The 72,089-nt window shown below is 34.3% G+C and overlaps 2 protein-coding genes and 1 pseudogene across 2 annotated transcripts; 2 read left to right on the top strand and 1 right to left on the bottom strand.

Moving 5' to 3' along the window:
• Positions 1 to 5,500: 5,500 nt before the first annotated feature.
• LOC120281701 ((-)-germacrene D synthase-like) lies at positions 5,501 to 8,584 on the top strand. Its single transcript, XM_039288401.1, has 7 exons — positions 5,501 to 5,739; positions 5,907 to 6,180; positions 6,263 to 6,638; positions 6,796 to 7,014; positions 7,120 to 7,258; positions 7,752 to 8,000; positions 8,114 to 8,584. Exons 1-7 carry the CDS (start codon positions 5,566 to 5,568, stop codon positions 8,402 to 8,404), a joined length of 1,722 nt encoding a protein of 573 aa, XP_039144335.1. The 5' UTR covers positions 5,501 to 5,565; the 3' UTR covers positions 8,405 to 8,584.
• Positions 8,585 to 60,448: 51,864 nt separating this feature from the next.
• Positions 60,449 to 61,313, bottom strand: LOC120282403 (eukaryotic translation initiation factor 4E-1-like). Its single transcript, XM_039289207.1, has one exon. It carries the CDS (start codon positions 61,284 to 61,286, stop codon positions 60,600 to 60,602), a length of 687 nt encoding a protein of 228 aa, XP_039145141.1. The 5' UTR covers positions 61,287 to 61,313; the 3' UTR covers positions 60,449 to 60,599.
• Positions 61,314 to 63,769: 2,456 nt separating this feature from the next.
• On the top strand, positions 63,770 to 69,622 carry LOC120282723 (annotated as a pseudogene).
• The last annotated feature ends 2,467 nt before the right edge of the window (positions 69,623 to 72,089 follow it).

Below are 72,089 nucleotides of genomic sequence, written 5' to 3'. Positions count from 1 at the left end.
TTAAAAATAATTCTAGCTTGCATTTGTTCTATAGCCTTATTAATGATCTTAAAATTTTTGCATTATGTATCTATATTAAGCTTTTTTTGAATGACCAATCCCACAACTTAAACTTTGTTTTTCTTCCCTTCCTCTTTGATATGTTTATATACTCTTTCACGCAAAGCAAAAACACTTGATTATTTTTAAGGAATTTTTATAATAGCAACATATTCATTTTTAGCTTCTACTGGGCATCTAACATATTTTGACAAAGCAAAACATACTTGTATTACACCCTTGTTATATGCACCATTTTGTTGACCATTATAATGAAAACAAATAATCACTATTCTAATACTCATGTAAGTTTGTTGATTTAGTACTCGTATTCAGTTATTAAGGTTATTATTGATTTCAATTGATTATAATTAGATAGAATAGGTACAAATGTATATCATGACTATATTTGTTTTTCATTCATTCAAAAATAAAAAGGTGTGAAATCAACCAAAGGGCTAGACAAGCGATGAAAAGTTTACTCATAATCAAAGGATCGAGGGCATTTGTTGCAAGCCGCTATGCTTTGGGTAAATTATTATTGTTTACGTACATTATTTAATTGTCAGCTTTTTGTTTGAATGATTAATTCTACGTAATAATTAATGTTTATTAATTTTTTGGAACTATATAGCGTAAGGATGATCAAGAACCAAAATAGTGGATTTTTCAAAGTCGACTCACTATTCGGAGAGTAAAGGATAGTCAACATCCGAGGCTCAAATAGCTATGTAAGATCTTTCACAAAAAGAATTTATAAAAGATTGCTTGTTAGTTAATATTCTTTTTAATTTTTAGGAAATGATGGAGAATAAATTAGCAATACTTTCGGGTGAAGAAGGATCACAACCAGAAAACATTAATGCAATAGTTGATGAAATATTTGGTACTACCTCAAGATACAATAAAGGACTTGGATATGGACCTAAGCCTATTGAAAAGTTTTTCAAATGTAAGCTTTGCTAAGTTTAAAAAGAAACTCTTACAAAGACACAAAATGAACTCCAACAATATAAGTCAAATTATGAAGTGATTCAAAATCAAATGCACATTATGACTCAAGCTTTATTAGTCACTGGAATCCAAGTGCCCATTCCTCAATTTTCAGGTATATACATAATTAAACTTCCTTGTCTACTTTAAAGTTCAACCTTTTTAATTTACCCTTGTTATGAATTAGTATATCATTTGTTAAAAATAATTGATTTCGGTCATAATAAGACAAGCTCCGATTCGGCTAAAGTACCATCAACACGTGGATTTAAATTAAGAGTTCAAATGAAGACTCATCGAAATTATCTAGTTTGATTTGCATCCTTAAAAGCTCTAAGTTTTTAATGCCACTAGGACATTTGATGATATTTTAGTTTGTTAGTCTATGTTACTTATTGATTTTATTATTTTGAATAAAAATATTTATTTTATTTACTTATGGTACATTTGACTAAATTACTTATAATAATATAAATGCCTCTAATATGTATTTGTATCATAGTATTATTTAATATTGACATTTTTATAAATAATAATAATTTTTTTAATAAATGACATTATAAAATATTAATTTGTGACATATCCAAAACTACATGTGTCACAAAAACATAATAGTTTGTGAGATTAAAAAATTATCAAGAATAAGATGATATTCAATTAATTGTGACATCGCAAAAATTAATATGTGACATAATAAAAGTATCATGAATGATATTATAGTCAATTTTTTATGACATTATATAACATTAATTTGTGACAGTTTTTAATAACTATACATGTCATAAAATATTTATTTTCTTATGACATTTATATTTTTGTCACGCTTGATCAAATAAAAATTGTATTTAATGACAACAATATTTTTTATTAGCGACAAACTGTAAGCATCACTAAAATAACCTCCAATTACTAACTATCATACTTTTTATGACGCTTTTGTTGTACAATATGTGACAAACATTTGTATCATTTATTATGTGATCATTAGAAAAATGTCACAAAATTTCAAAATTTTACTTCATATTTAGTGACAATGTATAACATTTTATGACGCTTTTGTAGTACAATATGCGACAAACAATTTCGTCACGTATTATGTGATCAATGGAATAATGTCACAAAATTTAAAAATTTAACTTCATATTTAGTGACAATTTATAGCATTTTATGACGCTTTTGTTGTACAAAACGTGACAAACATTTTCGTTACTTATTATGTGAAAATTGGAATAACGTCACAAAATTTAAAAATATAAATTCATATTTAGTGACAATTTATAGCATTTTATGACGCTTTTGTAGTACAATACAGGACAAAAATTTCCGTCACGTATCATGTGATGATAAGAAGAATGTCACAAAATTCCAAATTTTTACTTCATATTTAGTGACAATTTATAACATTTTATGACAAATTATCATAATATTTTGTGACAATAATAAATGTCACAAATAATTGTCGAATTTGTGACATGTCACAATTTTGTCGTATAAAAAGTTTATGATTAGCGTGACAAACATAGCAAATCGGGTCACATTAACCCTTTAGCGACGGAGATTAGGGCGACGACATGGTGACGGCAAAAACGCTCACAAAAATAGTTTTAGTGACAAAAATATGTTATTTATTGACATTATTATGAATGTCTTTAATTGACAAATTTGTTGTAGTGATATGCAACAACTATTTTTTTGTGACAATCGTAGTGCCATTCAAATTGCATATAATGACTTCCATGAACGAACCGATTATATTGAAATTGATATTGTCACTTTATACATCAACATCTCCTTTGCGAGACTTTATATCTAGAGTTAACTCCTTCCACTGCACAAATTGCAGATCTCTTCAGTAAGTCACATCCATCAAATCAATTGGTCTACAAACTCAACTTGGTATTTTCTCTCCCATCTTGAGTTAGAGGGGGGGGTAAATTTAATATTTTACATTCATCTCTAGAATTGCGAGCATATTCTGATGTTGATTGGGCTGGTGATCCCACTGATCGAAGATGTACTACCGGTTATTGTTTCTTTTTCGGCAATTCACTTATCTCATGGAGAAGTAAAAAAGCAAATTGCTGTTGCTTGATCCAGTACTGAAGCAGAATATCAAGTTCTTACTAACACTACCTCAGAGCTTGTGTGGCTGCGATGGTTGTTTCAAGACCTTGGTGTTCCTTTTTCATATGCAACAACTATTTTTTTGTGACAATCGTAGTGCCATTCAAATTGCATATAATGACTTCCATGAACGAACCGATTATATTGAAATTGATATTGTCACTTTATACATCAACATCTCCTTTGCGAGACTTTTATATCTAGAGTTAACTCCTTCCACTCGCACAAATTGCAGATCTCTTCATGAAAGTCACATCCATCAAATCAATTTGGTCTACAAACTCAACTTGGTATTTTTCTCCCATCTTGAGTTAGAGGGAGGGGGTAAATTTAATATTTTACATTCATCTCTAGAATTGCGAGCATATTCTGATGTTGATTAATTTGATGATCCAGTGATCGAAGATGTACTACCGGTTATTGTTTCTTTTTCGGCAATTCACTTATCTCATGGAGAAGTAAAAAAGCAAATTGCTGTTGCTTGATCCAGTACTGAAGCAGAATATCAAGTTCTTACTAACACTACCTCAAAGCTTGTGTGGCTGCGATGGTTGTTTCAAGACCTTGGTGTTCCTTTTTCATATGCAACAACTATTTTTTTATGACAATCAGTAGTGCCATTCAAATTGCATATAATGACTTCCATGAACGAACCGATTATATTGAAATTGATATTGTCACTTTATACATCAACATCTCCTTTGCGAGACTTTATATCTAGAGTTAACTCCTTCCACTGCACAAATTGCAGATCTCTTGATGAAGTCACATCCATCAAATCAGTTGGTCTACAAACTCAACTTGGTATTTTCTCCCATCTTGAGTTAGAGTTGTTAAATTTAATATTTTACATTCATTGGATTCTTTGGAATGGGTCGCAAAAGTTTTTGTGGTTTATAGTTGTAAATATTCTTCAAGGATCTTCTATTGATCATTGTACATAAGCCTTAAGGCTTAAGCTCTCCTCTCATGTTTTCCCTGACTTTTATAACTAAAGGTTGATTTATTCAAGAAGGCTAGGCCTTTAGTTTCATTGAAATCTCTTTCCTTTTGACTTCCTGCAGTAACAATTTTTTTATTACCTTTGATTATGACAAAATCAGCTCTACCAATTTAAATGCTCTTTCTTCAAATTGTTATTTGTTGACGGATGGTTCCTGGCTTTACTTGCTTTTATTATGTTTTATGTGTATTTCGTATAGGCTATAACATGTGATTTTTTATTTTTTTTAATTAATAATTATGTGGTTGCCAATTATATGAATGATCTATGTAACACAAATGAACCAGATCTTGAATAGCAAGATTGTGGTGGAGGATAGGTAGGTATCAAATCACTTCCTATTGATGTTGAGATGAATTATACAATTGCTTAGAAAAGGGTAAATTTTTTAGTAAGTCAGTAAACTTTGGTTCATTTTCACTTTGATCACTGAACTTCAATTTGTATCAATTTGGTCACTCAACTTTAATTTGATTTTAACCGATAATAAATCAAGGATTTCAACCCCCAATTGATTACATGGTTGTCTAAAAATCTAAGTCAGTTCTCCTATTGTCACATTATTAAGTCTATTAGAGATGTCCACGACATCGAAAAAGAGCCACATCATTCATTTGCAGGTTGAAATATCTTGATTTACTACCAAGTGAAATGAAATTAAACTTGAGTGACCAAATTGATACAAATTGAAGTTCGGTGATCAAAGTGAAAATGAGCCAAAGTTTACTGACTTACTAAAAAATTTACCCTTTTCTAAGCAATTGTATAATTCATCTCAACATCAATAGGAAGTGATTTGATACCTACCTATCCTCCACCACAATCTTGCTATTCAAAATCTGGTTCATTTGTGTTACATAGATCATTCATATAATTGGCAACCACATAATTATTAATTAAAAAAAAAAAATCAAAAATCACATGTCATAGCCTATTATCCAAAAGGTTCGATCAATTATCCAAAAGAAATCTCACTTTCGTTCCTTAGGAATTGCAGTTGTTTATTAGAGCATGGATAAACATTAGCAAATAATAATAGTGTTCAACTATTTGATGATGCACTGTGCACCGACTATCCACTTTCTTTCGAAACAAAAAAAATATGCACCAACTTGTTGTCCTTAATTTCTTCAATAATGGACCAACTTTATTTCCTTCTTCAAATATTTAATCATAAACATAAAGATAGGGACCATTTTCCAACAAGTTGACGGTACTCCATAAACCATCCTCCACCTCAAAAAGGTTAAATAGATATTTTCAATGTAGGTCATGTAATTATTTACAAACAAATTAATTATTTTTCCTGGCACTTATAAATAAGTGTGGAAGCTTGTGTCAAAACTCGAACATGAGCCTGATTTCTCATTATCTTTCTCTCTTTGATATATAGGTCACAGATACGAATGGAGCTTGTGAACAGTGGTCCTCCTCCTAATGTAATTCATAATGCTACAATGGAGGGGTGTTTGAAGGTTGCAAAGAATGAAGATGTGGTTGTTCGTCCCATTGCAAACTTCCATCCATCACTATGGGGAGACTATTTCATCACAAATGCCACATTATCATCTACACATCAGGCATGCCATACTTTTTTATATTTTATTTTTTAGAAATGGATAAACTACATGTATTGAACGTAAGATAAAATGAAGGTTGAAGGACAACAGATGAACTAAGGCATGCCATTCTTTCACTTGTTATTTTAACAAAAATAAATAATTAATATATATACATATACATCCAGGAGGAACAGATGAAACGAAGAGTGCAAGTAGTCGTTAAGGATGTAAAGATTTTGCTAAAGGATGCAAATGGTTCAATGAGAGAGGAGATGCAACTCATTGATGCACTCCAACGCCTTGGTGTGGCTTATCACTTTGAACAAGAGATTAATGAAGCGTTATGCTTCATTAATACTACTAGTTCTTCTGGTCACCATTCTTATAGTGACAATGATCTTCATTTTGTTGCTCTTCGGTTTAGATTACTAAGACAACATCACTATTATGTACCACCAGGTATTTATATATTTATGTACATCATTTTGCCATGATCATTTTCTTGTGAGTTTGTTTATATCTATATGCATATATATTGCAGATGTCTTTAACCAGTTTATGGATGACAAAGGAAAGTTCAGAGAAGAAATGAGTAATGATTTGAATGGTTTGTTAAGCTTGTATGAAGCAGCTTACCTTGGAATCCCTGGAGAGGATTTGTTGGATGAAGCCATCGATTTCACAAGAAGCCATTTGCAGTCTCTTGTGAAGCATATAGGACCATGCTTAGCACGAAAAGTAAAGCATGCATTGGAGACACCTTTGAGAAGAAGAATAAGCAGATTGAATGCCAGATTATGCATATCCATTTATGAAGAAGACACTGAAGCAAAGAACGAGGTTGTGCTTGAGCTTGCAAAGCTTGATTTTCACATATTGCAATTGCTCCATAGGGAGGAGGTAAAAAAGATCAGCATGTAAGTGCTCATATAAACTATAATTTTAGATGATTAATTCTTACCATACTTGGGTGGCTTTGAGATTAGCGAATTACAAAATAGTATAACATATATATGTATAATTAAACTCAAAATTTGGATTGGCTTATATTGAAGAATTCTATTGAATATACAGGTGGTGGAAAGATGTAGGTGTGCCAACAAAGCTTACGTTTGCTAGAGACAGGATAGTAGAACTCTACTTCTGGATGCTAGGCGCATATTTTGAGCCCCAGTATTCAAGGGCCAGGATGATGTTGGTAAAGGCGATATTTATGCTTTCCCTTATGGATGATGTTTATGATTCCTACGGTACATTGGCTGAGCTGCAACATTTTACTGGTGCAATTCAAAGGTGAGAAACTTTATCATATATCAAATTATTTTGTTCACTTTGCTTCCATATCAAATTATTAACTGGACCAGCCTTGCAAGCTTCATTACAAGTATTTAAATGCAGGTGGGACTTAAAGGCTGCTGATGAGATGGAAGAATGTCTACGAGTTGCTTTCCTTGCCATATATCAGACAATGGGAGAACTTGAAGCTGAAGTACTCAAGGATGGCAAGCTTTACCGCATTGATTACCTCAGAAGAGAAGTACAATAATTAAGTTCACTAGTCTAAATAGTTTAGAAATTAAGCATTTCGATATATTTTTCATGTTTACATATAATTAAAAAAAAATAGTTGCAAAAATATATATTCAAAGATGATCAAATTAATTACATCATGAAAATAAATATCTATGACTATTTCCAATATCAATCACAATTTCATAACATATTGAATCGCAACAATCTAAATCCTTTATGCATGTAATTTGTCGTCATTGCATGAAGAATTGCTCTTTTTAACTAAAAAGGTCGGTTGCTTGATTCTAGTTAAGATTGTTAGCTCCAATTCAAATGTATTATGAGCTTAAATTTTATAAGATATGAAACCCAAAGTTATATATTCAGATATATGATATGTGTTACCTTAATCAATGCTTCCGTGCTTCAGCAAAGAAAGCCACAAATAACAAGATATATATCTCTATTTAATATAACCATCCATAACATAAGGTTTAACTTTATTTTCGTTTTTGCAGTTTGAAAAGTCGGCTATTGCATACCTAGAAGAAGCCAAATGGAGAGATGAATGTTATGTACCATCATTAGCTGAACATCTGGAGCTGTCAATCAAGACCGCTGTTTTAAATGTTGTTACCTGTGCCTCATTCATTGGTATGGGAGAAATAGCAGGGAAGCACCCATTTGACTGGCTCGCAAGTTTTCCTCAAATTATCAAAGATGCAAGCAAGATGGGTAGGATTATGGATGATATTGGGAGTTTTGAGGTATGCATGATTTCAATCACAGAAAAATAACCAGTTTAAAATTAAAAGCTCTTTTAATTATTTAACTTAAAAATATACTAATTTTTATAACTTCTTTGATGTGTCTTCCATAGATTGATGCAAAGATGGGGAGAAAACATGTTGTTTCGACAATCCATTGTTGCATGAATGAGTTTGGAGACTCACTAGAAGAGGCAAAAGCAAGATTATTGCATCTGGCGGAGGATGCATGGAAGGGCATCAATAAAGAGTGTTTACATCTAACTATACCACCTGCTCTACTTGCCAGAGTAGTTAATATTGCTTGTATGATGGAAGCCATCTATTATGGAAATATAGATGGATATACGGAGGCAAGTGTTTTGAAAAATTCCATCTCATTATTATTGGTTCAACCAATTTAATGTTGAAGTTGGAATGTGGACCCTAGCTTTTTTGTCTCCATTCGTTTGTAAGCCACTTTTCAAGCCGGATTCCTGGCCTTCTTTGCATGCAAAAGTTTGTACTAAGCCTTGTTTATGTAGCATTAGGGCAATGTTGTGAGACTTTTACATTATAATTTTATATTGTGTTTTGGGAGTAAATTTTTTGGGAGGCTACCAAACTTTGCTTTTTATTCAATTAGGTATCCGAACTTTAATTTAAATCAAAAAGGTTACCTAACTTTAATTCTCTTTCACCGGCAGGTCACCCTAACAAAACCCTAACAAATCTGATCATTCAATGCTGATGTGGCGGCTCAACTTACATAGTCAGCTATTTTAATCCTCATCAGCGTTCCACATCATCATTAACATTCCACATAATCTACAGAGCCGCAGTGATCGGATAATCGAGAATTTCACCATACTCCGTCTACTCTATTGCATAGTCGGCCAGTGGAATTGATGGTTGTCTCTCTTCCGGCATAGGTCAGCGCCAAGCGCTCATCAAAGAATGATCTTGAAAATCAATTACAAGCATAACAATGAGAACTAGATGTTCAGATTGGTAAAAAATCATCAAAGAATGATCTTGAAAATCAAGAACATGAATGTTGAAATTACTTTGAAAACAGAAAAAAAAAAATCCCAAAGTTCAGAGAATAAATTCAATTAGATAAAAAGAAAATAATGCCAAACATCACAATTTATAGGTTTAGAATTTCAACTTTTCATTCATTCATTCAACAATCCATCCCTACAAACTATTGAAGAAAACCTAGCAAACTCTATAAATTACATATTAGAAAATCAAGAAAGAAACCCTAGATCTAAGAACTGGTAAACTTGGTGACAGCCTTGGTGCCATCAGACATGGTATTCTTGGCAAACTCTCCGGGAAGAACAAGACGAACGGAGGTCTTTGTAACGAGCCAAGCGAGATGCCTCCTGTGCGAGCTTCTCAAAGATATCATTGATGGAGTTCATGATGCCCATACCTTTGCTAGTGAAGATCAGAGAGGAGTCGTCGGGGCAGGATGTGAAGAGAAGCGTGGCGAGGAAGCTGCTTGGGCCGGAGCCGACGGTGAGGTCAAAGAAGTCGAAGAGGAGACAGAGTGGCTTTGGTTGGATCTGTCAACGATGAAGCTCGACCGTCCAATCACTGAGATTTAGGGTTTCAAATAGGAGGATCTTAGCCGTTGATCCGGAACTCTTTTATGTGTAATGTTGATGATGATGTGGAACGCTGATGAGGATTAAAATAGCTGACTGTGTAAGTTGAGCAGCCACATCAGCATCGAACGATCAGATTTGTTAGGGTTTTGTTAGGGTGGCCTACCGGTGAAAGAGAATTAAAGCTAGGTAACCTTTTGGATTCAAATTAAAGTTCGGATACCGAATTGAATAAAAAGCAAAGTTTGGTAGCCTCTGAAAAATTTAACTCTGTGTTTTGGAAAAACTCGCTTTTTTGGGAGTCATTATTCGACCCCGTCTATGGATAGGAAAGCACTAGTTCCGGGCAAGTAGCTTAGAAAGTCTGTCTTTCTTCTCTTGGACCTAGACCTTGGCTTATATCTTTGGCTTATAAAGGCTTTACGAGCCCCCTATAAACCGAGTTTCACTAGCACTTGAGCTAGTAGCCACAACTTTATACACTACACCAAATTATAGTTATAGAGGCAGGCAAGGGAGCCAGTTTTCTAAAACTGGCGCTCATTATTGGGATTAAAAAATTAACCTCACTGTTAGAACCGGTTTAAAGCAACCAGCTGTACAAGTGCTAATATTATCAATAAATTAGCCAACGAGCCAACGAGCCAACGAAGTTCACGAGCGGGGTTAGTTTTGTAGAGGAAATCCGAATCCAAATCCCGTTAGTGTTTGCTTGTTCCTTTCTCCTTGCAGCCGCGGGAGCACATATCAAAGCCTAGATCACGAACGGAGAGCTTGTGAGTGCTAGAAATTGTCACCGGCGATGGGAGTCCCAGCATTCTACCATTGGTTGGCAGAGAAGTACCCCCATGGTGGTAGTTGACGTTGTGGAAGAGAAGCCCTTGGAAATCGAGGGCGTTTGAATCCTTGTTGATACTTCAAAGACAAATCCTAATGGCCTTGAGTTCGATAATCTCTACTTAGATATGAATGGAATCATCCATCCTTGTTTCCATCTAGAGGATCGAGTATTCCCTCATTCTAATTTCTTTCTTTCTTTTTTTTTTTAATTGTATTTTTAGTGATTTTGGTGTTAGTTTCGGGTTTTGGAGTTCTTGTGGAGCTTAAAATAGATGTAGGTATTTTGTTTGATGCTGATGTCTGTTCTTTCTTCTCAAGATTTGCCTTGATCTTTAGGTAGCCCATTACTTGAAGTCTTTTTGATTCAAGGTTTATAATTTTGCGAGTGTCGAGACTTAGCTATTATATGTTTTTTACTTAGCACCTTGTCAGAAATAGCACTGTGGCTATTAATCAAGGCATTGTATCACATGAATTTGGATTTTGCAATGGGAATAGGTTTAGATCACAGTAATCTAAACCTATTTGATAAGTGAAAAATTTTACTAGAATATTAATCTTCCACTTGACTGTTTGGAATGATATAGTTCTTTCTTGAAGCAAAAGGAAATCACTTCAGCAATTTGTGTGCTAAATGTCAGTACAGTGAAACAGTGAAACTTTTATCCAAACGGGGTATGCTTATTGTATTAGATTTGAGTATTTCCTTTTTAGTATATTCTCTATTGTTGGTATGTTTGTAAAATGCATTCTTATGCTATTAACAATCTTTGTGCCCACCATATCATTATTCATATTCAGGAGTGTAATGTTTAGAGAAGGAAATGACTCAATCATGGTTAGATAATGCAAAGTTTTCCAATGCATCAACTTCAGGATGGTTCTTGTCTTGTATTTTGCAATTGTCATCGAATTCTCGCTCACGGCACAGATCAATATGCTGTCTTTTCCTGTACACAAATAATTCTTCATTACACTTTTTGATCATAGTTGGTGTATGTTTTAGTGTAAAGTTTGAATCTTCCATATATTGTTCTATTTGGTTTTACATGATTAACATGTCATTTTAATGCCAAATGGATGTAGAAGGGCACCCTATTTTTCTTGGGTTCTTGTTTTTTTGCATTTTGAAGTGAACAAATATTGGAATGTGTTTCATTTGCACTATTTCTGCATGACACTGGGATTGTTTGTAATGATGAAGTGATGCATTAGCACAAATTATTGTGGAAGTAATGCTTGTGAGTCATATTGCTCATTGGTGCCTAGTTAGGGTTAGGGGAAAAGAGTTAAATGTTTTTAATAATCATATGAATATGGTTTGGTTGTGAGATGCTTATTTGGAAGTTTTGGTTATAGAAACTTCTTATTTATGCTTAGAAAGTGTATTTTCTTAAAAGTCTCTTGAAATGTTTGACCAAGAGGGTAAGAACATTTAAAATATTTTTTATCTGTGATTGTTTTCATTTATTGTTTGCTATTTGTTGCTGCTTTTTTTACTTTATATAACTTACTTTTCTAGGTTATAGCATGCCTTGATATGAGGACCAATGATAAAGGAGATCTTGTAGTGACTAAAGGTGACCAATATGATGTGAGATAACTAACACAGGAAACTGAGGTAATGGATATCTTGATATTACTTTCTCTTTATTGTTATGTGATCTATGCCATAATAATGATGCTTTGTCTGTAACAAGCTGATTTGCCATTGAAGCTTTTGGAAGAAGGATGTTTTCGCATTATTATCTGTTGGCATAGTGGATTTTTTTTGGTGTTGTGGTGGATGAGACATTCCCCTACAGTGTTGTTTAGCTCATGCGTACTGGTCTTTTCTTCAATATATAGTTTTTAGACTTTTTCCTATGTTCATGTGAACAAGTCAGAAACCTTGGTAAACCTGTGGATCTTGCAAGGCCATATTATAAGGATGGTGCTGATGAGGTATATTTCCTAATGCATTTAATTTATTTGTTTATATAAACCATGCCCCTTGGTATGCTATTTCAAGAAATCAAAACTATGCTGGTTAGTTTCTTGAATATAACTGGCTTCCGTGACTTCCCCTTGGGAAATTTACCAATGTTGCAGGTGTGACATTCATTCTTGTATGAAATTTGAGCAAAATCCATTACCGTGGGGCAATTTAAGTTATCAATTCTATTCTTTGATACTTTAGAAAATGCACATGTACTCTGCCTCACTTCAGAAAATGTTTTTGTATCATTGACAGTTGGTGGTGGTATATGGGATTTCACTGATACGAATGGGAGGACAGTTACGCGTAAGCCTCTACTTCATCTTATATAAAGAAATAAGAATGCTTGATAATTCATATTTTCTATATATTCTGTAGGTTGTGAGTTGTCAACCACATTATGAAATTTATCTTCATTTGATCAATATTGTGTAGTAGCCTTCCTTATTATGATATTAAAATGCGTTGATGCTTGCATCCTTGCCTAGTCAATAAATGGCCCTGCACATATTTCATTCCTCAACTATCAATCAAAAGACTTTAGTCTATGAAAGAGCCACCGAAAATTACTTACTGCTGACAATAGTTGGTCATCTGTGTTCCTTTTCCTTTAAATACACGCTATTCAGTCAAACATGCATATTAACATTACATGTTACATCACAAGTCTTCTTTCAATGGCTAACCTTGTACAAGTCATACTATCTCAGGTACTATTCAAGCCTTGAAGTTGCCGCAGAATATTTTAGATCTGGTGCAGATAAGGTCTCAATAGGAAGTGATGCAGTTTTTGCCACTGAAGCATATTTATCAACTGGGGTATGGCTGTGTTTTTAACTGATTTTGAAGATTATTTTTGTTCTTGGTGCTGAATTATGTTGGTTTTCTTATATGTTGGACATTGGTATTTATTATCTGTAACCACATATTTTCAGGCTGTGGTTGTGAGTGTTCATCCTCGTAGAGTACCTTAAGATTCTTGATGATATAAAATTCAAGACTGTAAAAGTCTCTACCCCAGCCCCAGGTAGTGGTTTCCTTTTAATAAGGAGCATGTAAGATGTTATCTGTATGGCTTAATCTTGTGTGTATATTCTTCTGTAAGTTCTCTCATTGTAGTATTTCCTGGCTTTATGTCCTAATGGAGGAGAATATGCATGGTACCAATGCAAGGTGAGCTTTTAACCATTGTCTTCTTTCTGCATAATATCTTCCTAGTTTGTAATGGGGGTCTCAGACCCGTTTATGCAAATTATCTCTATTAGCGAGCAGGTTGGATGTTATCATATCCATGCACAAGTAAAAAAATGAGAAATATAAGAAAATGATATAATTCAAGGAGTTTGACTCAAAGAAAATCTTCAAACCATAGACCTTCAAACGAACACTCTTTGGATATTGAAATAATAGTTTACTTTTTTGTATGATTTGCAGTTGCAAAACATTGATGATGGAAGAAGAATTAATATAAACCTTTCATTGTTTTTTAAGCTTTGGTTTAATTCACTAGCTTGATAAAAACACTCCAACCTCTTGAATCTCCACTAACCTTAAGCTAACGATCAGCTATCTTTCTATGAACATAAAGAAACCTCAGTAATTAGTATTCTTTGGACAACCAATACTAACTGAAGGAGTAGCTCCGAACATATTGTGTGCCAAATATGTAATTTTGTTATCATGAAATGATTTTCTTCTTTACTTATTTCTTAAATTTACACTGTGAGTTGAACTTGAAACTCGATGATCTCCTTGTGCTTGTGACAGCTTAATTCATTTACAGCATCGGTTTTGGAGTTTGATAGGTTAGCAAGTCAGTTATTTAATAGTTGATTTCCTTCTTTGTTCTATATATATATACTGTTGGTCAGAGGAAGCTATGTTTTTCTCTATGAAACTAATGTAACAAAACCTCTTTATTCATGTATGCACAAGTCAGTAAACTATTTGATTGGTATGCCCTTAATTAATGTGATATAGCTAGTATTGTTTAAAGAAACACAAATTGAATGATTTGTTAATTATTTTTGGTGCTGAATTACTTAGCTGGTATTGTTTATACAGCTTTTGTTCAATTATTATGAGATCATAAATTTATAATCAATTTTATCCTTGACCTTATTATCTATGGCCAGGTTCTTCAACACAAGGCTTTAACTGGGATTTGTCAAGCTGGAGTTGCTACTAACTACATCCATGTGGATGGCATTTTGAGGTGTTTTGCTTCCTATGTGAAAATTTTATCTGTATTGCATTATATAGGCAACAAAAGAGCTGTGTTTATTATCTGAAACTCTCTGTTGATTTGATGAAATACAAAGTTCAAGCAAATTATTTTTATTTAAAAATTTATTATTTAATGTTGTTATTCCAAAGGTGTTTGAATTGATCAAGAGAAACTTGGCTGCCAATGCAGGCATTTTTTTAAGAAAAATGGAATTCAATTAAAATGTGAATTTTTAATTGATTAAAAGCAGGTTTTTAACTGATTAAATAATATATATTTAATTAAAAACTAATTATTAGGCATGTCTTTGAGGGGGTTATAACTGCACTAAAACTATAACTAGAGTTTTAAAATTTTAATTGTAGAGGCGGTTATGACCGCCTCTAAAAATATGAGTGTTGTTAAAACCTTATTAATTGTAGAGGTGGTTATAACCACCTCTAAAACTATAACTAGAGTTTTATAGCTAAAATAATTTTCGAGGCGGTTATAACCGCCTCTAAAAATATGAGTGTTGTTAAAACCTTATTAATTGTAGAGGTGGTTATATATAACCGCCTCTAAAAATATAACTAGAGTTTTATAGCTAAAATATCTTTCGAGGCGGTTATAACCGCCTCTATAAATATGAGTGTTGTTAAAACACTATTAATTGTAGAGGCGGTTATAACAACCTCTAAAACTATAAGTTTTATAACTAAAATATCTTTCGAGGTGGTTATAACCGCCTCTAACAACCACTTCTTTAGTTATTAATTTACCCCAACGGTTGTATCAAACCGGCTCTAAACTCTAGAGCCGGCTTAATACTAGCCGGTTTAGAGGCGGGTGAAAAATTCACCGTTAAAGGTATAAAGGCGGTTTTAACAGCCTCTATATGTCACACCCACCCCTTCTACCGAGGTAAATGTGGCACCCATCAGTTAAAATTTCATTTTTAATTGGAAACCTGACACATCTCAAAAATCAAATCAGATTTACAATCACAACTTACAACTTTACACAAATTACAGGTTTAAATACATAAATATAATAAACATAATAACCCAAATTTGCGGGTACAACCACTACAAGATTACGACAACAACAAATAGTAAGAAAGATATGGGACCCACTACAATCTTGACCTTAACCTGACTAGCTCTATAGTCGAACAGTGATCTACTAGGGTCCTGCTCCTGCAGCTACAGCACGTTCAGTTGGTCGATAGTGGCTCAATAATTTCAAATAATTTAAAAGTGATATACATAAAGCATATAAAGATCAATTTCTCAAATAATTTTCCCAACTTTCACAAATACCAGAATTTTAGAAAAATACAACTTTAAAGAGCTTTTGAAACTGAAATTCAACAGAAATCAACATCAATTCGATTTTCTCAGAAAACACAAATTTTGGGAGAGACTGCCCTCATCACAATTCAAAAATAACATAAATCTCAAATTCAAAATATAGCAATACCCAACACTCACCCAGCATAACATGGTCTAGAAAACTCTCTAAACCTTCGTTGTGGCTGCGGCTACGTTCAGAGTCGTCAAGGAACTCATGTCTTTAACGTTGACCCATCAGTTCACCGGTCGATGACCCCGGTTACCCGATGAATATCCAGTCAGGGCTCTACGCTCCCACCTGAACTGGCCCTCGTAGAAATCAACACCCAGGTCCACCATGCCACCTCTAAAGGCTGGCCCGTGGGGACCCACTACTGCAGAAGTCGGGCCTTAGCCCGCCGTCACCATCAAAACCAGCAAGTAGATACAGTAATAATATAATCGGTATAAATCATATCAGTAAAGTCCAAATCCATGATACCATTCCTATACCGATAAAACATTTTAATATGCTCACATGGTTTCACAAATCATTCCAAATCAAAGCATATGTCCCATCAAAAATAAATACATGAATCAAATAATTTAATCATTTATACATGTATTTTCACTATTTGAAAATATGTATAATTATACAAAATCATGTATATCAATACGATCGTCATGGAATATCAATGGCAAATAAATAATAATAAATATAAGTATATTTCAACAGTATACGCAATTAAAGTATTAAACATAATAAAATGAAATAATTAAACCATCATTTCCAAAATACTAGCCATCAAATAATTATTTCAAAATAATAATAATTAAATAATTATTTCCAAAATAATAATAATTATCCAATAATTTAAATAATAGCCACTATCAACTCACCTGGTCTCCCTTGGGTTCCTTGCTAGACCTGGAACTCCATCCCAAGACTGAACAACACCTAACAATATAACATAATAAAAATAAATATAAATATCACAATTAAACCCAAAAGAAAAAATAATAAACCAATATCTGACTCTGTAATTGGCCCACTCACTCCAATCGGTTTAAACCGGACCTTGCATAATCAAACTTGTCTCCAATTGCACTTAAGCCAACTCAATTTGGCTTAGACCATTCTGAACCAACCTGAACCAACCTCAATTCCACTTAACCAAGCTCAAATTCACTGAACCAAACTCAATTTCACTGAACCAGGTCTAATTAAACCAACCAGCCTTGAACCAACTCAATTCTTATACAAAATCTATTGAACCAGCTTGGTTCAACCGAACCCAAATTTTCCTTGAATTGGTTCAACCCAAATCCTTAGCCCAACATCCAAACCAAGCCCAAATTAGTCTTAACCCACTCAATTTAACCAAACAATGCAAGTCCAACCACACTCAACTTGATTTGATCCAACCCAACTCAACCAAATCAAGCCCAACTCAATCAATTCAACTCAACCAAATCAATTCTAACTTGGTTTGATCCAACCAAATCAATTTGGCTGAACCCAACCAATTCCAATTCAACCATCATGATTAACACCTTAATCATCATAATCATCAACTTAATTAGCGAAACCAAACCATAATCTCGGTGCTACACTAATACTACAGTAAAACCAAAAATCTCAACCTCCATTCAAGCTAGATTCATCACAAATACAATGGTTTTTCTAAAACAACTTGAAGCAACAATCATCTATAACCATTGAACTTGTTTTTCCTACTCAAATCAATCATCATCTTCATCAAATCCATCAAATACACATATATACATACATACATACACTCATTCATCAAAAAAACACAAAAAAAAAACTCTTACCAAGTAAAACCATTCCTCCGCGCGAGCTCCCTCCGGCGATCTCCAATCCTCCACCTCAAATCTTCCATTTTTCTCCTCATTTCTTCATATTTTTTTTTGTTTTCTCTCACGGGGTACTGTAGCAGATGAAGGGAGAAGAAGATGAACAAACAAACCATCAAAATCTAGTTTTTTTCTAACTTATTTTTTCAGCCGAAATTCACTTTTAGTCCCTCAAAATATATTTCTTACAAAACAATCCCTGAAAAAACTCACTAATGGTCCCTGAATTATGAAATAATATTGCTTAAAGATCCTCACAAATTGTCTAATGGTCCCTAATGCATAACACAGCATTTTAAAAAGATCCCTACCGCCTTACCTTTCAGTCCTTGGTTTCCAGAAACATTTCATGTCAATCCTTTTCATTTATTCTTTAACCCAAAATCTTTTACAACTTTTACATTTAGGTCCTTAATTTTTCCACTTGTGGTTTCTCAACAAGATTACTTTGTAGAAAAATCTTACTACCACTGTAGTAATACCCTGAATATATTTTCCAAGAGTTATCCACAGGTTCAGGGTATTACACTATAAGTCATAAAAACTGCCTCTAAATCACTTTTCTAGTGTAGTGATATATATATATATATATATCTGTTTACTAACTATATAATTTATGTTTTTCTTAATTTTAATGGTGTTATACATGATGGAGGAGACAGCTGTAGACTTAAACGCCAAACCTGAGATAAATCAGTATCAATATTATTACTTGTCTTTTTTTTGTTGTTTGTAAATGACTAATATTGCTGTTTGTAATTACAAAATTGGTCGTAAATCCGAAATGTACTCAGCATATGATGCACATCAAATGAAATGTGTAACAGGAAAAATACGGACAATACACATAAAACATAAATAATACACACTAATAGAAGGTAATACACAAGAAACAGACTCAATACACAGTAAAAAAAAAATAACACACCAAACAGAAATAATAGATAGAAAACAAAACTACTACACACTCAATAGAAGTAATACACAAGAAATGAAATTACTAGAAAGAAAATGGAAACAATACATAAGAAAGGGAATTAATACATAGGTACCCAGTTAACTACACAACAACATTAAAACATACACAGTTCATGGCAAAAATAAAAACAAATAACATCTGCTCACATTATGGATAGCCCATTTAGTCCACTATGACTACATTACATTTACAGTTATGACCTGGTTGATGGCACCGACTACAATATAAATCGCGGATATTGAAGGCTTGTGAATCGATTCTCTTCTTTCTTGGATGCCCAGGGCGTTTCCTTGAAATTGGCAGCTGAATTCAGAGCTCACGCTTGTTGTCAGTGAAGTTTTTACATAACAATGCACATTCGTGTCTGTTTGCATGATCGTAGCACATGCATGATTGCTTGGTAGGCTATGTACTTTTCATCTTTGGCAAGAGCAACCTCGAAACTAGAGGTTGACTGCACTGTTGTGGTTGTCAATGACTTTGTACTTGTCTTTAACGGATCAGCCCCTCAGAAAATGACTATCCTCAACAATTTGTTCAACATTCTTAATATCTCAAGGCATAGGTGTGTATCCTGCCTATTTGATTGTTCGCGTTTGTTGGCAAGCATATTCATAAGTTTAAACTTGCGGATGAACACAATACACACCAAATTTATTACACAGTAATGCATATCGTACACAAGAACAAAATATATTACATAGGAACTTAAAAAAAGTACACGCAAACACATATAAATACACAGTAATGAATAACACTACACGGAAAATATTTGTAGGTGTATATGGAGAATAACCTTATGAAGCATGCAGTCACCATTCACATTTCGAAGCTGAGGACTTTGTATGTGGCAATAAATAGAAATCACACAAATTATACAAGAACGTTAATTAATACACACTAACAACTAATAATACACAGGAAACATTTTTAATATACAGGGAATGATTGTAATACATGAGAAAGATGTCTAACATACAGGAACACATAAATGAAAAGTAACCAGTAATTGTAGTCATTGTTGTTTTACAATGAGAACAAGAAGCCTGAGTATCCATCCGCAGAGTAACTCACTTTCTCGATGGTGATGTCCACGACAAATTTGTTGAAAGTATGGTATATATGGCACATGCATTGAAAGCCCGCGTCAAACTCAATTGAGCAAAGTGTTTTGCATGAGTTAGGCGTCATGAACTTCACTCTCACATGAGAAACATCCAGGGCCCACCACACGCATATCTCACTTTTGACTGTCTCCTATGAGCTTAAGACCGTGAATTGAAGCACATGTCCTTCTCTTTTGTATCGCGCAACAACATAGAAAATTTTTATTATTGATAACACCTACATGAAATTTTCAATAGTGTGTAAGATTCCACAACTACGAAAGAATGAAGAAGAAGAAGACACCTACATGAAATTTTAATAGTTTGTAAGATTCCATAACTACGAAAGAATGAAGAAGAAGAAACAAAGAACAAACTTACATGTTGAAAAATAAGATGAAAAGAAGAAGTTGAAGTGTTGATAAGATGAAAAAGAAGAAGTTGAAGTGTTCATATTCTCCACCGGCAACCCAAACAAAATGAAAAAGAAGAAGTTCAAGTGTTGATATTCTCCATCGACAACCCAATTGAGAAGAAAAAAAAGTTGTTTAAGTGTTGATATTCTCCATCGACAACCCAATTGAGAAGAAAAAGAAGTTGTTTAAGTGTTGATATTCTCCATCGGCAACCCAAAAAAGATAAAAAAGAAGTTAAAGTGTTAATATTCTCCATCGGCAACCCAAACAAGATGAAAAAGAAGTTGAAGTGTTGATATTCTCCATTGGCAACCCAACCAAGATGAAAAAGAAGAAGTTCAAGAAGAATAAGAAAAAGATAAGTGAAAATGCAAAAGTTCTGACAAAGAAGCTATAAAAAAGACATGACCACACATCACATTTAATGTGACAAGACTTGGAGGGAAACTTCATCCACTTTTTTCTTTTTCATCTCACATGGGCATTTGTGGCATTTTCCACTCACTTAACTGACGAAATTAACACCAGGGACTAAAAAAAATTTGACTGAGAAAAGGAGGGACCTAATGGAATATGGAAAAGTCAAATAGACTAAACCAGAAGTTTGAAACATCATAGGGACTTATAAGTAATTTTCCCTTTTAAATTTTGTTTATTTAATTTTTATAGTTAATTTTTGTTTATCTTTCCATTGTCCCTAAAGTGGGACCTTGAATTTTTTTCAATATTTCTAAGTACATGTGAGCTTGAAAAATCTTGGAATTTATCAGTATTTCTGAGTATATGTGAACTTGTGAAATTTAGAAATTTCTGAACTTGTACTCCGCAAATATTTTGTATCTGATTGTTTTGGTCTCCAAATGAGCAATGTGCAACCCTGTCAGAGGGGGGTTAAACCCTGACCTTGTCTACAAGAAAGTCTAAAAAAATGAGACTGCAGTTTAGCACCTTGTCCGTTCGGTGAAATAATTAACGACCACCTGATATTCAGTCTCGGGTTACCAAGGGTAAATAAATAACCTTTGTTATTTTGGCACGGGTCACCGAGGATAAATAAATGACCTCTGGCATCTATAGTGAATTTGGAGACATACTGGAATTGTTACTTTCTGCTTTGCCCTTTTGATTTTCATTTTCTGTAAAGACACTTTTGTCCTGCCTTGAAGTTTTTATATTTTTGATATGGCGTTTCTGAGTTCTAAAGTTTGGTAATGACGTATTTAGAAATATTCTTTTATTAGAATATTATATTCGGTATTTTGTTTAGACTATAATTTCGGAGACTAGTGTTATTCTGAAAATCTGGTATACTCGAATCACGCTTTTGTAAATTTTGGTTTAGTCTAACTATCCTTTAGAGAACTGTGCTCATTTATTTTGAATTTGCATTTTCAAAATTTGATATATTTTTAGTACAATATTCTTAAACATCGGTATTACTTGTGAACTATACCTCTGTTGACTTATTTATTTTGTATTTGTTTAAACTATGTCCAAACTTTGAATTATTCTCAATATCTGAAATCGAGAATTATTAACCCTGTTATTTCAAAGAATTTCTAGGTTATTTACTGGCTAGTGAGCTCATGAATTTATTTTTAAATTCTTTTCAGATCAGGAGTAGTTGACTGGCGGGGTCTCTAGCTAGCAGGTTTCCTTTAGCTATGTCTTCTTGTCTGTGGTAGAATTTGAGTCCTTGCATTTGTCTTATCTAAATTTTTTTATTTTGGTATTTTTTTAGTCTCTTGTACCCGCCTGCATTGTATACTATGTGAAGTCTGTAATCTTGTAACTCAGTTGGTCTGTTGTAGTTTTGTTTGTCTGGAACCAGGTTCGCAGGCCTTGCAGGCCTATGTGGTTCACACCCTATGGGTCTACAATCGTTTGTCTACGCACCGTGTCCGGCGAGCTTGGATAGGGAGTGACATGGAATATGTTTTAAAACAACATCCATACCTCAGTCCAGCATTGTACAACTTGTTGAAGTTGATTAGAAGCAACTTGGGTCTCACCTAATATGGAGTGCAAGTATGCATAGAAATGCTTCAATATCTTTATATGTATAGTGGTCAAATGATAGTTGCTTTATTATTTACATGTTTGTTTGGTTATTTATGAATGTGTCATCGTGGTGCACAATGTTCATGCTTAGTTATAGATCTATATATTCAATATAGTAACCCTAACCTAGAGTATAGGGTTTGACACTTTGTTAAAGGTTAGATACTCGATCATACATACCTTTATACATACTCTCATACATACCTTTATACTTACATACTCTCATACTCTCATATTTTATCTATGTACATACATACCTATCACCCACACACAAAAAACCCTACTTTTTATCATTTGATTGTACCCGAGTAGCTATGGGTTCAATAGTTACTTGGCTAATTATATGATTATAACATTCTTTTGCAAATAATTTGCATAAAGATAAATCACACTTATTACATGTGGTTCTATATTTAGTAATGTGAAATCTATAACAAATATCACATTTTTGTTTGGAATTTAGTTTATGATCTATCAATTCATGTGTACAATTATTATCTAATTTCTACTTATATGTTTCTAAAAGAAATTTAGGATTTTTATCTAAGCTGTAAGCCATCTGTTATCCATTGGTTCTATATCACCAAAAACTTGATTAAATTCTAAAAGATTACTTTCTTCAGTAAAATTATTTTCTTCTCCTCCAAATATGCTACATATATCACTATCTTTTGCAATATCATTACTTGCTACACTTACTATGTCTACTTCTTTTGATAATTCTAACTATTGATACATATTTAGCCTTTCCATTTCAACTCTGTCTTTAGTACAATGTCTTGCATAATGTCCTATTTCTCCACATATAAAACACTTACATTTTATCGAGGTGCTTTATAAATTTTAAATTTCTTTACATGATTTTCCCTGGGTCTTCTTTTCTAATAATATGTGCTTCGTTTTAGTCTTTTCCTAGGTTTTGTTTCTCTATGTACTACTGGAACATATATTTTATTATAATAACTGTAACTTGCTATTTGTTTATTTGCCTCATTTTCTAAATATTTTTCTTTTAGATAATTAAAGGTAATTAAGATAGCTGGTCCTATTCCTATGACATTCTCATTACCTTGGTCTCTCCATGCTTTATAGATTAAATCTGCTAATGGTTTTAATAACTTGTTAAACCATTTTTTAGTTAATTCTGGTCCTGAAAATGCTCTCTTCCTATGTTTGCAGCTAAAGTTATATAACTTTGGCTAAATTTTATAATATCATTAAAACAATCTAGATGTAATCTTTCTAAGTCTCTTGCAGCTATGTCTTGTAATAGTGTTTCTCCCCTAGAGAGATCTATTCCTAATAGAATTTGTCTAACTTGAGTTGTAATATTATATGGATTATCTGCCATGTCTATTAGATGTTGATAATCATTTGGGAAGTTTATTTTCCAACTATTCATCATATTTCTAGTAGTTGTTCCTTATAAATTTTCTATAAAATTTACTATTCTTACATTGTCTAATGCATGCGGTAATCTTTCTAAGGCATTAATAGCATCAGATTCCCATCTATCCAATAATTCAGGCCAATTTTGAGGATGTACTGTACTTATTACTAACATACTACCATGATAATTTTGTTGTGGCATAGTTCTTATTACTTCTAATGGGCCTGGTCTTCCTCTTTTGCTAAAAGTTCTATAGGATTGTTCGGGATAATTACCTAACTCATAAGAACTCTATTGCCTAAGAGGTTTGTGTTGTTCTTGAGCCACTTTCAGTAGTTGTTAGCTTTGCTGGGCTAGATGAACTAGTACTTGCTTGATTATTACTCCCTACACTTTGCACATTCATGTGTATTTCATCATAATTATCTACTATCCCTGAATTTTTTTATTAATTCATCAATATCTATGTCTTCTAATTGTCTAGCAATTTCTTCTTCTTCTTCAGTTAACAAATATTCTTCTATTTTTACTTTTTTAGGATACTTATTATATTCATATCTACATTCTATTAAAAAATGTACATCATCTATATCAGTTGGCATTTTTAAGAAATCTTCTTCCGAGTTGTAATTAGGATAAAAATGTTCTATTAACTTTTCTATTAGTCAAGATTTAATTGATCATCTTCTTCATCAATAACTTCTTCAATTTTAACATTTTTATTATAAGTTTGTGTTTTAAAACTAGCAGATCCATCTTCATATTCTTAATATTTTATATCTGATGGTTCTGCTATTGCATGTGTTGAGATATTAGTTAATTTTAATTTCCATTCTATCCCTGCTAAATTTTCTGAACTATACATTTTAACTAGATATGCTTTAATTCCTTGTGATCCAAAAATTTTCATTATTTTATCAATTACTAACTGTATATCTGATTTCCCTATTATTTGATATTTGCCCAATAAAAATCTTTGTAAGTAATATGTTAGATTTTGTATTAGTCATATTATATCCTTTATATTTTACTACTAATTTGATATTTTTCATATAAAATATCTATTGTTACTAAAAATCCTGGAATCATATAAGTTATTTCAAAATTATTTGTCATATCTACTTCTGCTGTTGCTATTTGGGCTTTAGCCATATTATCTATTTGTCTAGTATCTACTAATGATAATGCTAATTTAGTTCATAATCCTAATCAATGTAATCCTGTAATAGTAAATACCATTAATCCTAAATGTACTAAGGAATAATTAGCTTTTACTAATTTCTTATAAGATTAGGCTGTTAAGAAATCAATAACTATTTCTACATTATCAATGTTACAACATATTTCAATTTCATCATATCCTTCATATAGTTTATTTTGAAAATAAAAAATACTATGTTTATGTAAATGTTCGCCTTGTACTAATTTTAGATTTTTCTCCTTAATTCTTTTAATTTGATCATTCGGCGTACCAATTGTTTATAGTGTCCTAGTATGTTTAACTCTATTAAATGAATTAAACCTTCAAATATTATCTACTAATCTTACAATTTTTAAGGGCATTTTTATTCATAAAAAGTCCTAATTCTTCTAATTCTTGTAAATATTTTTCTCTAGTTTCAAACCCATAATTATTCATTATTTTTCCTAATAATTTGATATGATTATATTTTCCTTGTTATTTAACACTATAATCCTTAAAATCTAGTCTTATTAATTTATTTCCTAAAATTAGGTCAGAGGCTTCTTTGAAGTTCTTAGAATAAATAACTTTTTTTAATTTAGTCTTCCATTTTTAATTTTTATACCTTGTTATATCGGGAAATCCTACTTTCATTCCTGGGTTCTTTTTTAATTCTTCTTTTGACCATGTTACAAAAGGAGATCTAACTTTCTTAGTTACTCTTAGATTTGTAAATTTTTTCGTAATTTCTTCTATATCATTATTATTTCTTTGCTTTTTCAGATGCTTGTTTTAATAATACGACTATCTCTGCTAGAATCAATATTATAACATTATTTTGTCTAATAATTATTTTTTCACCAATTACTTGTGGTCCATTATATGAATTATTTCTTTTACTAAATATTGCTATAGGGTTTTCTAAAAATATTTCTGTTTTTCCAAAAAGTCTTCCACAATATCCATTATTGGAAGTTAACTACTGTAAATGAATATATAGTTTCATTATTTTTTTCCATTCTTTCTATTGCTCTTAAGTATTCTAATCTATAATTTAATTTAGTTATTAGTTTTACTAATTCTTTTAATACTGGATCATTTCTCATCATTTTTTGTATATGTAATTTTTCGAAATGATCACTCAAGGCTATGTTTAAGCTATTTTCTATATATTCTATATCTGCCTTTAAAGTATATCCTAGCATATTAAACCCATGAAGTGTCATCTGGCATTATCTCATATGGTTCTTTATTGTTTATATAATTATTGTATTCAATTTCCCTTTTTATTTCCTCTAATTTTTCCAAGTGATTTCTAAGTTTATAAGGTAAACCTCTTAATCTTCTTACTTATATAGATTTTCTAGGCATATGTTGTAGATATCTTTTTGTCCCAATGTTCATTTTCTACTTTAACAAGTTGTGTATTTAGCATTTCTATTTCTTTTTCTAAGGTTAAGCCTGGCATAATTATTCTCCTATTATCTTTTTTTATATGTTTATTTAATTCTACTTGTATTTTGTTAATTTTTTCTACCATAATTTTTAGATGACTAAGTTCTTTATCAATAACTTCTAAAGTTTTAACAGTTACTTGCCTTGTAATCTAGTTTTCTAATCCAGTTTTGATATAATCTAATTTATTCAATATTGCTAAGATATTTTGATGGTTTTGCTTTAATATACTAATTGCTAATGCATTTCTTTCTATTAAATGCATCCTAATTTCATCTAAGATTTTAAATTGTTGTTCTATTAAATTATTAGTTGTTTTTATGAAATCTACTAGTTTCAAGATACTTCGTTCTTTTGTGTTCATAGAGATATTTTGTTTTGACAGTTAATTTTATTAATTTTATTTATAATAAATATTGCTAAGAGTGTAAACATTATTGCTAAAGTTGATAAACATTGATAAGTATTACTAAGCATTATATTAATAATTATTGATAATCATTTTGCTAATAATTTTTTGATAAAAGTAATAAGTATTGCTAAAGTATTTGATAATAATTATTACTACTTTTGATAGTAAATCTTGCTAAATAAAAATACTACTCAGTAATAAGTATTGCTACTTTAAAAGAAATACTACTTGGTAAGAAATATTACTACTTAAAATTAATTATTGCTAAGATAATTGATAAATATTTTTGCTACTTTTGATAATACTTCTTGCTACTTTAAAAATGCTACTTAGTAATTATTGCTACTTGTGCAATAATAATAAACTTTTGCTAAGATGCAATAATAAACGGTTTTTTTTTATTATTATAACTCAAATAACAACTACAGTTTGATGGAAGCTTTCAAGGTTTTATGATAAGGACCTCTCTTTCTTTTACAATATAGTTTTGATATCAAGTTTTAAGGTTATTTCTAATTACACAAGAAAAGAACACACTTTTAGTTTTCTTTTTAGCCTTTACTGCATTAAATCTTAATTGCTATTATCTTGATATAGGATTAGTAGTATTTTAGTTGTCTTAGGGACCAAGCGTTACAGAAATTTGTCTCCATTATCTTGATATAAAGACAACAGTATTTCTTTGCCTTAGGGACCAAGCATCACAGAGATTCACTCTAAAGAAAACAAGACTAGTAAATGATTATTCTCTCCTACTTTCGGTTATCGGGCCTTAACACGAGTCCCAGCCCTTCAAGCGGCCACTCACTACCTATCCTCAGAGAGAAATAATCAACGCATCATCTTGTTTTAAAAAGAGCCATGTTACATGATAAAACACAAGATTTATGAAGCTTTTGCTAAGTAAAAATAAAAACATATATTCTTAAAACATGTAAAGAGAAAGAAAAACTTCATACTAAAACTATATGGTTTTAGAGAAGAGAAGCCTTAGAGGGCTTTTACCCCTCCATATCTTTACCTTTAAGGCTCTGATACCACTGTGGAAATGGTTGGGGCTCTTTTACAACTAAGGGGTTGTGAGAGTTATCAAAGTGAAGCAAAGGAAGCAAGGAAAGAAGTCTGGGGAGTTATGGAGAGGATGATGAGAACAAGAACACAAGAGCTATTTACTTAGAGCTTATCTCTTTCATTCATACCTCCAAGGGTTACAAGGGGTCTCCTTTTATAGAAGGAGAGAATACTATGCTACATGTGACAAGCTATGTCACAAAGTCATCCTACCTAGGAGAAGGTTTTGAATAGTACATTTTAAGGGTACATACCTTTATACATACATACTCTCATATTTATCTAATTGTGTATTATCTATAAATTAAGCAATGTTTTGAATCCCGACCTAGGGGTATGACCCGAGAAGGCTTCCAGGTCATGGGTCAATGGTCGAATCAGGGTTAAACTGGGGTTGACCCGGTCATAAATATAATATATATTTTTATAAATTTAATTATTTATAAAAATAAAAAATAATATATTATAAGTTACCAAAAATTTTAAAAACAACAATAGAAAAGTTCAACAAATAAATAGTTTTTCATATAATTTACAAATATTAATTTAATACCCTAAATACAAATTAAAACAAAATAGTAAAAATACAACATAATAATAAATAAAAAATAATACAATACAAGCTTTTAAGTTTCACAATACAATCTAATAAATAATAAAACTTAGGAATAAGGCATTGAGTTTTTATTTTAAATCAAATTTTATACATAACCCCCTATACTTACATATTTATTATTTAAAGTTTTAATTTTAAACATACAATAATATAATTGAGTTGACCCGGTTTAACTGGGCGGGTCGGCCGGTTCACCAGATACTCAGCTAGGTCAACCGGGTGGAACCAACCGGGTCAACCCTAGTTTCAAAACATGAAAATTAAGAACCATTAATCATCATCCCCTTAACAAAACAAACAATAATGGTATCAGAGCTTGGAGTAATTAAAGACCATACATTCTATAGCTTCTAACAACAATGCAATGAGTGTTTCTTAGCCAACATTGCTTGTCTTCATGGGTGATAGTTACGAGTTTTGGGGCATCAACATGAAGACTTTTGTTACGCCCCCAACCCGGCTTGCCAAACCCGGTGCGCCGATAAATGGCCACACACCCATAGCGCATAGCATAATAGGGATGCAAGGCCTCAAAACCTATTACAAACAGAAGATACAATCTAACAAAGCCACGGATTACAGATAATCAAATACAAGTAAGTCAAATACAAATTTGAGAAGACAATATACAACTTAACTACATTGGAGGAAACATGATACTCGACTGCCCACTAAGATACCACCAGAAATTGGCCATGATATGAAAGAAATTATTAACAATTTTATGAGCTTCACAACCCAGTAAGCACCAACTAAAAATATCGAGATCACATAAAGTTTAAAGATTTTAAAACATACAAAAGTCTGGAATTGTACAATATATATCTGAATAAAACCCAAAAATCTTCAAATTTCAAACAGATATAATTTTTCAGCTAAACGAATATATAAGTCCCCCAAATAACTAATGCCAAAACAAAATATTAGATTTTATTTGTTTAAATTCAGTGGCCCGAGCCAGATTTTAGAGCTCATTTGTTTACCCTCAATGATCCGAGCTAGAATGTAAAAGGCCATTATTTTTCACCGACGAAACGGTGCGAAACTATAGTTTCTAAGTCAGAAGTACGTGTGGATACTATCACTGTTTAACCCCTATTAACAGGGTTATTGCAAAGTTAATTGGGGACTACAAGTTGTTATATCAAGATATGTTGTGTACAAATATTTGTCAAAACAGAATATTTATATATGAATTGCAAATAATATATAAGTAAGTAATTCAGAAATATACTAAATAATGAAATGATTAGACAATAACTTATAATCATTTAAAAACATAAATTAGTATTTTTCTCAAGCAATTTCAGAAGGTCAAAAATCCAAGATTTTTCATGTATATATATATATATAACAAGATTTATATGCGTGATACTTACCTGTCTAACACCCAGAATTCTGAATTCACAGCAATCAAGTTTCTCAGAGAATCCTAAATTTGGGAAAACACCCCATCAGAATTTCAGACAAAATAGGTCCTAAAATCCAAAAGTATTCAAGAAGCATTTCACGATACTAATGAAGCTGCAGAAGTTAAATGACTATTAACAATTCCATTATGACCCTTACTATTAAAAATGGCAGAACTTTGCGAATTCTGATCCAAATTAGAAATTTCAATTTTGAGAGAAAACTAGACATCTACATCTATAACATATCCAAATCTCATAATGATTTGAGACCTATAGAATTAAAGTGATCACCTTTAAAAATAATTAACATGCAAACCAACAATTTCAGACATACCTTTTCTAATACAAATATCTCGATACACATAACTTCAAATAAGATTAAAATTTAGGAGAATATCATTAACTCAAAATTAAACAATTTTCTTGTTAAACATGGGTCCTGATTCAACTTCTAAGATCCTCAACTTCTTTGATCAATCTTCATGCTTCCTGCAGAAATGCCATTGAGCACATCTACAGAAATCTGATCATATCTCACAAATTACAGGGTAAAATTTCTAAATTTTGTAGAGCCAAAGATAAAATTATCTTCTACAACTTTTGTATATAAATCTATGTCTAAATTAGACTCAAAAACCATTAAAAAAAAAAGCTTAAGGCCTGCACAGAAACCCTACCTGAGGCACCTGCATACAAAGCTATATCTTTCAAGATACAACTGCAAAAATTCTGAAATTTGGCAGTAAGAAATATAAGATCAATATGAATGATTTCCATAGTTTGATCTCCTCCAAATCATGTCTTTAACTCTACCAAATTATAGAGGGATCTCTGTTATGGTACATAAAATTTCGGAATCCAATTATTCTCAAATAAATCAGATCTTTTTGATCAGGTTACAAGAATTCATTTCGTCCTCATTATAATTTGGAAACATAATCTTCATAATTCAGTATCTTTGATAGTAAAATAGCAGTCAATCTCATTTTTAAATGCTAAATTGATTATATTTTCTATATCATTTACACTGTATTTAGTATGAAATTGTACTTGTTTAGCATCTCATTAGTATGAAATTTTATTCTTTTGTGCACAATGACCTTTATTTTTATTTTAGGAAGAAAAAAGTGAATTCAAGAATGTTTTGAGCAAAATGAAGCAAGTTGCTGAATCAAGATTGCACAACAACTCACAACATGCATTATGGTAACACACAACGACCATTGTCTACACTTACCATTACCGTGATCAAGCCATGGTAGCATGAGCTCATTGGTAGTGACATAGAAGTCATAACGGCCTCACAACGACTATTGTGAAGTCCATAATGGCCATTGTCAAGACACATAATACCCAAAGACCGTGCCAAGACGTGACTTGGAGCCCAAGTAACAACTTACTCACAAAGGGCATCACAACACCCGTGCTAAGGCCGTGGCGGAGCCTATTACTATAAATACCCCAGTATTCTCTAAATTTGGGGAGACTCTTGAAGCCAGGGCGGCCAGATTTGTAGAGATCTGAGCAGCGGGAGACGGTATTGCTTCCATTTTCCATTGGATTCCAGTGGATTTCTCAAGAGTACATCAACGACCATCATTAAAGAATATTGTGAGTGACAGACATCTTCAAAGATCATCATTAGAGGGGTGTGAGTGACACACGTCATCGAACAATCCTGGGATCCTCTAATCCCCATCTTCAGAGAACTATTGGAGGGAGTTAGTCTAGGGATACATTAAACGCTTATTATTCTTTATTTGGTCTTGTGATTCTCTTGTGCTTTGATACTTTATTTGTTATGCTCCATAAGGACTTAATTCGAGGGGAATTGTATATCTAGGTCCCTCAGTTATTATTTATAAATCTTGATTGATTAATACAAACTGTTCTAGTTTATGTAATCATTGCATGTTCTTAATTGATTGTTACATGTTGATGTGGATGAGGAGGGTATACCCCCATGTTGATGACACCCATGCCATGATAGACCTATGCATATTCTAAGAGGTTAGGCATAGCTAGGTTTCCAGATTAGGGATTGATTGTCCCTTAGGCTTAGGGTCTGACTTGTTTCTTCTCATAGGATTCCCGCACTTAAGGCAAACCTACGAGGCTGGGATGGAAGATATTCCATCTTAAGTTCCTAGTGATTTAGACCTAGTGGCCATGGCTTATTGGGCTAGTAGGCCTTTGAATTACCCCGGTTTGAACCTAGAACACGATTGACACTTAACACCTATCATAATTAATATTCAAGATACTTATAGTAGATACTCCCAACTCCTTCTAACCGTGCTTAACGTCGTATCCAATTGTATTGTTTAATAGTGTCATATAAGTAAACTAAATAAAGAGCATAAACAATTAGGCTATTGATTAAGTTAAAAGGAAGTAATAGGATCCTCTCACCGTTCCTTGGAAAATACAACCCTCGTGCTCACCCATGAGGTATTACTTGATGACTAGTACACCTGCAGTATAACGGACCAATTGTAGTATTAAGTGTATACTTGCATGCTTACATATTTGCATAATTTAGATACCTATAAAGAGTCCGTCAAGTTTTTGGTGTTATTGCTGAGGAACACGATTGAGATATTCTAGGAAAATTTGTAGTTTAGTGTTTTAGCCAATTCTTTTTGTTAATATATTATTATACTCATACAATGTTGAAGACTTATTGCCATTACTCTCTCTACAGGTGACTGTTCATGACCGAGCTAATCCCACAGAGTTAGTAGAAGGAAGCAGCAAACCAGAGAGAACCCTAATATTATTGATGAGACTCTGGAAGAGGTCAGTTGTGTAAGAGAATAGCAATAGTGACAGCGCAGAATCTGCAACCATGGTTGAACCTAGAAGAACATTGCCGGAGTATGAGAGGTAGCAGTTTACAGGGGAAGAATTCACTGTGCAAGCCCTAGTAGTAGCAGTTAACAACTTCGAAATAAAAGCTAGCACTATTAGGATGATTCAGAACTCCTGTCAGTTTGATGGCCTAGCAGATGAAGACTCAAATGCCCATCTCTCAAATTTTTTGTAGATTTGCTCGACATTCAAGATGAGCATAGTGACAGATGATGCGATCAGATTGCGGCATTTTCTGTTTAGCTTGAGAAGTTTGGCATACCGGTGGCTTACTTCCTTAGCACTGAGCTCGATCAAGACATGGAACGACTTAGTGGAGAAATTCCTTGGATGATACTTTCTACCAAGTAAGGCAACAAGAAGAATCAGAAACATTATTCGAGGTAAATAAACAATTTAAGGACCTTCATTGGCTGTGCCCGCATCATGGATTCAGTCATGGATGAGATTATAAATTTTGTATAATGGGATAAACTACCAAACTAGGCAGATCATTGACGCCACAATAGAAGGATCTCTGAGTAACAAGTATGGTGAAGAAGCATAACAGTTATTCAAAGACATGGCAAACAATGAACCACATTAGAGTTCAAGAGGGAGACAGCCAAGGATGGCCGGGATGCATGAGATAGACGCAGATATCACTTTGATAGCGAAAGTAGATGCACTCACACGAAAGCTGGTTCTACTCGTGAGCAAAGGTCAAGGTGCCTGCTTGAATTCTAGGGTTGTTTTGTTTTGTGAAACTTATGGATGAGGGCATGGAGCATCTCAGTGCCTGATTGTAAGCTCAGCAGTAGCTCTTATTGAATAGGTTGACTATATCGGAGGAGATAAGAGGAACTAGAATAACCTGTATAGCAGCACTTATAACCATGGGTGGAAGAACCATCCTAACTTCTCCAAGAGTCAGGGTCAGCAATAGAGGCCTCCCCCACAATAGAACTACCAATACCAATCCCAACAGCTGCAACCTTAAAGGAAGATCTCTACAGAAGATGTTTTGACCAAGTATATGACTAGTAACAATGTGCAAATGGACGCGTTTGGTATGACATTATGAAACATTCAAGTATTAATGAAGAACTTGGAAAATCATGTTGGACATTTGGCAAGAGCTAGTACTGAAAGAACTTAAGGAAGCCTCCCAAGCAACACTGAAGTAAACCCAAGGAAGCAGCTTAAGGCTATCTCACTCTGCAGTGGTAAGACCATCAAGGCAAAGGCCACTTAGAGTCCCAGTGTCATGATAGAGAGGGAAATCTTACAAGAAGGCCCTAGTACTTCACAGGAATCCATAGAGGAGGAAGAGGAAGCAGCTGAGGAAGAACCAAAAGAGTCATCACTAACTTAACCCATAGTTTAAGAATACAAAACCCAAGTTCCTTACTCTTTTAGACTAAAAGCTGATAAGGAGGATGTGTAGTTTAAGAAATTCATGACTATCTTCAAGTAACTCCATATAAACATCCCCATAATGGAAGCATTGTCCCAAATGCCGAAGTATGTCAAATTTTTAAAGGACTTGCTCAACAATAAGAGGAAGTTGGAAGAGGTCAACATGGTAGCTCTCAACAGGAATTGTTCTACCATCATGGATAAAAAGATGCCGATGAAGTTGAGAGATCTTAGAAGCTTTGTGATCCCATGTTTGTTGGGTGATGGCATGAGGGAAAATGCACTCGATGATTCTGGAGCTAGCATAAACATAATGCCAAACACCATATACATGAAGCTCAGATTTGGAGAGCTGAGGCCGGCAAGAATGACTTTGCAATTGGCCGATAGGTTAGTAAGGAGACCATGGGGAATTATGGAAGATGTGCTTGTAACTGTGGAAAAACTCGTCTTCCCTGTAGACTTTGTAATTCTTGACGTAGATGACGATGTAGAGACCTTACTCATTCTTGGATGACCCTTCCTAAATACATCCGGGGCCCTCATAAATTGGAGAGATGGAAAGATAACCTTAAAAGTGGGAGATGAAGAAGTGGTGTACCAACTTCCTAGTGTGATGAAGCACTCAATAGACCAGGGCGATGAATGTTATTTTGCACATGAGCCTGTCTTTGCATGTATGATTTTGTGCAGGATGTATTCATGGTGAACCCTCCTCGTAATTATCTAGAGGAGCAGCTTCAGGAAGGACAAATACAAATAGCAAAGCCACAACTTCAGAGGAACAATAGAGGAAGCAATGTGAGAGCTGTATCAACAAAGAAGGTGTGGAGGAAGATATAACCAAATGAGGATCAAACTATTAAGGTAACAAACTCCAGTACTTTCAAAATAGGTAATGAAGGAAAGGCTCCCCTATATGCTCCAAGTAACCTATCAGAGCAATCTTAAGTTAAGGACAAGTACATCGGGCTCGTGAAGTAAAACAAGCGCTTCTTGGGAGGTAACCCAAATAGTTTTCTATGTTTTATTTTGCTTACTCTTAGTTTTCAATATTATTCATAGTTAATATAATACAGAAAGTGGTAATTAATATTATAGTGTGAAATTGGATCACCCACAGTGAACTTTATGAGCAAAACATGGTTGGGGGAATCTAATACTATCAGTAGTAATTGTTTTTATGCCGTTTTACACAAGAAAAATTTTTAGTTTTTCACTGCGAGCATCATAACGGGCGTGGTAAACTCGTTATACATATTATGATGTCCAAGTAGAGAGGTAGACTTTTCTAGAAAATTGAGTGAGTCTATAACGGGCTTACAACGAGCCTTATAGAAGATGTTGCCAACACTTAGAAATTTTTGAGCCCCAACCGAATTGATAGTGACCCCATAACAGGCTTACAACAGTCATGATGCCTCGAAGAGACTGAACACATGAACAACGGCCGTTGTTAACCCCAGTTATAGGGAGATATAGGGTCATTGATGGCCGACTCTTAGCCTTTCTCACTTAAAACTCATTTTCCTGATTGCCACTTAACCGGAGATCTATTCCTGATCTTTTCTTAGTGATTGTGAAAAGCATGGGCTTGTTTCTACTCAATTTAGCACCACATCCACTTGATTATCACCACAGAAAACTCTCTCTCTTCAGCTAATTTCGAAAGAACCCTTCCAAACTTCTTAAATCATGATTTTATAATGTTTAAATGGCATGAAATTGTTTAATCATACTTGGTGAATATTTTTATGTAAATTTCCATCAAAATAGACAAATGTATAGTAAATTTTCACCATAGTTGGGCATCACAATGGTCGTTCCTCAATGAACGATACCCATTGTGATGACTATTGTGTTCAAACAATGAACAAGGAAAAGATGAGCCACAACGGGCACTGCTGCCAGTTGTGAGGCTGTTATAAGATTTTTCGTGCTCATCTCACCTCAACAATACTTGGCAACGGGAGGAAGCCCATTGTCAATTGGCCATTGCTCCACTCGTGGACATAATGGACACACCATAGGCATTGTGTGCTCGTGGTTGTATTAGCACAGTGCACAGTTAAGCTACTGAGTCACATAATGGATGGTTGTGTGACTCATCAATAACAATATAGAGAGACATCATGACCTTGGTAACAAGCGTTATGAGACTGTTAATACAAGATAGTTTATAGTAAGAGTAGAGGAGAATATTATCGTATAATGGTAGAGCAAGGAGATCATCAAAGGATCCTATCTAATTATACCAGATCGACACGAAACAGATCTCAGTCTAGTATAGTCTGACCGCCAATACTAGCAAATAATTTTAAACTGAAGCACACTTTTGTGCACAGGGTTTAACAATGAGTGCAATTTCATGGTTTACTTGATAAGGATCCAACTAGTCACATCGTGGGGTTCTTCTAGGTATGTGACACATTGAAGATGAATGATGTCTCAAAAGATGCAATACTACTGAGATTATTCCCATTTTCACTGAAGGTCAAGCCAAGTAGTGGCTTTAAGAACTTCCCTGTGTCTTCATCACTATGTGGGAGAAACTTGGAGAAGCATTTCTTACATAGTACTTCCCTTCTAACAGAACAACTAAATTGAGGCAAGAGATTACCTTGTTTACTCAGGCGAACACCGAGTCTCTGTTCGAGATGTGGGAGAGATTCAAGAATTTATTGAGGAGGTACCCACATCACAAACTTTGTGAGTAGATGACAGGCGAACATCAAGTCTCTGTTTGAGACATGGGAGCGATTCAAGAATGTATTGAGGAAGTACCCACATCACAAACTTTGTGAGTAGATGGAAGTCTAGATCTTCCATCAAGGGTTTAATCAGTGCACTTGGTAGTTGATTGACTCAGCAGCAGGAGGATCACTTGGCAGTAAGACCCCAACGGCAACCAAATAGTTGATTAAGGAGATAGCCATGAGAAACTATCAGTGGAACTCACGAGGAAAGTCACTTACCAAGGCGACTGGGCATTGGAAGTCAGTGAAGTTATAGCATTAGCTACCGAAGTAGAAGCCTTGAGTAAGAAGATTGATAGTTTGTCACACCCAAAATCCATGATAGTTATGGCTTGTGAGAGATGTGGGGAAAAACATATGGCTATTGATTGCCCGATTGTGGGAGCAATGCATGGACCCACCGAACTAGTAGACTTCGTTGGTAGTGGTCCCTGACACAAGGGAACCCCCTACTACAACACTTATAATCTTGGATAGAGGAATCATCTAAACGTTTCTTAGAACAATCAGGGGTAGCTACAAAAGCCTCCACCAGGACTTCCTTCTCATTCACAGTAAGATCGGAAGCCTGCTCTTGAGAACATGTTGACCCAATTCATCTAGACTATGGATACAAAGTTCTAGCAATCGGATGCACGATTTCAATGTATCGAGTTCACCATGAGAAACCAACAAGCATTGCTTCAAAATTTGGAAAATTAGGTTGGACAGATTGCGAAGCGTCTATTCGAGAGACCACAAGGCCATTTACCGAGCAACAGCGAGGCAAACCCTTGAGTGCATCTTAAGGCTATTACCCTTAGGTGTGGCAAGGAAGTAAAGATGAGGAAAGAAACTGCCCCGAGTAAGAAAAAAGAACCAACTGTTGAAGCTCAAGATGAATTGGTACAAGAGAAGGAATCAATTTCGATAATGCAGAAGTGTGTGCCTCCACTAGTCAAGGAGTATATACCCCGGCTACTATATCCCTCTAGGTTGAAGAAGGATCAAACAAATGAGCAATTCAAGCATTTTTCGGACTAACTCAAGCAATTGCACATCAATATATCATTTGTTGAAGCTTTTTCACAAATGCAGAAATACCCAAATTTGCTCCCAAATGAGAGGAAGTTTGAAGGAGTCTCCACAGTGACATTGAGTGAAGGAAGCTATAAAATTCTTCAAGACAAGATACCGAAGAAGAAGAAGAAGAAGAAGAAGAAGAAGAAAGATCCAGAGAGTTTCACTATTCCTTGCATGATTGGTGATTTGATCAATAAAAAAGCTTTATCTGATTTAGGGGCTAGTATCAATGTCATCCCATTCACCATGTTCACAAAGTTAGGGCTTAATGACTTGAAACCAACTAGGATGACCTTGGAATTAACCGATAGATCCATTAGGCATCCTAGGATCATTACTCGAGATGTGTTAGTTAATGTTGACAATATTATTTTTCCTGTAGATTTTGTCATTCTAGATGTGAATGAAGATGTAGATGTATGTCTCATTTTAGGTCGACCATTTTTAGCCACTTCCCATGCCCTAATTGATGTTAGTAATGGAAGAGTGACACTTCAGGTTGGTGATGAAGAGGTTGTCTTTGCATTGTTAGATGCTGTAAAACATTCTCTTGATTATGATAATTCATGTTTTTATATGGATGTAACTAATTTGATTATTGATGACTATGTACAGGAAATTGTGCACAACAAGCCTTTCTAGGAGTCATTAGATGACCCTCAAGAAGAAGACATACCTTCTTCACTTCACAAAAGTGAAATTGGGGCACAAATGAACAAAAATCAATTGAGGGTAGTCACTTAAGGGAAAAAAGGCAAGATCAAACCTTTACTCAAGGAGGTAACACATGAGTCCATTCACATGATCGGTAAGTTCACTACTTTCCCTGATTTTGGATTTGAGCATTATTATGGGGACACTAACATCAGGGTGGGGAAGTATTTCTATTTGGCACCTCCCTAGCACGTGTGAACCAAGTATGTCAAGCTAGTTATGTAAAATAAGCACTTTTTGGGAGGCAACCCAAGCGTTTTCTTATTTTTTTTGTCATATTTCGTTGGTTAGTTAGTAATTGTTTGTTTTCATGCTTTAGCAATAAATTCTCGTTTGTGTTGCATTATTTTTCATGAGTGGTTGTGTATTTTGGAGTTCTTTATACTCATTTTGTACTTCCCAGATCATATTTTGTATTTGAAAAGTCATGTAGGAATAGTGAAGATTCTGCTCATTTTCCAAGATAGCTTAGGGGCTACTTACACATGTAAGCTCAGCTAGTGGTGTCCAACAGGCCATGCCGGCCCGGGCCCAGCACGATTTTGGGCCGTGCCCAACCCAGGCAAAATACTACAGTACTGTGCCTGGGTTGGGCACAGCCCAAAACCCCGGCCGGGCCAGGCCAGGCCAAGGTTCTATGGCCAGTGGCCGGGCTCGGACCGTGCCAGCCCAGGCACGTGGGCAGGCTCGCGCCGTGCCAACCCAAGCACGCGGGCCGGCCCGTAACAGTCCAATTTTTATTTTTATTTTTTATTTTTTATTTTATTAGTATTAAAACTTTGAATTTATTTTTTTCTTTTTGCTTTGATGGAAAGACATCTTTACCCATCCCAACAACGTTCTAACGGCTAGTTTTATGGGTATTTTAGTCTTTTTGGTGTAAATGACAATTTTGCCCTTTATAACAACTATAAAAGGCTAATTTATGAGGGCATTTTTGGAATAAAAATATTTTAAAAAAGTATAAATACCCCTAAATTCAAACTAAAATTTCCACACCAAACTATCTCATCTCTCAATCTAATTCTCTCTTGGTTTCTAAGTGCAACTTCCAAGCTTCAAGTTTGCAAATCCAAGTTTCAAGTTTTTCATCAAGTATTTCAATTGCACTCAAAAGTAAATTGGCACCAAAAATTGACTTTCTAAATTATTTGTTAAAGCAATTGAGGTAATCTGTTGTTCTTAATTTTTAATTTTCATAATGGCCGGTTCTTCTCCCAACTTTGCCTCTGATAATTCTCCGTTTGGTTTTTATGAAAATACCCCGTTCAATTCTCTGGATGATGATGTTGAGCATGTTATTGAGACCCCAAATATTGGGTCATCAAGTAACAACCCTCAAAGTTCTAGAAAACGAACTTCCGGGGTTTGCCAATTTTATGATATTGTTGATTTTCCGAACAAAAGGCACTCGGGCGGTTTGTAAAAAAATGTAAAAAAAGATTTTTTTCTTGCCAAAGCGTCGGGAGGGCATTTAAAAAGACATGCCGACAAGCATGCGAAAGAAAGCCACACGATCTCACCCAAACGTAAATTAGTTTTTACCGATTCGAGTATGGGAAATTTTTATTTTTTTAATAATGAAAATGCAAGAAAAGAAGTTGCGAAATTTATTGTTCAAAATGAGCAACCTTTTTATCTTGGTGAAAATCCCGCTATTATAAAAATGCTTATTCGAGGTTTTAATCTTAATTTTAAATCGGTTTCAAGAAATACTATGAGAAAATATTGTCTTATTAATTAGATGATTATAAACAAAAATTAATTTCCGAATTATCTTCTTGTTCTTTTAAAGTTTCTCTTACTTCGGATATTTGGTCTTCTCAATTTTGAACAAATTATCTTTGTGTTACCGCTCACTATATTGATAATAATTGGATTTTACAAAACCATATTTTAAGTTGTTTTGAATTAGAACACTGCATACCGCAAGTGTTATTGCAAGTTATATAACTCAAGCTATTAATAAGTTAATATATCGAGTTCTATATTTTCAATTTCTTTGGATAATGCTTCGGCAAATAACAATGCGGTCGATATTTTAAAAATGAATTTAATGCCTTTATTTTCTGGGGCTTTTTTTCATGTGCGTTGTGCATGCCATGTTTTGAATTTATGTGTTAAAGATGGTTTAAAAATAATTGAGCCCCATATTAAAAAAGTTCGAAATTCTATTTTGTATGTTTGAAATGGTTCAACCCGAAGACATGATTTTCAAGCTTATTGTTCGGAAAGGTTCAGAAAATGTAAAAGATATATCATTGATGTTGAGCATATGTGGAATTCAACTTATGAAATGTTGGAGTGTGCTTATAATGATAGAGATATTATTTCTATGTTTGTTAATGAGAGATTTCCCGAAGATCATGTCACTAATTATGATTGGGAAGTTAGCCATTTAATTAAGGACTTTTTGGAAATTTTTTATGCTTCAACTAATATTTTGTCCGGTGTTTATTATTCCACTTCATCTATTACTATCAACCAAATATTTTTTATTAGTGAGGTTTTTGCAAAATATAGAGAAAACCCTAATTTTTCTCCTATTATTGCTCCCATGAAGGAAAACTTTAAAAAATATTTTGGAAAAATCGAACCATTTCCTATTTTAGCTATGTTTCTTGACCCCCGTTTTAAAATTGATGGCACTTTTGCATAATTGATTCTTATGATAATAATATGGGTCTTGATCATTCTTTTTGGAAAGAAAATTACCGTTCTTTATTTTATGACATGTATAATGAATATCATAGAAAATATGGTGATAGAAGGACTTTCAATATGCCTCAATCTAGTTAAAGTTCCTCTTCAAGCACCAAAAATAGATCCGACACTTATGTTGTAAATATAATTAAAAAAAAAATTTCCATGGGTGCTTCTTCTTCTTCTAATACTAGTACTTCTTCTACTTCTCATGAAATAAATCATTATTTAAATAATATTATTAATAATTTCCTTACATTGGAAGAAATGGATAAGTTTGATATTTTGGCATGGTGGAAACAACAGGCGCATAGTTATCCTGTACTTGCTGCCATGGCTCATGATTTGTTAACTCCACCAATGTCTACAGTAGCATCGGAGACTTGTTTTAGTGCAGGAAAAAGAGTATTGGATGATAGGAGCAGAATGAATAATCAAACAGTGCAAATGTGCATATGTTTGAAGGATTGGCTAGATGCTGAAGATAGATTGCAAGGGCAAATAGAACAATTCACCCCTGAGACGGCGGAGAAGGCATATATACTGACGTAGAAGAAATAAATTGATGAGCCTCAAGCTTGCAAGATGCCAAGATTAATCCTTTTTATTGTTTCAAATGTTCAAATAAAAAAAAGATAAGTATTTTGAGTTTACTTCAAAATTCAAATGATATTAATTGTTATTTTTGTAATTTTTTACTTTTTAGACTTTTATTTAAATATAAAATATATATTTAACTAATTTAAGTATCTTGTGACTTGCATTCTCATTAGGGTTAGCCTCCCCGCACTTGGCTTCAATAGCAGCCCCCTCATTAACCTTGCGCAGCTTCTAGCCAAGTTCCTGGGCGAGCTAGTGCATCATCTCCTTCCGTCCAGGGGTGAACTTGGTGTGGAATCTCTTGTGAGGGGGCTTAGGGATGGGATCGCGCTCGACGCTGCCGCCGTGGGAAACGGCAAGGAGCGGGCAGGCTGCGACGGGAGGGGTGGGGCTACGAGGATGAGGGGATGGGAGATCGGACCAAGATGAGGGTGACGAGGAGGAGGATGGCTGTTGGGGTAGAGAAATTATGGGCGATTGAAGTTCCGATGGCACCCACAGGTGGCGCAGATTAGAGAGGTGGGTTTGGGCGGTCGCCGGTCGGAGAAGATGGAGCCGTGCTCAATTAGGAATTTGTGGGCAAGGGATCGATCGAAGACGAAGATGAAAGGGTGAGATCCGATGTGGATAGTGAAGATAGGGCTGTACTTGAAGTGGAGATCGCGGAGGATGGGTTCGATGTTGGCTACAGTTTGCCAAAGCCAAATAAGGCTTTCGATGACTGGGATCCAGAGAGGGCCAGGTGGGAGCTTCTTCTTGTTGTTGATTTCATAGTTCTTAATGGTGATTGAGGGTATGAAGAGGAGAAGGATGAGAGTGAGGATGAAGGAGATGGTGATGAGAATGAAGAGCCAGAGCTCCATTGTTGCTGCTGCTTTTTCTTCTTCTTGTTGTTGCTATGGCTTTTCTTTGATTTATTTAGAGCTAGCAATTATCCTTGCTTTAGCATCAGTTGCAATATTGTTTAGAGTTCATAACTTCATCCCCATTCTCATGCCTCTCTCTCTCTCTAAATTACTGAATTGGAATGTTTATGTATGAATTTTGTTTAATTCATCGTGTAGGTATTATTTTTAATTTTTACTCAATTTTGTGTTCTTAAATTTGTATTAATAAATCTCATGCTCTCTTGATTCTGTTCAAAATTGGGTTTTTACTTATTTTTCTTTCTCAGAATTAGAAATCCTTCATCTTTACGACTTTACCTATGAAAGACCAAGTTCTTTATTTTTTTAATGTGATTTTCTTCCTTTTTAATTTTCTTTTGTTTGTATAGTTCCTCTTTACTGAAAATTGAGAATGGGTCTTGGGTTATTTGAATATTTGTGTTGATTGAACTAAGGATTTAGGCAATTGATTAAAAGAGCCTGAAGGATTTGATTTCAAAGATAATGATAATATAGTTTTTCAATTCTAGTAAAATTTAATTTATATTTATATTATAATCACTAGATAATTTTTGTTATATTTTTACTTTTTTTTAATTTTTTCTGATTATTTTAGATATGTTTTTATTTTTAATATTTTATATTAAAAAAATATTAATGGGTCGGCACGGCACGAGCCCAGCCAAAGTGGGCCGTGTCTCGTGCTGGGCCGACCCTCCACCATTTGCGGGTCGTGCTGGCCCGGCATGACAAAGACATGGGCCGGGCCGGCCCGGACACGCACAATGCCCGGGCTGCCTTGGGCCCAGGCCGTGCCGGCACATTTGACACCACTAAGCTCAGCTATAATTCCTCGACAGAGAAGGTTATAAGCATCTATACACCCATAACCCACTTTGCAAAGAGAATTCAAAGAGCCTTACAAACGCAGTTATGGTCCATAAGTCCTGAAAAATAAATTTGTAAGGTATCTTATAGGTGGCTTACACCCATAAAGAGAGTCCTAAGGGTCATCTAGAAAGCATTATGGATAGACCAAAAGACGCTTATGATTCGTAACCTCTATGGGAGATTTCATTGGTGACCTTACTAGCAACTTATAGTGTAAGGCTACCATAAGGGCTATCTTGAGAACCTTATGACCCACTTTACTATGTTTCTTACGGCCCGTAGCCCAATGTATATGACCTAGATACCTTATGGGATACTTACACTCATATGTATGACCATAAGGGTTATTCAGAGAGCCTTTATGAACCACAATGTAAAATCACTTACGGTCATAACCTAGATTGTAAAGGAGATGAAACCCTTACGAGAGAGGGCTTACAGCCGTAAGTAGACCGTATGAGGCAGATAGAAAGCCTTAAGGTTGTAGATTATGTTAGTTAGTAGCTTGTAAGCAACTAGGGTTTAAAGCACCATCGGGGACCTTTGAGCATCTGTAAGCTCCTAGCTCATATTAATACTATAGCCAAGATATGTCAGAATAAGTTCATGTAACCTAGAAACTTCCTCTGTCAATCCTTTAAATTTATCTTCAAGATTCTTATTCTTTTGCTTCAATTGTTCATTCTCTTTTAAGCTTGGCAAATTTGAATTTGTGAAGATTTTTTGTGTCATTCCAAAACCCATCCCATTAACACGTCCATTTTTTACTAGTCCGAATACTTGAAACAACGCATCACCTTCTGAAGGAAGAAAGTCATCCTATTGTTGGGAAAATTCACAATAAACTTCTTGCCTATTCAAAATTTATTGGATTTTATTCTGCACAGTGTTAAACAAAATAATATAAAGTTATTCTTATTATTAAGAATATAATATAAAAAATTAAAGAGGAGAAGAATTTTCTTACAATAGGTTCTTATGGTTCAATAGACACCAACCTTCCATCACTGTGCTTGTAGCACTTCACATACATTTTTGCTCTATTAAGTTGGGTTCTTTTCTCTTTAAACTATTGATTTAATAATAAATTAATTTTAATTAAATCCTATTATTTAATTTAAAAAATTTTATGAGTGATCAAAATGTAACTTTAACTTCCATCTTAGCGCTACGAGAAAATGAAATAGTACTCAAGGTATGTGGCATCTTCATTTGGCTTCTCGAATCTTACCATTTTGAGATTTTTCCTGTTACAATTGATGAAATTCCAACAATAATATAACATAACCTTATACATGTCGGGATTAGAATTATATTTTAAAATCATTAGAAATATAACCTTTCTATTACCTACCATTTTAGGGAATAATGTTATCCGGCAAGCTTTGATTTGTTCTAATTCTTGGATCTACCTTTTATTTCAATTCAACTATGGAACTTGATTTATGAAAATTATCAATAAACAATGTATGTTTGAAATTCATCAACCATCTCTCAACTTGTTTAAGAACCCATGAGTTTCTAATTGGTTTTAAATTATATTTGGCCTGAAATTGAAAAAAAAGAACATTATATAATACTTCTAAAAAATATTTTTAAATCATTTACATATGAGCTGATTAATAAAATTTATCTTGACAAGTCTATATATTTTATCTTTGACATTTGTAGGTACTTTTCTCCAATTATCATATCCAAGTGGTGTTGAATTAGGATTTCTGGCCACATTACATCAAAAGTATTTGAGCTCACCATTATCAACAAATTAATTATATATATATATATATATATAATTGCTCTGATAATTCTTAACTAGGACCTAAATTCCAAATACCTGGAAATCTAGTCCGCCGTTGAGTTTTTCTTGGCAAATCAAGATTCATTGCCCAACACAAAACTAAATGGATATTAACATTTAGTAATTTAAAATATAATCATGGCAATTAATTCTGAAAATTACTAACTACAAATTGGATATGATTATTGAGAAAACTTGCATTCATGATCCATCTCATTATCTAAATCATCATTTGATTCATAAGAAGTAAAATGATTAGAAAAATTTTATGGGATCTCAACTTTAGGTTGCTGGTTATTATGAGAGTCATTGCTAAATTGAGATGATCCATGGTTGGGAGAAGCAATACTGTTGAGACCATTGGAATTATGATCATGGGCCCTCTTTTTCTTTTCGGGGAGTAAAGAAGAAATAGAACTTTGTTTTTGTTTTTGAATGCATTTTAACATTTTGAGTCTTGCTTTATAAAAACCATCATCAAGTAGGACACATTTTATTGGCCAAAAAAGAAAGTAGGATATAATATTAAATAAAAAATAATAATGATAAAAATAGTTCCATCCCTCCTTGACAACCATTACATGAAACATCACAAATCATGTAATGGAGATTCTAGTAACATTTTATACATTTATATTTATTTATTTTATATATATTTGTATCTAAGTGCATATTCAAATGTTTTAATCAAATCTTAGAAAATTACAGTTCAGATGACAAACAGTTGAAATTTTCTAAACAAATTGCCTCCTCAAATATTAAAATTGGGTTATTTTAGTCACTGTATGCGCCTATAATTGTATAACATATTATAACTAAATCCAATATAAAATATGCTTTTTAGAATAAATAATTATTAGTCCTAAAGAATCAATACAATTCAAACACACAAGTCTTAGGCTTTGACAATAACATATTATGAAAACACATTACTTTATCTCAATCAACATAGTTTTGTGGTCGTTTATTCTCACCCAGCCTTTTACTAGGGTTGAACAACCAAAAATAATAAATTACAAATCAAATTTTAATTATTTTAGGGTTTCAAGTGATTGTGGGTTCATGACATCCATTAGAGGCAAGCCCCTAATGTTAATTACCCTATACTCTATCATGTGAACCTCCAATTAAGAACAAGTGTGAAATGAGAGAGATAGATAGATAAAATAACATTAATTTTATTGATTTCAAAAAAGGACATGAGTAAATAAACTTGATTGTAGGTGCTAAGACTAGGAACACTACTTTCCCTAATCCTATTTTCCTAATTTTTGTATGAACCATAGCTTATTTTAAATTGTGAGTAGGACCATAATATTTTGGTTTCTCTTAACACTTTCGTAAAATAGTACTCTTTAGTGTCTTTCTTGACTTTGGTGGCTATGGTCTTCTTTGATGGTTCTTTTTTGTGTTTGCATCTTGACATACCACTTGAATCTCAAGTTATAGTCAATGTACATTCGTAAGTCACATACTTGATCCTCTTTTATTTTTTATTGTAAAAGATTTCTCAATTTTGTGGTTCTAAAGTATTTAGGTCTCTGGCTTGCTGAATGCCTCAGGTCTTTGACTTCTTTATGTCATGAGATTTTAAAGTTATATTTGTCATTTATATGAGATGTTTAGGTCTTGACTCTCCCATGCTTTTAAGCCTTGACAATAATATCTTTAGTTATGATCTTTTACATGATTGGGCTAATAACTTGACTCTTTTGTCTCATAGTAGGTTTTAAGAGAAAACTTCAGAATTTATCATTGCCCTATAAGTGTCAAGCATTGGACCTCATAGAAGGTTTAAAGAGAAAGCATCAAAAAAAACTTTTCATCACCCTTGTGAGTGTCAAGTATTGGACTTCATAGTAGGTTTGAGGAGAAAACTTCAAAAAACTATTCATCACTCTTGTGAAGGTCAAGCATTAGACATCAAAATAGGGTTCAAAAGAAAACATCACTCATGTGAATGTCAAGAATTAGACATCAAAATAGGTTTCAAAAGAAACTTCAATGATTTCATTGTCCTTGTGAGTGACAAGCAATTTACCTCACAGTTAGTTTGAAGAGAAAACTTCCAAAAACGTATTAGACCTCATATTACGCTTGAAGCGAACTTTGAAAAAACTTTCATTGCCTTTATGAGTGTGAAGCATCTAACCTCATAATAGATTTAAAGAAAAAACTTTAAATTTTTTCATCGCCTTTGTGAGTGGAAAGCTATGGACCTCCTAGTAGACTTGAAGAGAAAATTCAAAGATTTTCATCACTTTTGTGAGTGTCAAGCATTGGTTCCCACAGTAGCTTTGTAGAGAAAACTTCAAAAAAATTTATCATCCTTGTGAGTGTTAAGAATTGCACCTCATAGTAAGTTTGAAGAGAAAACTTCAAAGATTTTCATCACCCCTATGAGAGTAAACCATTAGACTTACAATAGGTTGAAGAGAAACTTCAAAAATTTTCATCACCCCTGTGAGCGTCAAGCATTGGACCTCACCAGTAGGTTTGAAGGTAACATCTAAAAAAAATTTCATAACCTCTATGAGTGTCAAGTAATTGACCTTATTGTATGCTTGAAGAGAAAACTTAAAAAAAAATTTCATCACTGCTGTGAGTATTAAGCAATTATTCTCATAGTAGGTTTGAAGAGAAAACTTAAAAAATTTTCGTCACCCTTGTGCGTGTCAAGAAATTGCCCTCACTGTAAGTTTTAAGAAAACTTTAAAGATTTTCATCGCCCCTATAAGTGCCAAACACTAGATCTCATAGTAGGTTTGAAGTGAAGACTTACAACATTTTCATCTCCAGTGTGTGTTAAGGAATTGACCATACAATAGGTTTGAAGAGATAACTTCAAACAAAATTTCATCACCCCTGTAACTGTCAAGAATTAGACCTGACAATAGGTATGAAGAGAAAACTTCTATAAGTATCAAGCAATTGACCTCACAATAGGTTTGAAGAGAAAACTTTAAAAAACATTTCATCACCTCATAGTAGCTTTGAAGAGAAAACTTCAAACAGTTTTTATTGGCTGTGTGAGTGTTAAGTAATGGACCACACAATAGGTTTGAAGAGAAAAACTTTTAAAAATTTTCATCGCCCATGTGAGTGTTAAGTATTGGACCTCACAGTAGGTTTTAAAGAGAACTTCAAAAATTATCATCACCCCAATGAGTGTCATGCAATGGACCTCATAGTAGATTTGAAGAGAAGACTTGAAAAAAATTTCATTGCCTTTGTGAGTGCCAAGCTATTGACATCACAATAGATTTGGAGAAAAACTTTAAAAAAATTTCATCACCTATGTGGATGTCAAGCATCAAACCTCACAATAGGTTTAAATAAAAAAACTTCAAAAACTTTTATCGCCGCTATGAGCGCCAAGCATTGGGTCTCATAGTGGGTTTGAAGAGAAAAACACTTAAAAAATTTTCATCACACTAAGAGTGTCAAGCATCAAACCTCACAATAGGTTTGAAAAGAAAACTCAAAATTTTTCATCACCCCTATGAGTATCAAGCATTAGACCTCAAAGTCGGTTTGAAAAGAAAACTTCAAAGCATTTCATCACTCCCTCAAGTGGTGAGCATTGGTCTCTATAGTAAGTTTCAAGGTTAAGGCCACGACATTATCACTCTTGTAATATTTTTTGTGAGTGTGTTGTTGTTTAAAAACAAAAGTAGAAAGAAAGATGAAATGAGATTACTCTTGGTTTTCTTTTTTCCTTGGGAGAAGTTTTATTTTTCTGGAAGACGAACATTTTTTTTTTTTACAACTCAGCTAATAGGGGGATGATCAGCTAGTGGAGACTTGTGAGCCCACTAGATATATACAATACAAAAATGTGGAGCTGTAGCAGCAGATCTTAATGGCTAATATAAAATGCACCGCTGATGAACTTTTTCATCACTCATAGCCAATGCCTTAAAACTCTCGTGGCCCTTTTCTCCCTTTGAAATTCTCTCCAGCGTGCCCTTTTGTCCTCTATCTTTAAATCCAATAGTGCTCTCTCTCTCTCTCTCTCTCTCTCTCTCTCTCTCTCTCTCTCTCTTGCATTGGCTTCCCTTTTCTCTCTAGCGAATCATCTCTCTAGAGTTTCAGTCAGAGTCATGGAAAAGCTTCTTAGATTCATCTCATTGTTTGGTTAGATTAATTTGCTAGAAGTTTTGTTGGTCTTTTTGTACATTGGAGTAATGGATTTCACATTTAGGAGAGATATTTAATTTTCTTCATATTAGAAGAAGATATATAGAAACTAAAAGATTATAATTTTGTAGAAGTCTTCTACAAGCCACTTCAACCAAAAATAAATTCCTGCATTTTTGCTAATTGCTCTTTGGACATTCCATCATTGTAGGTATAACTTCTTTCCTAAAAATTACTACACAATATAGCTTAAGGATTAAGATATTATTCTCATGTATCGACAACCATAAGAACATTACAAGAATATGGAGTCATATCAAATTTAGGATTGAGCTATATGTGGTTATTAAATTCAAGATTTCAATTTGCAAAGTTGTTGATCGAGCTAGCTATGTAGTACATAAATCTTTTATGATTACAGTTATGTTAAGAAAATATTAATTCGCTTGCGATGTATGCTTGATTGCCAATGTTCTATTATGAAATGACACTGCACCGCTTGCGATGTGTTCGATCGGCAATGTTCTATTATGAAATTCTTGAAAAATAAACGATGCAATCTAATGAGTTACTGATGGGTTTGACGACATCTTGATTTTAATTTTTCTTATTTGATTTTTTGGTCAACAGTCATGAGGACTATAAAATTCAGCTAATGTGCCTTTAAATCAGCGCCCAATTGCCTTTGTCAAGTTGTTTTTCTTTTCTGTGAATTACTCTAAAAAAACTTGCTATTTTCAATGGCATGCATGATATAATGAATAGCGATAAAATTATGAGCTAAGGCATGTGGGCCCCAGCCTTGTTTCCATTCATTTGTAAAAACCTTTCAATCCGGGATTCTTGACCTTGTTCCATGCAAACCTTGAAAACCGAGAGGAGCTTGTTCACATTATTTGGTAGCCATCTAGTTCTCACTTTCTCTCTCTCTAGAAACCTTCAAAAAAAAAAAAAAGACTGAGATGGAGCTCATTGAGCTGGCTTCTACTCTCTCTATCTAACCATCAAAGGTTGAAGCTTTTGGTCTCTTCATGATCACACTAGTTTGCTTAGTGTTTTTGGCCAAAACGCAAGACCCTTCCAGAGCCACAAAGCATCTACTCATGCCGACCCAATCATGCATGGCTCTTCACATGTCTTGAGTCCATGGTTCAGGAACTCAAAGGAGACTCCTTTTGTGTTTTATTTTGGCAATCGGTTGGGGGATGTGGCTGATGAGAAGTTGGAGTTTAACAAGATGTTCAATGATGGTATGGCTAGTGATTTGGTGCTTGTTGATGATGTTGTCATGGTGACTTTTAGGGACGTGTTTTATGGGTTGAAGTCATTCGTTGGAGTTGGTGGAGGGACTGGAACTATGGCAAGAACTATAGCTCATGTTTTTCTTTGAGATTTAAGTACACTATTCTTGATCTGCCTCATGAGGTTAATACTGTGAAGGAAGCCATTAGTCTTGTTGAGTATGTTGGTGGTGTTATGTTTGTCTCTGTTCTTCTTGCTAACGCCACTCTCTTGTTGGATAACTTCTAATACCCCAACATATAGCATGTCAAAGCCATTCTCGCAGACCCCTAGAAGTTGCTTTAGTGTCGACTGGAGTCTTAGAAGTTGAAGGATTCTCTTTTTATGTAAGTAATCTCCCGAGAACTCATGTTTTCATTATTTGAAGAATTTCTTTTTCTTGGCAAAATTATTATCTATTATTTTATTATGATATTCTTGCTTATTATATTAATTATAAAATTATCCATTGTCAAATAGGTATTTTTCTTGTATTTATGATTTATGGTTTTAATTAGCTATGGACTTAGTATTTATGTTTTGGTATATTATTTTTAGAATGACTAATACTTATCTTGAAACGTTAATGCATCCTATATATTAGAATATTTGGTTGTAACCAGTCCCTTATTTATCTATATGTTCTTATACGATGGGGTTATGATCATATTATGGTATGATGATAAGATCAAGTATCTTAAGTTAATGTATAGTGGATGCTTTTATGTTTTAAAGGGTGTTTGTTAATTTGTGATAATATTGAGTCGATGTACAGGTTTGATGGGCTTATATGTGTTTAGAGAAAATGTTAATGTGGGTGAATGTTAGATGTGAATACATCAAGAGAAATGTTTTACTACAACCCTAAGGCAAGGTTGAGTCTTGAATTTCAGTTTTTAACTTACTATCTGTGGTGGAGATCATAGCCTTTCCTTGATGGTATCCTTACTAAAATTGAGGTTAGCACTTGGGAAATAAATTAAATGATTTGGTGGTTTAGAGTCAATATTTCAAGGTTTATTGGGCTGGATTATTACAGATTTGAGACTCCGACATTCTATGTTCATGCATGAAATTGCTAGAATGAAATTTTTAAGTTATGATAATGAGTTGAATGGGAATTGGGGCCTAAATTCGGAGGTCATAGAAGCACAACTTCCAGAAGATTAAAATTGAAAAGTTGTAATGATTTCTTTGATTTATCTACCTGCCAAATTTCATATTTATTGGATATATATATTCTATATGATATGATCAATTATAGTTGACATGTCTTGGAGGTATTATTGTGTAGACATGCAGATTTAAAGGCCAATTTCTGGATTCAATAAGTAAAATTAGGCAAAGTGCTCAGTATAGAAAATATTCCTTATTACCATGACCTTCAATCTGCAAAAATTTCATGTTTATTGGATTTGTAGATTATGAGGTATGACCCATTAAAAAGACTTGCACATGATGACATCTATATGCAGCATCTTCAGATTTAACATGATCTTTCTCATTCTTGGAGACTAAATTGGGTCAAGTATTAAACAAGGAAAAGGTTCAAAATTTTCCTGAGTTTATTACTACAAAATATCTTTGTATTTGATGTTTAATTCTGGGAGTTATGCATTCTGAAATGAGACATGTTAGAAGTATTGATAAGCAGAGCTTGTGAGATATAAATGTACAAAGTGATTAGTCTTTAGTAATGATTTGGGAAATTATTTATTTAATTTTGTAAGAAATTTCTGTATTTTCAGTTATTTTCCTAAAGTGGGTTTCTGAAATTGTGTATTTCTGTTTGTTTGAATATTTGGAAAATTCGTGAATATTCTGCATTTCGACTTTGAGTTTTTGTTTGAATGCTTTGGTCTCCAAATGAGCGAGATGCAACCCCATCGCTGGGGGGGTTAAACCCCCGACCTTGTCGACAAGTAATTTTGGGAAAAGCGAGCTGCGAGCTTGCACCGTGTCCGTTCGGTGAAATAATCAACGACCATACAGTATTCGAGTCTCGGGTCACCGAGGATAAATAAATGATTTACGTTATTTTGGCTCGAGTCGCATCACTGAGGATAAACAAATGACCTTTAGCATCGATGATGAATTTGGAGACACACACACTTGAATCAGTTACTTTTTTGGCTTTGCTCCTTTTGATTTTGATTTTATGCAAAAACACAAATATTTGTCCTGCCTTGAAATTTCTGTATTTTTGATATAGTATTTCTGGGTTTTGAATTTCGGTAAATCATATTTGGAGATATCCTTTCATTAGAATATTTCACTTTGTATTTTGTTTTGTTTAAATTATGTTTTGAAGACCTATGCTCATTTCTGGCGAATTATTATTTGCAGTTCCGAAATCTGGTTTTCTTTTGATTTCAGTTATCTTGAATAGCATTATTACTTGAGAACTATATCTCTGATAAATTATTTATTTTGTACTTGTCTAATCTCTGTTTAAACTTTGAATTATTCTTAATATCAGATATCGAGTTTCATAAACCATGTTGTTTTAAACAATTTCTGGATTACTTACTGGGCTAGTGAGCTCATGGATTTTCTTTAAATGCTTTTCAGATCATGAGTGATAGACCGGCGTGGATCTTGAGAGATTGTTTGTAGATGTTGTCTTATCCTGTTGTAAATTTTAAGTATTGTTATTGTGTATCCCTGTATTTTGTACTTTGGACTTCTATATCCAAGTATTGTGTACTTTGTAGAGTTTGTAATCTTGTAACTCAGTTGGGTTATTATAGTTTTGCCTGTCCTTAACCAGGTTCTGAGGCCTTGCAGGTCTATGTGGTTCACGCCCTGTGGGTCTGCGGCCGTTTGTCCACGCACCGGGTCCGGCGAGCCGGGTTCGGGGCGTGATAGGCATGTTTTCATTGATTTGGTTTTTATATCATTCATGATATATTGAATGACTATTGCATTTCGGTAAAAGAAATACATAAATTAAAATCACGGTGAAGAGTAAAAACTGAAAGTAAATGGTTTATAGTAAACTATTTGTACAGAAATATATAGTTATACACAAATGAATATGTCAGATTGTTTAACAAGTGATATTTCAGTTCTTGCATTTAAGAGCTAATTTGCAATTTATTTGCTTCTTAAAAGTTCTAGCAGACCCACTCTATAGTTCTTAAGGCAAGTTTAATTTTCTCTACTCTAATGATTCTTAACACTCATGATCTATAATATGGAAGCAAATAAGTTTTTTTGTTTGATTTTCATGGAATTTGTTGTGTTTGTATGTAGGGAAGATTTGTTGATAATCTGAATTTTCCATTGCTCTGGATTAAATTATCAAGGAACTCGTACCTCTGTTGCTGGATTGACTTGACAGTTTGAATTTTCCATTATTCAACCTCTTTTGTAGGTTTGGAAGCATACCTATAGGTTATTTCTGAAAGACACTGGGAAGGAAACTAATCCAATTTTAAATTTTAGCCCTTTGTTATTTTGACAAGGAGCCAGAGAAGGAAATTAGACCATTTTGAAGGCTATTAAGGGATAAGGACCTTTCAAGCACTTGGACTAGTAGATTCCTGAATATTTAGCTGTGCTAACTGATAATAAAAATAATTTAGAATTCATCAACCTTCATTTCAAGCCTAACTATTTACTTAACCAACGTGTCTTATGCTACCAACCAACTAGAAATATAAACCATACCAATAAATTTTGTAACTATCATTAGAATGTGACAAAGAACTTTAGCATTTTGTTTATCATATCTAAATCATATATAAATTTAACAATAGGTCCTAAGACAATTAATTTATTTTCCTACCCCAAGCATTTAATTATTTAGGATAAGAGTTATTCCCATCAGTCCCATAGTATTGTTGTTGTTAATTACATGATCTTAGAAGTTACTAAATTGTTGCATCCAGTGTTAAATGCTAAGCAATTGTATTCCAGTTTAAACTTTAAATAAGTTCATTATTCCAGGCTCAGTAACACACACAAATCTCGTGGTAAATGATAAGATCGATAGCTCTGAGTATTCAATGGATTTCAAGCTTTTCACACACACACTAACGATCTCATTCATTCAACATACTGAAGATATAAGCTTACAACGTATGAGAGAACATGCCAACATGACAGATCACTAGAGACATACTAACAAACAAAGGTAATACAGTAAAGATTCAAACAAAACATTTCCAATTACCATCCATACAAACACTTACTTCTTCTCAGTCAATTCACCAAGTCACTCTCCATGCAAAGCAAGATTCTCAAAACACTATTCTGATCATACTCCAACATGCTTGCCATGATCAGAAGATTTATGCATTCCCAGTGCTCCACGAAAATGCTCAACTTCTGATGAGTTAATGCATTAGTAAAGACATCAGCAACATGATCATTAGTCCCACAATGAACTAGATTAATTTGCTCATTCTTCACAAGATCTCGTATGAAACGGTAACGAGTGTCTATGTGTTTCATCCGTCCATGATGAATTGGATTCCTAGCAATTGAAATGGCTGACTTATTATCACAATAGATCACAGATGAACTAAATTGCTTCTCACTTAGATCCTCTAAGAGTCTTCATAGCCATACAACTTCATAGGCAGCAGTAGTGAGGGTAATATACTCAGCTTCAATGCTGGTATGTGCAGTAATTGCTTGTTTCCTTGAGCTTCAAGCAATAGTAGCTGAACATAGTGAAAAACACCAGCCGGTTGTGCTTCTCTTGTCATCTGGAGACCCTCCCCAATCATTGTCTGAGTTCCTAAGCAGTCTGAAGTCTTCATTTGCAGTGTAGAGAAAACCATAATTCAATGTGCCACTAATGTACCTCAATACTCTCTTCAATGCTCCAAAGTGATGAGCTGTTGGGGAACTCATGAATTGAGAGATAACTGATACAGTATACATAAAGTCTAGTTATGTATGAGTTAAGTACAACAGCCCACCAACAATACTTCTGCATCTTGTAGAACAAGCACTTCCTGAATTATCCTGAGAATGAAGTTGTTCATTGGAATTCATTGGGATTCCTATAGGTTTACAATTCTTCATTCCAGATTTGTTTAGCAAGTCCACTGTGTACTTGTGTTGAGAGACGAATAGAGAATCACTCAATTGATTAACCTTCAACTCGAGAATGTATTTTAATTGACCCAAATCTAACATTTCAAATGTTTTCATCATCTCTTCTTTGAACTCTCTCAACATCTCCTCAGATGAGTCCATATAAACAATATCATCAACATACAGGCATAGTAGCAATATCCCGGTGTCTCTTTGCTTCTTTCTATAAATTGTAGGTTTATTTGCACTGTGTTTAAACCCCATTTGAATGAATTGTGCATCAATGCGACATACCAAGCTCTGGGAGCTTGGCAAAGTCCATATAGAGCTTTCTGAAGCTTGTATACATGGGTTTCTTTTCCGTGATGATGAAGCCTTCCAGTTGTTCAACAAACACCTCTTCCTTTAATTCTCCATTCAAAAAGGTGGTTTTGATGTCTAGTTGATATAATCTCCATCTTCTCTGAGTTTCTATAGCCAAGAAGAGACGTATGGTCTCCATTCAAGCAACGGGAGAGAAGATCTCATCAAAGACTACACCTTCTTGTTGAGCATATCCTTTTGCAACCACACATGATTTCCTCCTCAACAGAGAACCATTTGGTTTGAACTTCAACTTAAACACCCACTTCAAACTGATTGCTCTCTTCCCTTCTAGTAAAGTAGTGAGCTTCCAGGTTTGATTTTTATGAAAAGCCTTCATCTCCTCATTTATAGCTACAATCTATTTAGATTTTGTCTTTGCGCCTTCAAAGGTTATGGGATCTGTAGCTGTTAAAGCAATGGAGCAAGAGGAGTATATTTTATTAAGATTTTGGTACCTCGTCGAAGCTTCGTCATCAATGATTATTTTAGTTGAGATTTTGGGAGATGAAATGATTAGAGGGGGATGGATCTCTGGTCGTTCATTTGCTGAATCTAACGGTGAGAATTTATTTGTTAGTTCATTATCTTTGTCAGCAACTAGCATAAAGATTGATGTCACTAAGTTGGATGTTTTCCATTAATCAAAAAAATTATCTTCAAAACAGCGTATATTCCTACTGATGTGTATGCGCTTCATATCCATATATATCACCCGATAATCTCTTGAGTGATTGTAGTAGTCAATCAAAACACAAAGCTTTGATTTGGCATCGAATTTCATTCGTTGCTGCTAGTTAACGAGCCTATAAGAGAGACACCCGAAATTTTTGAAGAAATTCACACTAGGCTTTGATCTAGTCAACACTTATTTGGCTTCTGAACTTCAAACACATGAGTCAACGAGCGATTGAGAATGAACACAGCAGTCACCATGGCTTCTCCCCAAAACTCCGATGGTATCCTGGCCTCTTATAGCATGGTGTGAACCATCTCAGTAACTGTTCTTTTTTCCTCTCCGCCATCCCGTTCTGCTGAGGTGACAAAGAAAGAAATAAAGGTTACTGCCAATGGTCAGAGTCTTCATAGGTCCCACTAGATCAGCATGGATTAATTACAGTGGGGCTTTTGCATGTGCTAACTTCCCTTTGGGAACTCTTTGAAAGCTTGCTTTCCAAGTGAGCAAGCTTCACGAGAAGTTACATTAGCGATGGATGGTAACCCAAGCACTCGTTGTTCTTTATGCATGCTCTTCAATATTTTAGAGTTTATATGTCCGTATCTCTTGTGCTAGAGATTTGAAACAAACTCTTCTTCTTGAGCTATGTGTGCATAGATTACATCCTCAGCAATCAGTGGCAAGAGTCTGTGCTTTGTTATGACAACTTGTGCTATCTTAGTTTTTGTTATGCCTTCCTTGATGATGCAATCTCCTCCTGCGAATTCTACATCAAAACTGAAGTTCATTAGTTATCACACACTTAGCAAATTGTGTGCTAAGTTGGGGACAAACTGAACATTTGTTAGGATAGTTGTCTTCCCAAATCTTGAACCCAAAGGTATTGAGCCAATTCCTTCTACTTGGAGAGCTTTTCCATCTCCAAGTCTTATACTTTGATTTGATGTAGGTTCTAAAGACTAAAACATGGATCATTCTCCGGACATGTAATTTGAACACCGACTGTCAATAAGCCGTGTCCCTCATTCTTTCTTCATTGCACCATCTTTTGCCATAAAAACAACCCCTTCATCTTTAACATCTTTCAATTCTTCTATCACATTGGCTTCCTTATTTCAAAACCAACACTGAATTTTATCATGGTTAAACTTCTTACAAATAAAGCATTGAACTCCTTTGTACTATCTTCTACCTTCATTCGATCGACCACCTTCATTTGATCAGCCATCTTCAGCACTTTTTCCACAGCCTCTTCCTCTTCCTCTGAAGTTGTTACGGCCGCAGCCTCTGTCTCGTCGGTGAGAATGATCAAAAGGTGTGCTTTTGACAAGAAGAACTTTCTCTTCTTCAGGTTCTTTAATGAGATAAAGTTGGAAGAACAACAATGCAAACCATCCTCTCAAATTCTAACAACAACAAGTAAAAAGAAGAACAATGATCAAGCTCTTTCTTATGCTCACATCCTAATCCTAGTTCCATCCATCCATCCAAACAACAAAGAAGAGAGTGTGAGAGCTTACCTCTAGATTCAAAGGAGAGAATATGATGGATCTTGAAGCTTCAATCCACCAAGAAGAGGAAGGTCATCCAAGAGCTTCCTTGTTCTCCAAGAGAGCTAAGAGAATGAGAGGAAAAGAGAGAAGAGAGGCATAAAAAGGGTTTATTACCAGAGAAAAAGACACAAATGCCTAGGCCACATGCTTCTAGACTAACAAAAATGCCCCCAAATGCACGTGTGCGGCCTAGTGTGTGGCCAGAACAGGAAGCCACACACACACCAGGCCGTGCTGCATAGCGTGGTGTGTAGCCTGCACAGCCTCTAGGCCGTGCTATGTGGCCTATTCACAGCTTGCATAGCCCTCCTAGAGCCTAACTACATGCTCAAAACTGCTCGATACGCCGAGAATGATACAAAAAAGGCTCTAACATGATCAAAACCACTCGGTAAACATTACTACGGCAAAAACAAGAAGAACTCCATGAACTTGATCAAAATTTCGAGTTAACACACAAGAAAAGACCAAAACACCACACTATCCACGTGCACTTCGGGGCTTAGTACCACCAGCCTCCTCGGCTATTTTCTTTCTGGTCTACATGATGACATACAAAGGGAGTTATATCCATTAAAACCTTAATTTCTACATGAGGCAATGGGGATGGCCAAATTCATGGAAGACAAATGCAATAACTCTACATCCCATTCACTAGTCATTAAAACCTTTTCAACAAACCCCCTCTATCCTCTTAAATGTAGAGCTACAATCAGCTACTCCCACTATCTATTAAGTGCCTAACTCCAGCAAAGATAGTTTCCAGACAATAGAGGGGATTATGTTTTAATTATAACACTAAGTTTTCCCCAGGCATAAGTGTTGTGCTCCCCAATTCCTTTGCCTCATGAAGGAAACATAGGAGGAATGACTAGCTAAAATTGAGTCCTCTCATGTTGATCTGTTGATGATCCCTCTTCATTAAGTTAAGGACAAAGTGGATGGAGAAACCCCTTATATTTTCTTCCATGTGCTGATTAGCCAAGTTTTACCCTTCATCTTGTAGCTCGTTAGAACTATCTAAGGTAGGGATATAGTGGTGTTAATTAATGGAGTATCCATAAACAACTTTATCCAATTACAGTTGGTGAACCACCTCGGACTGCCAATATACTTGTCTTCTAACTTTTGAGTTACGATTGGCAATGGTAAGGCTCTTTCCTACGCAGGTGAATGTTTAGCAATTCCTCTGAAGCTAGGTTAAGCTTCCTTCCCCATGGACTTGGTCTTACTACCTATGTAAGGTTGATCTAGTTTGGGTGTACAGTGGTTAGTAGGATTGGGTTCAAATTTATTTGATTACAAGAAACTTTAGATGGAATTTAATCTGAACAGGATGCATATCAAATTACATTGGCTCACACACCCAAGTTTCAATTCCGTTACACATTCCACCTTGCACAAATAGGAACAAACCCATCAAGTGGCTTATTTTTTACACTTATCAATTAAGTCAATTAATCAAGACCCAACTCCCAAATCAGGGCCCGATGTTCCCTCTTTTTTCATCTTCACTTTTCATCGACTCCTGAATGAATTCAATGAGGTCTCCGCTCCACCAACCAGCTGTCCTTTGTTAATCTCACTTGATCACCACAGTCCATTCTAACTTAGCACATTGCCTATCAATGTTAAACCCTACTAATACCCCTATTTCCAGAAGATGAAAATCAAAAGACTTATTGATGGCATACTCTCTGAGGGGACAATCTTGCCCAGTACTAGGCTACTCTCTTCAATTTTGTTTTTTTTTTTTAAATGAAGCAGCATGGAAGTCCATATTTTCTGAATATGTAAGTCAAACAAAGTTGTCCAAACCACAAGGCAACATTTCTACCTCACATATCACAAACATTACCAAATGTTCATATCATATACTCTAAATCATTTGATAACACAGCAGACAACTCTAAACAAACAACTCATACTGTATACCTACTCTTTGCTCCTCTATCAAGCTTCTTTGCATCGTCATGAAATATGAACCCAATGGTCTCTTTGGAATCCAGTAACTCCTTCCACTGCTTCCCAATGCTTATCTGCGCAGCTTCATTGGATGCATTCTTCGTCCATATAGCTATCCTTTCCTGCTTTCCACGTACATTAACAACTACTCCACATATTTCGTCACCATAGTCGAATTGCTCACCAATCATCCCCAACAACGTATATAGCCAGACTGTGTCAGCTTTTCCTCTAGCACAGCTAATGGTCCATTTTCCTCCATTAGCACAAACTAGATCTTCCCATTTTGGCTCAATTTTATCCTTAAAACAGTAAAAATCTACTCCAACCGTCAGCTTTCTTGGGTGATGGATGTTATTGTATAGGCTCCAGAAATCCTCGACAGTGGAGAAGGTATGGACGGGGCGCATGGAGCTACCCCAGGCGGCCTGCTTAGCCTTAGCGCTGGGATTATTGAACCAGAAGGTCCACGCGTGCTCCAGCGGGTGGGGCTGGAGAGGTTCCGACGCAGGACGCCTCCCCGGCGATGATACCACGGCTTCATCATCGATCTTGCCTTCCTCGACCTCCGATGATGGATCCACCTCCTCTCTTCCTCTCTCCTGCGACGCCAGCTCCGCCCCCATTCTCGTTTCCTCCGCCATGGCACGAGAAAGACGAGATTGCTCGAGAGGCTCTTTTTACTCTCTTCAATTTTGTTGGTGAAGAAGAAAAATGGCAAGTGGTGCTTTTGCGTTGACTACAAAGCCTTAAATGAGATGACCATTAAGGACTATTTCCCCATTCAAATGGTCAAAGAGCTTTTGGATGAGCTTGCAGGAGAATGTATCTTCTCCAAAGAGCTAGCTACCATCAAGTAAGGACTCAACCCTAAAAATTGAAAAGACCACATTTAGGATACGCAAGAGACACTACAAGTTCCTCATCATGTTGTTCTATTCATTGAATATTGGGTTTGAACATCAACAATCTGTCTTCATCCTCCTTCAATCTCACTACTATTTACCAAAGCAATGACACTACAAGAAAAAATAATATTTGCGACACATAAATGTGTCGCAGATTTGCGACACAAATTGCAACCATTTGTGACAAAAAAACAACAAATGTTATAGATTTAATCAAATTGCGTCGCAAAAAAATGACTATCCAAGAATGTCGCCAATTTTGTCGCAAAATTTTTTACACCTAACATGTAATGATTTGCGACACATATTGCGATACATTATTTGCAACGATTTATTGGCGTCACAAACTTTGTCGCAAATATTGGCACTTAACATGCAATTGATTTGCGACACATTATTTGCAACGATTTATTGGCGTCGCAAACTGTGTCACAAAATTTGAATCTGTTGGGTTGAACTTATTATCAATTTTTATATCATTAATTATTTTTTATTATTAATTATTTTTTCCAATGTGATCTTGAGTGCCATGTTCCTTTTAAAAAGGTTAAAAAGAAAGTGTTATGCATGAATTATAACCAAGTCCATAAATACTTGAAAATAAAAAAAAAAAATCACCACACATTTGCATATGCATCCTTTTCAAATTTCAATTATGTAATTTATTTTATTTGTATTTTATTGTATTTTTCGGTTGAGACTCTATATAAAATTTAATTTTTAATAAATTAAAAAGGTTATATTGGATAGATATCATATCATAAATTCCATTTTAATAAGGGTATTTCTCAAAGCTCTATTCAAAATAATAATAATAATAATAATTTAATTTTTTTAATCAAAATAAGGGATCCATTACGGTATATATGGCACATAAGCAAATAGAAATTTATTTTTTAAAAATTATAAAAACTATATTTTGTTATAATTAGGTTCATGTAAAAAAATTATTAAAAAAATAAAAAAGCTTTTGAATTATTATTTTGTAAAATCTCAATCAAAAATAATATTAAAAAAAAATGTTGTTAAAGAAATGATATCAAACCAAAAAATTTATAGCCTAGTGATACTTAACCTTATTGTGGAAAACGATGATGAGTTCAAGACTCATTTGAAAAAATAATAATAAAGATCATAGATTGTGGGTGCACGAGATAATTAATTCCCAGCTCAGGTATATATAGTGTTTGTTGTTTTTATAAAAAAAAATTGTCAAAATCTTATTTTGTATTTTTTTAAATAATTGTATTTTATTTTTTTATCGATCAACTATTCTTGATATGAACACGGCGACAAGGTAATTTTTAAAAATTAAGGACACGGGTACAGAGAGACACAACAATATATATATATATATATATAATGTAAAATATTCATTATAAATATAAATAATTATATTTATTGTTTAAATATAAATAACTTTTATAGTAACTCTCTTGTAATTATGCTATAGAAAAAGTCTTTAACAATAGTAAGTAATTAAGTACACTTATATCAAAAAAAACACTTCATATTCAACATAAAAATAAATAATAATAAAATATAATATAAAATATATTTATAATACTATTAAATTTGCTATTTAAATTTGATATTTTACTTTATAATATCTTATAATAAATATTTATAAAGAGTAAATTGCAAAAGAGTCTCAACAAAATTTAAAAAAATAATAATAATAAATCAACGGTCAGGATTGATGTTTGTGGTGAAACCCTAGATCCTAAAAGGCTTGGAACCTTGTCAGCCACCGCGCCTCTACTCTCCGACCCTTGTCACCTCCGCGCGCAGATCCTATCCTCCACCTCTCCAACCCTCCTAACCTCCGCGCGCAGAGCTTCTCCTCCACCTCTCCAGCCCTCCTAACCTCCGCGCGCAGAGCTTCTCCTCCACCTCTCCAGCCCTCGTCACCTCCGCGCGCAGTGTCTCTCCTCCACCTCTCCAGCCCTTGTCACCTCCGCGCGCAGCGCCTTTTCTCCACCTCTCCAACCCTCATCACCTCCACGCGTAGAGCCTCATAAAGCCCCTCCCTCGAACCCCGCAGCTGCTGCCTCTGTCATCATGCGCAGCACCCCTTTTCTCTTCACCACTCCACCTCTCATCACCTCAATTTCATCCTCTTACAAGCCTCATGCCGATGAAAATCTCTACCCAAACCTCTGCAACCTAAGGTCAGACAAAGCTTTGCCACCAAAAATCTAGTTCGGCCGTGTCCAGGGATGTCGAGAGGTGTCCAATCGTATGAGAGGGTGTCAGATACAGTGTCCCACCGTGTCGATGGCGTATCCGTGTTGGACACCGGCACTACACTGGTACGTCGGTGGTTTTGTCGTGTCCGTGCTTCACAGGTTATTTAATGAAATTTTCACTAGAAATTAGATTTGATTCTTAGCTTTCTAATGGCGGTGATCTCATGTAATTTGGTCTAGTAGTCTGGGAGAATTTTGATGTTTAATTTGCATTGGTTGGGACTGTGGTTGCAAGTGAGCTTCATGGAGTTTTGGAGTTCTAACTCAAAGTTTAAGTAATATCTTTGAGTTTTTATGATTTGAAGTTGTAGAAGACAAGTAGAGGAATCAAAAGAACTTTGAATCATGAAAATTGGTGCAGAAATGGATGGGTAAAACTTCATTTGAATGACATGGAAGTGACACAGATGAACCTTTCTTGAAGAACAGTGTACTCAAACATTTGGTGGCAAAGAAATTAAACTCTTTTGTTTATTTCTTTTATAAATCTAAATTTCATTTGAATAATGAACTACTTGAGTTGTAGATTGGTAGTTTTATGGCAAATAGCATTTTTTCTTGTAGTTTATTACACATAACTCTAGTTCAAAAACACTGCATTACATTAAGTGATACTTGTTTGACAATCAAAATTCTTGAATTAGTGCATTACAGGATTGAGCAAGGATCGGCATTCAATTCACATACGTAGTGGTGGACTCTTTCATAGACAAAGACCTGAGCAGGCGGGCAACCAGTGTACAACTTCGCTGTATTGTCAACCTTTATTTTCTCAGGTACTACTGCGCAGGTGGGCAACTACTGTACCACTTTGTCGGATTCTCAACCTGAGAAACAACCTTCAATTTGTCAGGTACTACTGCCACTTTTTCAGGCTTTGCCATCTCTACCGTCTTTTCTCTGGGCTTCTTCACTTCATTGACATTGACTAACACTGCACGTCCGACTTTTTTCCCTAATTTGCTCGTCAACCTTATCGAATCAACACAATCTCCAGTCACCACCAATTGATCATTGTCCTTCCCTTCGACACTAACAGACTTGACACCTAGGAATTTTTTTCACCAAATTTGCATGTAAACAAAATGAATGAACTTATGATCAGAAATAAGAACATGAATCAATGCCTTCAGTGGCTGCCACTATTTTCATTGCTTTGATTTTGCATTTCTCACAATTCATATGCACCTTGATCACTATCTTTTGCTGCAACTCAATTCATGTTTATCAATTCTAAACAAAGATAAATAAAAAAACTTGATTAATTAAAAACATATATATCTATATATACGTATATATTATTATTATACCTTCATGTTTGATGCTTGAGATGGATGAAAGTAAGATCAAAGTTGTGGAGAAAGGTGGTTTATATATGAATGGGGTGAAGGTTGTTGCTCCAAGCTATCTAATTTAAACCACTCTAAAGACTTAATAACCATGTATGTGGAAATGCATGGCTATGATTAGTGAGTCAACGTGGCATGATAGAAAGAAAGGAAATATTCACCGGGCCCTGTTTCTTTTAAAATCTAAGTAGAAATATCCATATATGCTAGCAGTCTAAGTGATTCCCACCTACGTATTCCTTAGCAGCCTTTCAAATGGAAATCTAGGAAGTTTATTGTGATTCCCACCTATGTGTTGCAAATATAATCGGTTCCGGCCACTGTTTATGAATTTATGCAATGTATCTTTGAATATTGTGGCATTATGGAACATTTTGCATTCCCAATTGATTATCCATTAGTGATTCCCCTTTCCAATTGGTTAGTAGAGTTTGGATGAAGCTCACAGCAGCCCTGGGTTGTATTTGAGTGTGTCTATCTTGTTTCATACCAACATTTTTTGGCCTAATTCTGCTTTACTTTGTAATTCGTCAGGGACTGTCAGAAGATTTTTGGAGAAACAGAAAGATAAGGTCACTGATATTGTTTTCTGTACATCTACTTCATCTGATACAGAGATCTATAAACGCTATTGTTTTAAAGCCTTAAATTCTTAATTAAAATGTCACATGGGGAGAGATCTGATTAAAGGGAGGGTGCGTTCTGTATGCTGTTGATTGTTTGCCATGTTGCTCAAATAACATATGAGTTAAAGGAAGGGAGCATTCTCTATGTTGTGGATTGTTTGTTCCCACTCAAGTATATAAGACTATACCACCAATGCCATCTGAATCCAAGACTTGAAAGATATATATATATATATATTCAGCAGACATAGACATACATGAAAATTTGACGTTCATTTCAAGCATCACATATACAACGTACGTAGCACAATGTAACGTAGAATTAATGCAATTAATGCATATGTAATGAGCGTGCCATGAGGTACATGGGTAAGAAAACTCCTTGATTTTGTCATGCATTTATTCTAGAGAAAATTCATATATATATATATATATATATATATGTATATATATACATGAATTAGTGCACCTTCTTCCAATTTAAAAATAAATGAATATATAAATAAATAATACATCTTATTAAAACTTCCACAAGTTTATTATAATTATTTATTTCTCTTATGAAAAATAAGTTGATGTTATAATGCTCTGCATAATTAATTATTAAGCACAAGAAAGGGCATGATCGATAGATCATATATAGCTTCAAGCAACTATAAAAGGGGGAGACCCATATTTTGACAAATGACTGGAGAAGTAATTAATAGTGATATTCTTGTTGAAAAACTACACTTTATTAATTAATATCTTTGTTTAATTTACTAATTATTATTTGAAAAACCAAATATAGAGACTCATCCATAATATTATTTTCATTTTTAAGATATTAATTTGATCAAATTAGTCTGGCCTCCATCTTTACCAGATTAATGATCATGATTATTTTATTTGATGCCGCTCTCTATTATAAGACGGAAAGAGCGCTACCTGATGATTTATTTATTCATTTATTTTATATAAGTTGAATGAGGAACTGATTAGCTTTATTGAATTCATGAACCAAGAACGTTATTTTATTTAATAATCAGTTTGAATGCTAACCTTGTCTTCCTATGGATCAAAAGATTTGTAATTAGTTTATATATATATATTACATTGTCCATACTTGCTTGGAACTATACATGAAGTAATTGTACTCAGAGATTGCACTGAAAGTTAAGATGGAGGAAATTAAGTACTAATTAATATCATGCATGTATTATAATTCCTTCACACATTAATTATTTAATTAGTTAGTCATCTTAATTATAAGAAATGCATCTGCATATATATATATATATATATATACTAGCTAGCAACATTTAAAGATTAATTGGAAACATACAAGAAACCTTCTAAACAAGCATACATATATAATTGAACTATTCTCCACATCAAAATAAAACAAAATTTTCAGCTTAATTCTTTCCTGCACCTACTTCAGTGACAAACTAAGTTTCCTCCTTCACAGTAGTTGTCACTTTTACCACAACTCGAAAGATATGCACATGCATTACAACCTCACTTTGTGAAGCAATCAGTTCAAAAACACATGCATCCCCTTCTTCTAACTTGTTGTCTAAAACAAACAACCGCCATTGTTGTGATTCAAACCCCCAACTTCCTCCATTCCAAACAAATCTCACATGCCATTCTTTGTTTCTCTTGGGACACGAAGAAGCACTATTTGCTTTCTAGGTTTGATGTACTGAGATGCAAAATGAGCTGGTACAGTCTGTGCACTCAAAGCGAAGAACAAGGATTGTTAATTTGTGCATATAACTTAATAGTCTCTAGATACATACAAATTGTTAAAGAACAACATTAATTGCAATGCCTATGGTGGTTATCTAAGTGAAAATTTATTTACTATTTCAGGAAAAAATCTTTTCAATTGGATGCATACTTGGATCTGGCTTTCATGTCACTGATTAAGGACCCTAATCAATAGCGCAAAGAGCAATGGGAGAAGGCTGCTCAAGCAAAATGTGGTTTTAATTGTGCTAAGCTGCTAGGATTTGGGGATCTTGGTGGTCCTCCGCTTTCCGCTGCTGAGGAGTATTCACTTCATTCCCGATATCTCGCCAAAGCGAATTCTCTAAATCTTTCCGAGATTGCGGAAATGAAAATTGTGTAAGTGGCTTGTTTTTGTGTTAACATCATGAATTAATTAAGGTTATTACTGTGATATTTTGGGTTAAACTGATATGTGCCATGCATGCTATCTTCAAACTGTCAATTTTAGTTATCGGGGTGGTGTAGATAGTGAAGGTCGTCCGGTGATGGCTATTGATGGAGCTCATTTTCTTCTTCGCTGTATGGATTTGGAGCGCTTCATTCTTTATGTGGTGAAGGTACGTGTGATCTAGTCGATTATGTTGTGTTCTTAATTGGACAGTTCCCTGTGTGATAAGGGTTATCTTGTAGTAATCAGCCCACCATGCCGCTATTGAATTACACAGTATATATTTGTTCTCCTTTGGCCATGTAATACATAGTTGATCAATTTTCCTCATACAATGCAAATGCTCACATGAAGTATAATTATTGTCTGCCATTATTGTCCTGAGTTCGAGCATTATGGAGCCAGATTAGTGGCATGACACTGTTGACAGTGTTTGAGAGGAAGTCACAAAAGATTCAAAGGAATGTTCATTGTGATGAATGCATAGGAACTAGCATATTATTTGTATTTTTGTTGGGTATCTATATTCTGATGATGATCTTAGGCGCTTTGTAATGCCACAACTATGTTTATCTTGGAGTGCTTCTCAACTTGTTATTTGCGTCATCACACCTTTATGGCTCTGACAGATCCTAATTCTCATTTGTAGAAATTTGAACCCTTGATTCAAAAGCCTTACACAATTGTCTATCTTCACTCTGCTGCATCTTTGCAAGTGTAAGTATTTCTAGTCAACTTATGGCAAAAACCAAAATTAGAGTGTCAAGTGGGCTTTCACTCTGTATACATATCTTTTTTTATGTGTGCTATCATGTTCCCACCTTGATTCAAGTTTGTTTGTGTATAGTTGATACTTTATAACTTATATGATGAGTTGTACAGACAACCAAATCTTGGATGGATGAAGCGGTTAGAACAGATACTTGGTCGTAAACACCAGCGTAATCTGCATGTATGTATCCAATATTTATCCAACTGAATATCGTTCTACAAGTTTATATTTGTGACTGTACTTCAGTTTTAACCATTCAAATGTTGTTCATAGGCAATATATGTTCTACATCCCACTTTGGGTCTCAAGGCGGCAATATTTGCTTTGTAGCTATTGGTAGATGGAGAGGTACTCCTTTTTCTATTATCATCTGAATTTGCCTGAACTTGCGTGATGACTCTTGTGAATAAAAAACTTTCCCACATGTTTTTATCTTCATTAGGTGTGGCGGAAGGTCGTATACGTTGATCATTTATTACAGCTCTTTAGATATGTACCACGTGAGCAGTTGACGATCCCATATTTTGTCTTTCAGTAAGTATAAGCTATTAAGTTTCGTGTTCTTCTGTGAGAATTCATTTGTTTATCATAACATATAAATAATGATTAACTTTATATTATGTAGGAGAAATTTGTCAAAGCTTGCTAAGATTTATTGGCAAGAGAAGGGCAAGGGGTACAAATTGATGATGATAAACTATGGTGGGACATATTCGGGGTTGCAAAAAATTGATGTTATGGCATGAGAAACCTTGTTGAGGAGATGGTTTCTGATTATTCTCATTCGCAATTGAAGCAGTTTTCTTTGAGAATTCAACAATCTATTGTTACATTAGATACTTCGACTATTACATTTTGTATTTGTTTGTTGTATTAGATGTTTGAAGTATTATATTTTATAATGCATTGTTATTTTAGATATTTATTGATCGGATTGTTTATTTTGAAAAATATTATAAAAGTTATTGTTCAGGATTGTAAATTAGGTTTTAAAACAGGTTTGTGAAAATAATTAAAAAATTATTATAAATAATCATGGTTATGAATAATTAATTTGCGACAATAAAATTGTGTCGCATAATATCTCACCGAGATGTGACACAATTTGCAATAATCGAAATGTGTCTCAAATTTTGTTGCAAAACATCACACATTTGCAACAATTTGCGACACAGTTTTGCGACAAACAAAATGAGACAATTTGTTGCAAAAAGACTCAATATTTGCAGCACAATTTGCGACGAGTAAAGTTTTGCGACAATCAAAATAAGTCGCAAAGAATGTTGGAAAAAGTTTCAAATAGTTGCAACATTTATTGCGACACAAATTGTGTCGCAATAAATTGTCACATATCTTTACAAATTGAATGGCAAATATTGATTCAAAAGATCCATGAATTGCGATAAAATTTGCAATGTTTTCATTTTGTGTCGCAAATTCCGCGACACAGTCTTCAAAAGTGTCGCAAATATTTGCGACATCTGAAATGCGACACGTTTTATTGTGTCGAAGATTTTGTTGCAAATTGCAATCTGCGACACAATTTTAATGTTGTGTCGCAAAAATGTGTCGTAAATTGCGTTTTTTGTTGTAGTGTGAGGTATGAATTTGGCTACTATGAGATTATATATCCTTGGCATTGGATTTCTTGCCAATGTGTTTTTGTTGATCCACAAAAGATTGCTGCGATTTGTAAATGAAAGCTCTTGGAGACTCTTCAAAGCTTGCAGGGCTTCCTAGGAATTACAGGATAATATAGGTTATTTGTTAGCAAGTTCACACCAATGGTTGTGCCTCTCACCAAGCTATTGCACAAGAGCGCATTCGCCTAGACACTAGTAGCATGACATTGATCTTTCAAAGACTAAAGATGCCTTGACTCACACTCTTGTGCTCTACCTTCCTATCTTTGGTCTTCCATTTGAGATTCAAATGGATGCTTCAAGGAAGGGAATGGAAATCGTTTTGACCCATTATCGAAGGTCGATATCATACTTGAGTAAGCAACTAGCACCCTGATTATAGAAGGCATCAGTATATGCAAAAGAAATGTATGGCATTATAGAGATAGTGCGTAAGTGGTAAAATTACCTGCTTGGAAGATGATTCACCATCCAAATGTGTTATCAAAGTCTTTGAGCTTTACTGACTTAGACTATCCCTGCCTTGTAGCAATAGAGATGGCTTACCAAGCTTCTACGTTATGATTATGACATTACTAATTACAAACCAAGTGTATAAAATGAGATGGTCAACACACTCTCAAGGTTGCCAGCACTTCATTTCAAGTGCGCCTCATTTCTTCACAGAAGATAGCTGTAATATGGTTAGCATTACACTAGCTGTAAAATGATGCATGATGTTGTAGTTCAGTTAATCTAGGATTTGAAAGAGAGCTCTACTGAACACTTGGATTATTCAATTAAAGATGAAACCATTTTTTATAAGAACTGGGCCTTCATTATTTCCCATAAATAGCATTGCAACTGCCTATCCTCACGGAATTCCATAACTTCCTTGCCAGAGCACATGATGAAACACACATAACGCCAACACGAATCGCCAATACTTTTTTTGGCCAAATCTTCATAATGATGGTCTGAGAGTTTGCTAAATGGTGTATTGTCTGCCAACCCACGAAGCCCTTCAATAGAGTATTGCAAGGATTTTTGTACCCCCTGCCATTTCTGGGAAAAGTCTAGGAATCAATCACCATGGATTTCATAACTCATCTTCCACCTTCTTCTAAGAAGACCATTCTCTTTGTAGTCATCGATTGATTATCCAAGCAAGCACACTTATTTGTACTCATAGCCTAGTTCATAGCCATTCGAGTCGCCAAAGTTTCATTCCTAACGTCATTTGGCTCCCTGCATGCCAATCAACATCATCTCTGATTTTCTCTCTCTTCATCAATGTCTCTTGGTGGGAACTATTCAAGCACTAGGAAGCAGCAATAGCGACGAGTAATGCATACCATTTTTAGACTAATGGTTAATCCGAAGTACTCAACTACTACCTAGAAGATTACTTTCGATGCTTCACCACTGATCACCCCTAATATTGGTTCTAGAATCTATCTTAGGCCAAATGGCACTAAAAAGCTTACTGGAACTCGGCTTTAAAGATGACTCCACTCGAGGCCTTCTATGATAGTTAGCCTTCATTTCTTATTGACTATCTCACAAGGATTTCCATCATTAAGTCGGTGGATGAAATGGTTATTGCGTGAGCAGCTGTCCTCACCATTCTCAAAGAGAGCCTATTTTGAACCCAAACAAGCATGTGCAACCAAGTTAACTTTAGAAATACAAATGTCCCTTTTTGTGATGGGAGACTTGGTCTTCATCAAACTTAAACCATACTTATAGTCCACTTT

This window comes from Dioscorea cayenensis, chromosome 18, assembly GCF_009730915.1.
Source record: "Dioscorea cayenensis subsp. rotundata cultivar TDr96_F1 chromosome 18, TDr96_F1_v2_PseudoChromosome.rev07_lg8_w22 25.fasta, whole genome shotgun sequence".
Taxonomy (NCBI): Eukaryota; Viridiplantae; Streptophyta; class Magnoliopsida; order Dioscoreales; family Dioscoreaceae; genus Dioscorea; species Dioscorea cayenensis.
The sequence above is the reverse complement of the archived record's forward strand: the minus strand, read 5'-3'. Positions and strand labels throughout refer to the sequence as shown.

Coding starts and splice junctions, on each gene's coding strand:
- LOC120282403 (XM_039289207.1), bottom strand. CDS start 61,286: ATGGCGGAGGAAACGAGAATGGGGGCGGAGCTGGCGTCGCAGGAGAGA.
- LOC120281701 (XM_039288401.1), top strand. CDS start 5,566: ATGGAGCTTGTGAACAGTGGTCCTCCTCCTAATGTAATTCATAATGCT. Junction 5,740..5,906: donor CATTATCATCTACACATCAG/GCATGCCATACT, acceptor ATATACATCCAG/GAGGAACAGATGAAACGAAG. Junction 6,181..6,262: donor TCACTATTATGTACCACCAG/GTATTTATATAT, acceptor TATATATTGCAG/ATGTCTTTAACCAGTTTATG.